The following is a 69,248-nucleotide window of genomic DNA, read 5'->3' on the forward strand; positions in this document are numbered from 1 at the left end:
GAGGCTAAAAAGCTGCTGCAGATGTGGAGACAAAAAAATAACATCATGTTTTACTGCTTTCGGATTCAGATTCAGATTCTGCTGAACGCATCACCTTTACTTTAAACATTTACTTTAAACATTTACTAGAAACATTTACTTTAGACCTTTACTTTAAACATTTACTTTAAACATTTACTTTAAACTTTTACTAGAAACATTTACTTGAAACATTTACTTTAAACATTTAGTTTAAATATTTACTTTAAACCTTTACTTTAAACATTTACTTTAAACTTTTACTAGAAACATTTACTTGAAACATTTAGTTTAAATATTTACTTTAAACCTTTACTTTAAACATTTACTTAAAAACTTTTACTTTAAACATTTACTTTAGAATTTTACTTTAAACATATACTTGAAATATTTACTTTAAACATATACTTTAAACCTTTACTTTAAACTTTTGCTTGAAACATTTACTTTAAACTTTTACTTTAAGCATTTCTTTTAAACCTTTACTTTAAATATTTACTTTAAACATTTACTATGAACATTTACTTTAAACCTTTACTTTAAACATTTACTTAAAAACTTTTACTTTAAATATTTACTTTAAAATTTTACTTTAAACATATACTTTAAACATTTACTTTAAACTTTTACTTTAAGCATTTCTTTTAAACCTTTACTTTAATTATTTACTTTATACATTTACTATGAACATTTACTTTAAACCTTTACTTTAATTATTTACTTTATACATTTACTATGAACATTTACTTTAAACCTTTACTTTAAATATTTACTTTAAACTTTTAGTTTAAATATCTACTTTAAACCTTTACTTTAAACATTTACTTGAAATATTTACTTTAAACTTTTACCTTGAACATTTACTTTAAACCTTTACTTTAAACACTTACTTGAAATATTTACTTTAAACTTTTACCTTGAACATTTACTTTAAACCTTTACTTTAAACATTTACTTGAAATATTTACTTTAAACTTTTACCTTGAACATTTACTTTAAACCTTTACTTTAAACATTTACTTAAAAACTTTTACTTTAAACATTTACTTTAAAATTTTACTTTAAACATATACTTGAAATATTTACTTTAAACCTTTACTTTAAACTTTTGCTTGAAACATTTACTATAAACATTTACTTTAAACTTTTACTTAAAACCTTTACTTTAAACATTTACTTTAAACTTTTACTTTAGACATTTACCTTAAACATTTACTTGAAACATTTAAACTTTTACTTGAAACATTTACTTTAAACTTTTACTATAAACTTTTACTTGAAACATTTACTTTAAACTTTTACTATAAACTTTTACTTCAAACATTTACTTCAAACATTTACTTTAAACTTTTACTTTAAACATTTACTTCAAACATTTACTTTAAACTTTTACTTTACATTGAGCTAGGAAAAAATCTTTCTGGAGCCACAGGACACGTTTGAGTCTCATAAAGATGGAAACACCACGTAACAACATGACCAACAGGTCTCACAGGTTTGACCAGCAGGCAGCTCCTCCGCAGGACGCCATTTACGATTATTGGATATTTTACTGTTGGTGATGAAAGCAAACACGGTCGCCCCAAAACTGTTGTTGAAATGTTCCATAGATTTTAACAAAATGTCAGAAAAATATTATTAAAATGTCCAAAAAAATCTCAAGTTTTGTGGGCACTATATTCTGCAGTGTGTGTGTGTGTGTGTGTGTGTTGCTACTGTAACTCTGCCGCTACACAGTGAGATGTTCATCTCAAATTTCTGACACTGTCAGAAGAAGACTGTCACAGACCGTGACATCAGCCATCCATGAACCTCTCTGACTGTGTGAAGTAGGACCACCGTTTTAGAGCCACGCCCAAAGATATCGCCACCTTTCTTTACCGCTGGTCGTCTGTCGTCTGTCGGACGACCAGAATCACACAGCGTGTACCAGACTCACCAGCCGACATGTGACCTGAAGCGCTCTCTATAAACGACCATACAGAGCTCAAACATCTTCAAGTCTAGTTTCCTTCTGACGTCTGAATAGTCGCACCTTCACTTCATGGCGCAAAGAAAAATGACTTCATCTACAAACTGAAGATTTTCTCATGTCGTCATCAACTGACGTGCCAGAGAGAGACACTGCTGACATCTCTGATGACCTCACTGATGACCTCACTGTTGACCTCTACCTGTGATCAGCTGTCAAACATTTCACCCTCAGGTCATTAAATTAAACATCACTAGATTGTTCCTGCGTCGACCTCTCGACCCTCAGCTCCTCACAGCCAATCAGACAGAGCCGAGCTCGTGTCCCGTCTGTTGACGTGTTTGGACGCTGTGATGACTTTAACATGTTTGACATTGTGGTGTTGTGGCTGACCTTCAGGGCCGTGGTGTCGGTCATAGCAGCAGCTTGTCTGTTCAGCTGTGACGCCATGATGTGGCAGCGCTGACACAGTCTCTGCAGCTCCTCGTCGTCCTCCTCTTCCTCCGGCTTGCTGTAGCGACTCAGTTCGTCGGCCGACAGCGAGCCTTCGGGGTTCGGCCGCGACGTGCATCTCCTCACCTCCTCGTCATCCTCTCCTGCGGAGCGAAGACGCTTCCTGCGACACGTTGAGCCCAGAGGAAGAAGAGTCTCTCCCTCCACCACCTGCAGGCGGACAGAGGAAGAGTCAGCGATTACATCACCATGACGACCAAACCTGTGCTCACAAACCTTTACAGGTCATCTACTCCTCAGTTAATCTGATGACCTTTGACCTTATGTAGCATACAGACATTTTGTTTCATTCACCATCTCATCGTCCAGACCAGTTCAGTGACAACATGAAAATACAAACACTCACTGGTCTGAACACAATTAACCAGCAGGAGGGGGACTAGTCTGAGGTTCAGATAAAGGTTCAGGATCAGGGATCAGAGATCAGGTTCAGGGATCAGGTTCAGGATCATTCAGGATCAGGGATCAGGATCAGGATCATTCAGGGTCAGGGATCAGGATCAGGGATCAGGTTCAGGATCAGGGATCAGGGATCAGGATCAGGGATCAGGTTCAGGATCAGGGATCAGGGATCAGGATCAGGATCAGGGATCAGGATCAGGGATCAGGATCAGGGATCAGGTTCAGGATCATTCAGGATCAGGGATCAGGATCAGGATCATTCAGGGTCAGGGATCAGGATCAGGGATCAGGTTCAGGATCAGGGATCAGGTTCAGGATCAGGGATCAGGGATCAGGTTCAGGATCATTCAGGATCAGGGATCAGGATCAGGGATCAGGTTCAGGATCAGGGATCAGGGATCAGGTTCAGGATCAGGGATCAGGGATCAGGTTCAGGATCAGGGATCAGGTTCAGGATCATTCAGGATCAGGGATCAGGATCAGGGATCAGGATCAGGGATCAGGGATCAGGTTCAGGATCAGGGATCAGGGATTAGGTTCAGGATCATTCAGGATCAGGATCATTCAGGATCAGGGATCAGGTTCAGGGATCAGGTTCAGGATCAGGGATCAGGGATCAGGATCAGGATCAGGATCATTCAGGATCAGGGATCAGGATCAGGATCATTCAGGATCAGGGATCAGGTTCAGGGATCAGGTTCAGGATCATTCAGGATCAGGGATCAGGATCAGGATCATTCAGGATCAGGGATCAGGATCAGGATCAGGATCATTCAGGATCAGGGATCAGGTTCAGGGATCAGGTTCAGGATCAGGGATCAGGGATCAGGTTCAGGATCATTCAGGATCAGGGATCAGGATCAGGATCATGTTCAGGATCAGGGATCAGGATCAAGTTCAGCATCAGGTTCAGGGATCAGGATCAGGATCATGTTCATGATCAGGATCTGGTGGCTGGAAAACAAAGACACAAAGCAACACTGAAAATCTGGAACAAGTGGAAATGGACCAGTTAAATCCTGCACGGCTGACGAAGGAGAGTGGAGACAGGTGGGAGAGACTGTGGATGGATGATGGATGGATGGATGGATGGATGGATGATGGATGGATGGATGGATGGATGGATGGATGGATGGATGGATGATGGATGGATGGATGGATGGATGGATGGATGATGGATGGATGGATGGATGGATGGATGATGGATGGATGGATGGATGGATGGATGGATGGATGGATGGATGATGGATGGATGATTGATGGATGGATGATGGATGGATGGATGGATGGGTGGATGGATGGATGACGGATGGATGGATGGATGGATGATGGATGACGGATGGATGGATGGATGGATGGATGGATGGATGGATGGATGGATGGATGGATGGATGGATGGATGGATGATGGATGGATGGATGATTGATGGATGGATGATTGATGGATGGATGGATGGATGATTGATGGATGGATGGATGGATGGATGGATGGATGGATGGATGGATGGATGGATGGATGGATGGATGGATGATTGATGGATGGATGGATGGATGGATGGATGGATGGATGGATGGATGGATGACGGATGGATGGATGGATGGATGGATGGATGGATGGATGGATGATGGATGGATGATTGATGGATGGATGGATGGATGGATGATGGATGGATGATTGATGGATGGATGGATGGATGGATGGATGGATGGATGGATGATGGATGGATGGATGGATGGATGGATGGATGGATGGATGGATGGATGGATGGATGGATGGATGGATGGATGGATGGATGGATGGATGGATGGATGGATGGATGGATGGATGGATGGATGGATGGAGGATGATGGATGGATGATGGATGGATGGATGATGGGTGGATGGATGGATGATGGATGGATGGATGGATGGATGATGGATGGATGATGGATGGATGGATGGATGGATGGATGGATGGATGGATGGAGGATGGATGGATGGATGGATGGATGGATGGATGGAGGATGATGGATGGATGATGGATGGATGATGGATGGATGGATGGATGGAGGATGATGGATGGATGGATGGATGGATGGAGGATGATGGATGGATGGATGGATGGAGGATGATGGATGGATGGATGGATGGATGGATGGATGGATGGATGGATGGATGGATGGATGATGGATGGATGATGGGTGGATGGATGATGGATGATCCTGTCCTGTTCTTACAAAGTTGTGATTTTCACTGAAAACAAAATAAACCCAGAAACGTTTGCTGTGTGAGCACAACTGTAACTTTTACTGCAGTAAAGTAACTAACAACTGTAACTTTTACTGCAGTAAAGTGACTAACTGTAAAAATACTCTGCACTGACTGATACTGACAGAGTCCGTTAGTACGATCAGGGAATGTATTTACGTATCAGAGCAAAAGTACCTCGCTACCTTTTCAAGATATCTGGACATAGTTACGCCCCCTGGCAGCGCTGCAGTCGGCCATTTGGGCTCAGACTGTTTCCAAGAATTAATTTCTACAGGCTGTTTCATTCCTAAAGACACATCACTGACACATAAAATGTTTGCTGAGTGACAGAGAGCAGCAGTACCCAGCATGCCGTTTGGCAGTGTGACAGTCCCCTTTTAATGCACCTCACAGTGTGTACATAATGTCAGACTAATAAATATGTCCCGTAGAGCTAAAGAGCTGGCGCACAGTGCTGCACCTCCCAGGGTCCTCAGGAATAGATCACCACGTGTGACGTTGATCGGATGTACAGTGGTTGAGAAAGTCGAAGGACAGACAGGCAGAGACTGGGTCCAATTTAGATCGATACGTTTGTCATTTGTTGATCAGTACGGTGGCCCCAAGAGCTCAAAACACTGCACGACCAAATACAGACAGGCTGCGAGTATCACAACACAACAACAGAAACTGTTTCCAGAACGTGACGCACATTTCAGCTCAGTCTCCATCACCACACTCTTAGAAAAAAAGGGTTCATTAAGGTTCTATATAGCACCTTAATTCCTGTACTAAAGAACCATCTGTCTAAAACAGGGTCCATAAAATTTCTGTAAGTGAAGAACAGAATATTTTATTTATATTGTGTAATGTAGATCATGATTCAAAACGTACACAGTGATGTTTCAATATGCTGCAACTACAGTTTAATGACCAACACAGTCAGTATGAAATAAGGCGAGACAAGGTTTGGGAGAGTGATCGAACCTTCAAATGGTCCCATATAGAACCATTTATTCTAAGAGTGCACTTACAGAGAGTCAACTTCAATAACTTAACGAGTCAAGCACTAAACAAAGTCGTCACTTTATATAAGGTCGTTTTTAATGAATGTATTTAACACGTTAAAACAATACAGACACAACGATATAAACATCTGAGCAACTCAAATAATTTGGTTCAGAAGAAGTTAAAAACGTTTCTGGTTCTACCCCGTCTTGTTGTTTATATATTAATCATAGAAAATAAAAGTTCATTTTAGAGCCATCAACTGTGAAAAGTTAGGAAACAAAACAGGAAATGGAACTAGAGAAAAAGGGGCGGGCGGCATGAGGTCAGTTCGTACCCTTTGTTGTTCCTCCTGAAGCACAACCACCGTAAAATATAAGACAGGTTTAACTCTCAGCACACAGGTGAGTGAATCAGCTTCAAAATAAAATCATAACATCACAAGTCTTATCGCTCTCTCGGTTAGAGAGGATACAAACAGCAGATTCCCTGTGGTGCATTTTTAATTTCTTAACTTCGGTCTAGAACGAACAGTCCTGTTTGGACTCTGCAGAGTATAAAATGTGTGATACTCACTGTGTATCTCCTGTAGTCGGGTCTGTGTCCTCGAGCTGTGTCCCAGTACTGCGAATACATCTCTGATATTTACCTTCAATAAACTATCTGATAAAACCTGTCCTTCGTTTGAGACGCAGCCTCAGCCCGTCTCTGAGGGACAAAACCTCTGCTCTCAATACAGCAGAGCCCAGTGTTGTGTGTGTGTGTGTGTGTGTGTGTGTGTGTGTGTGTGTGTGTGTGTGTGAGTGTGTGAGTGTGTGTGTGTCAGGACTATGGGAAGAGAATGATGTCACTGAAGCATGAACTTTCAGACTGCAGGACGGTGAAGTGAAGGCTGAGATGAGATCTCCTGTTGTGACACTGAGTTACGTCACTGCTGAGCGACATCACGTGAGTAGTTAATGAATATTAATGAGACTAATTGAGGAGCGGAGGTGGAGTGTAACCAACGCTGGGCTCAGACTACATGACGTGTGTCCGTTCCTACAGTCTGTGTGTCAGATCAGGTGATGCTGGAGTCGTGAACTCTTGCCGTGAGTTGGCCAACAGACATGACACACTACACGATGGTCCATGACCAATCATCACTGGTTGTCTTTTATGACGTGTGTGATGTCATCAGGTTATTATTGTCCTGTTTTCATCATCATGATTACCTCAGTCACTGTGTCTGTTCATGCTCCAGCTGATCTGTTACTGTAGTGACAGAAAAAGTGTCACCAGATGGGCGGAGCTACATTTGAAGTACCGCATGAAAACTATGACAGTCACTGAATCCTCCACAGGAAGTTCCTGCAGATGTTTCACAATAAAAGCCTTTTTAGAAAAGGAAGGATTCTCTCAGCTTTTAATTTGAAACATAAACAGGAAGTGTTTGAAATGATGGCGAGATGCGTTAGATTTAACAGGATTCAAACTAAGAACAGAATGATAAATGGTGTGGTGTGTTTGAGATGCAGCTGGTAGCCTCTGCAGCGTCAGGGCCCAGACACTATCCGTGAGTTTGATTCCTTTATATCCTCCATTATGAAGAAAGAACATTCTTTGCTAGCTTGATGCTAATGGCAGTACTCAGCAGGTTGATAAAGTGCCTCTGCTGTTTCCTGTTTACTCTGTGTGCTAACGTCCCTACAGGAAATATCTAAAAGGCTGGGCTGACAAAATTCATGGGATGAATGTTTCACCAGCGGACGTTGATATGATGTGTTTTAATTGTGTGACGGCGATGATGTCATTAATGGCGCTGAGAAAACAACCTGAGTGTGTGAACGTATTATCCATGTTGCAGATGATCTCATTATTGAGTCTGTGTTGGGCAGTAACGAGTCACAGTAACTACATTACTTTTCCCAGTAAGGAGTAGTGTAACTAATTACTGATGAAATGTCAGTGTAACATCAGTTACTCCAAAACTAAACAACTTGTCATCACATCACTACTGACTGAAAAACAACAGTCACACAGCCGACTCATTTTGATAATCGTCTCACTGTGCACACGTCACAAAGCAGCTCGTTATGAAGACAGAAACATTTTTTACGTCAGCAGCTGAAATATTCTCATTACTTTGATTCTGTCGGAGGAAAGACGACTGTGGAAAACCCGTCCTTAAACCTCGGCTCTGAAACACCAACTACAACCTGAAGCTCCAGGAAATACACCCCACCAAAGGTCAGCCCTCCTGGGCTGCGGAGGTCGGCTGTAGCTCTGCACTGGCAAAACAACCCAAACTGGGTTTTACTGGTGGACAGCTGCAGACACAGAGAGGTGTTGACATTCACACAGAGACACATCTGAAGTTTGGGGAGACACACTACCACCAGTTTTATGGGGTGTAATGCAGAAGTAGTGTAAGTAATTACTGTTGGCAGGGAGTAATAAAGAGAAACCATTAGTGAGTAATATATTACATTTTTAGACTGACCGAGTGACCGACGCTGCCGACAAAAGCCGAACAGTGTTGATGTGCACACACTGTGACGACACAGAGCTGAAGAGCTTCCATGTTTCCTTCACTGGTTCCTGTGCTGCAGGTCACTCTGTGCTCACTGTGGCATTCATGACATTCAGTAGGCTATAGCTTCAGAAGCTAACGGAGGCTAGCTAACCAAACACTTCTCAGGCTTTGGTTTGTGTTCTTGACCTGAAAGGAAACATACATGTCCTTCGACCTGTCCAGGTAACGAGTGTCATGAACACACAGAGAGCTCCAGACACGATGTTCCGATACGAATCCACAAAACCAGCCTGAAGATGAAGAAAGTCTGAAACGACTGGAGGAGTCGATGGATCAAAGCTGTGCAGCTGTCAGACTTTGGTGGAGCTGGCTGATGCTATGCTATGATTGGACAGTCTGCGTCCAAGGGGCGGGGCTTAGAGAAGGGCCAATTACATCACTGATGACCCGCAACATATTCAGAATAATAACAGAGTAATACTAGTGTTTATGAGGACTGTTCACACACACACACACACACACACACACAGAATGATCACACACACACACACATACACACACACATAATGATGACACGCACACACACACACACAGAATGATCACACACACACACACATACACACACACATACACACACACATAATGATGACACGCACACACACACACAGAATGATCACACACACACACACACACATACACACACACATAATGATGACACGCACACACACACACAGAATGATCACACACACACATACACACACACAGAATGATGACACGCACACACACACATACACAGAATGATCACACACACACACACACACACATACACACACACATAATGATGACACGCACACACACACACAGAATGATCACACACACACATACACACACACAGAATGATGACACGCACACACACACATACACAGAATGATCACACACACACACACACAGAATGATCACACGCACACATACACACACACACACACACACACACACAGAATGTTCACACACACACATACACACACACACACACACACACAGAATGATCACACGCACACACACACACACACACACACACACAGAATGATCACACACACGCACACACACACACACACACACAGAATGATCACACGCACACATACACACACACACACACACACACACAGACTGTTCACACACACACACACACACACACACACACACAGAATGATCACACACACACACACACACACACAGAATGATCACACACACACACACACACACAGAATGATCACACGCACACACACACACACACACACACACACACACACAATTATCACACACACACACATACACAGAATGATCACACACACACACACACAGAATGATCACACGCACACACACACACACACACACACACAGAATGATCACACACACACATACACACACACAGAATGATGACACGCACACACACACTACACACACACACACACAGAATGATGACACGCACACACACACTACACACACACACACACACAATGATGACACGCACACACACACACATACACAGAATGATCACACACACACACACACACACACACACACACACACATAATGATGACACGCACACACACACGGTGCTGATCCTGTATGTGTGGTTTTAATGAGGAACACAACAGACCTGATGACACATAAACATGTTTGTACACACGACTTATAGAAATACACATCTGTCTCTATTTACACAGGAGGAAATAAATAGGAGGAACAGGAAGGGTTAACAGTGGTGCACTGAGGGAGGAACATCATGTGCAGGGTGGACCAGTGCTTCAAGTCACAGGTTCAAGTCCCGTATCCGTCGACGTGCCACTGAGCCAAAAAAAAGAACCTGTTAGTTAAAATGACTCGAGTGTTCGGAGAACAGAACCTGAGTCACCAGGAAATACGTTGATGGACAACGTTAAACGCACAGATTAAATAAAGGCACAAACATGTAGGAAAACAAATCGTTCAAACACTGAGGGTAAAATTAATTAGGTGATTGACTTATTTGCATATTGAAGGAATTTATTTGTACTGGTGGAAAAATAAACTCTGCTGAGGGAAATAAATTCATAATCATACGTTTACTCATTAAAAATAACTGATCGGTCTCAGTGTTTGTGTGATCGTATTTTTACATCATCCACTGATTTATCTGACTCCTGGTGAAACAGGTTTGGTCCTCCATACGTTTATCTGACAGGCTGCACTTTAAATCTTCACTGTTAAATATCAAATTATCAGAGATTTGTTTTATGAAACCAGAAGATCAGGCAACACTTACACAGTTTCTCTTAAAGGGACAGCGCAGATGTTTTAGAAGTGGGGTTACATGAGGGCCTTAACCAAAGTTAGTTTTACCTGCAGGACACATCTGTCAACATGCACCCAGTTTGGAGAAGCAGACTGGAGTCTGACACACACCCTGAACTACCTACTGATCTGCTGCTGTGGGCGGAGTCCAGCTCGGAGCTTAGTCGCTGCGTCCAGCAGTCAGTGGTCGACAGATAGCTCCAATGCTAACTGCTAAAACCACCATGCTTCTCAATCAAAGAATATTCTCTCCTCTGACTTTTCCATCAGTCTCGTTTCCTTTCATAAAAAAAACACCAGAAGTTTTGCAGCTGCAAAATCTGTGAGTTCTTTTAAGAAATGTGACTGAAGAGACGTGCAGAGGTAAAGTTTGGCGGTTAGGACTCCACACAGACGAGCTTTAGTGAGAACAATCTCTGCTGTAACTGGAACACATGAAGCTTTTAGAGAAGATGACGACTTAACTAACCCTAACTGTGAGACTGATCCTTGAGCGTCCACACAACCCCCTAAAATCTATTATCAGTCAGAACGACTGAAGAGGAAAATGCACAAAATTACATCCTGTACAAAAAGGTGCTTTGAACAAATATTCTGACTGGAGGTGGTTTGTACTTGACAACTGTAGAAAGATATTTACAGAATTCAAGACATTTCTCGATGAGATGCCAGAGAGGACGCTGGGAAAAGATCTTTATAAAAAAAGCCGCTGAAATCATGAGTGATATTTTTGTCTTTTGAACATTTGTTTTCTTAAAATCACAATAATTATTATAAAGATATAATTATGTAACCGTGAGAATTTCAGATGTTTTATTTCTTCATCTCCACATTTAATCATTTTATGTCCTGATCTTAAAATGTTTTTCACACCGAATCAAAATATTTTACAGATGATTCTTTGATGATGACAGAATGAGCAGATCTCGTCCTCTGAAGCTGTTTAACAGTCGTCTGCTGCACGATCAGTTCTCTGTTCTTTACTTAAAGACATAAAATGTGACGCTCTGACAGTTTTGCGGCGCCGTTCATTCAGCTCAGGCTCTGAAACTTTTCTCTCAGGTTTTTTACGATGCTCTGCTGACCGCCTTCCGTCTTTGGCCCACAGTTTGAGCTTGTTTTCTGGGACTCGTCGTCCGGATCTTTTGCGTCAAGCTCTTGAGCCCTCCCCACCTCCGTCTTGGCCTTCACGTCCTCCCTCTGTTTATATTCGTCAGACTCCTGATAGACGCGGCAGCGGTCGATGACGGCCATGATGGAGATCTTCTCCCTGCTGGTCGGGGAACGGATCTGAATGTAGCTGTCGTCCCCTTCTTCTTCTTCTTTGGCTGTTTGAGCCGGCTCTGTCTCAGGCTCTGGAAGCTTCTCCATGACGATGATCTTGTGTTCGGGGTTGTCTGGGAGCGGCGCCTCAGCTGCAACGTAGTAACCGTCGTAGTCGCCGTTGGCGACCTGATCCTGGAGCTTCTGCAGCTCAGTCATTTGTGCTCCACTCAGCCGAGGGTCCAGAGAATTTGCTCTATGAATCCGCTTCCTGCGTTCCTCTCTGCTGGCATCCCGGCTGCCGCGAGGCTTGTGTGAAGGAGCCTCGCCAGAAGCTCCGTCAGCGAGGAGCAGGCTGGAGGAGCAGCTGGAGTGCCTCCTCAGACCGTGGTCGGAGTATTTGGAGCGGAGTACTCGGACGTCGGGCCAGTTGAAGCCCTCAATGGGGGGCGGAGGACTGAGGGGGCTGAGGGGGCTGCGAGAGCGAGCCCGGCTCAAGGAACCGGCCATCGAGCTGCAGGTGAGGTCAGAGGTCGCAGTCTGGATCTGGTCCACAGGACTCAGTGGCTGAGACGTAGCCTGGTTGTGAGAGACTAGCGGCAGAGTCAGGTTGGGTTTACCTGCGAAACATAAAACAACTCCGTTAAAGTGGAATCCAGACTTTTACTGTGCTACAGAAACAGGCCGACAGAGCCTACAGCGGGGTCTCTGCTTATTGTGATGTCATTTCCTGGAGTATCTGTAAATGCTTTGTGAACCTAAAACCTGTCTGACCTGAGCTAAAAAGTTACAATTTATGAACAATTCATAAAAGTATTGAAAATGTGTCTTTAAATAAACAAACATCTGACATTTTTGAGATCATTTTTATGAGCAGAAGAACATGTGACGTGATGGGTTCATCATCCATTCCACTGGCGCCACCGCACGTTTTGCACCGCACGTAACTTAACACAATGACGTCATCATGAGCGTAGAACATGATGACATCAAACACAGACTAAATGTTCTCGCTGTTACAGTTTTTATTTTTCATTCAAACTACGATGTGCTGCAGGAGATGAGTTTTATAATCTGTTGGATCATGTGACCGCTCATGTTTCTGTACCATCAGCCTGACAGAAAACTATCAAATAAGAGCAAAACTGGAATCAATCAGAATGATCCTTAAAGTTATAAATGAGTGTTTGAATGATCTCGTCAGCTTTGTTTAACATATGGTTTCTACTTTACTCACTCGTTTGACATGATGTCATTCATCAACATTAAAGATATTAGAACTTTAGCGTGAACTTCTTGATGCGACGCCAGTTGCCGGTCTCTGTGTCTCACCCTGAGGACAAACGGAAATCTGAGGGTAAAGTGACGTCACCGTACCTGCACCCTCCTTCTCCTCCACCACACAGGGTAAGGTCTTCTTGCCGATCAGGAGGCCCTGACTTCTCTGTCGGACCACTGGTTTGGTGGTTTTGATTCGCTGGCTGTACTGACGGGCCAGATGGAGGACTTTGCTCTTCGTCTTGTCTTCGTCGCCCGGCTGGTTTGAATCCTCGCTGGGTTTTTCTCCCTCTGCCTCCGCCTTCAGCTGGGCGACCCGGGGAACCAGAGCCCTGAGGCCGACAGCTTCTTCCGCGAACAGCTTCAGCGTGTCCTTCAGACTTCCTGTCCGATTGACAGTGGCAGCTCTGAGCTTGAGAGGTGAAGGACTTCTGGATTCCTCAGTGATGATGCTGAGGTCAGACGCTCCACTCTCTCTGTCACAGCTCTTGTTTGGGGTCTTTGTCGTGCTGACGCTGGTCGCTCTGGAGATTCTTGGAGATTCTCGAGCTCGTTCACGCCCTCTATCTTCGCTTTGGGACCTGGTGATCTGTCTCTCCATCGTCTGCCAGATTTTGATCATTTCAGATGAAGGTCTGAACTCCTCATCCTCAGATGGATTGTCCTGCAAGCTTTGAGATCTGGACCAGGGGCTTTCTTCTGAATCCTCTGGATCTGTGCTTCTCTGATCGGACTTGAAAGAGTCCAAAGAGTCACTGGAGACGATGTGACGCCGGGTATCTGCAGGTAAAGCTGAGTTTGACTCCAGACTGGAGGACGTGGTCGAGGTGGAGGGATTTGTATTCGGGATGTTGTTGAGCCGGCTGACAGAGCTCCTGACCAGCCCGGTCGGGATGTACGTCAGGCTCTCTCTGCGCTGGAGGCAGAAGGTGGCGTCCTGGTTTTCGGCGTTCTCGTAGTAACTCTTGATTTTGCCAATGAGGAGCTGGTCCTGCTTTGACAGGGTGGAGTCTCTCCTCCTCCGAATGCCTCGCTCGCCATCAAAGAGGCTGTCGTCCCGAGGAGACAGCAGGGTCAAATCCGTCATGCCGAAGGTCTCTGCAGGATCAGAGCAGATGCTGTTGAGCCGCTGTGTTCGGTCGGGGTGTTCGGAGTTGAGGCTGAGGCTGCTGCCTGTCCTGCTGGGGAGCCGTGGTGAAGCACAGCCGAGGGAGCGGGCGTCGTCCTGGGCCAGGCTGCCTCGTTTGACGCTGTTGGTGAAGTGCTGAGCGATGGCGCTGGCTTTGTCCAGGACAGAGGAGGGAAGGATGCTGGTGGCTTCACCTTCTTTCTCTCTTGCCTCTTTCACATCCTCCTCATCATCCGAGGATTCCCCGCTACTCAAGGTTTTTGAATCTGAATCAGGTGTGGCGGAGGACGGTGGCTCTGTGGGCTCTGGATCTCTTTCAGGTTTCAGTTCTTCTGAACTCTGAGGAGATGCTGAGATCCTGGGAGGTGTAGCAGACAAACTGTCCAAATCAGAGGAGGGTTCAGGTTCAGGGTCTTCCGTCGGTCCAGTTTCTGTCTTCTCCTGCTGCTGCTTTTCTTTGCAGAGCTGGAATGAAAGAAAATCAGGAAAAATAATTAGAACTGGAACGTTTGTGAGATTCTTTCATTCAGTATTCAAATTCTTAGTGGTCATTTCCCATAATTCCACAGGCCACTGTGGGTTAAACATCACAGCTGGACAGAGGAGCGAAATGTTGGTGGTTTGTTGGTGAATTTCACAGATGTGGATGAAACCAAACTCTGTTGTGCAGACTGTGCTCACAAAGTAACGTCTGTGTCACTGAAACTAAATGTTCTGCACATCTTCCTTGAACCTGAGTGCTGCAGTGGAGCTGAGCCCAAACTGAAGGAACCAGCTGCAACGATGGAAGAAACGCTAAATGAGAGACTGTACTGGGTTACTGCTGGACCTGAGGCCGGACAGGAATTGATGTCACAACTATGAGCTATCAGACCTGTGCTGTTATTCACCTCCTCAGTCGCTGGTTCAGTTCCACCTGATTCGTCTTCTTCAGGAAGTCGACCGTTTTCTTTGTTGCAGCCGTTAGAGACGCTGCCTCCGTCCGCCTCCTTCAACAAACACAAGACGTCTAATTAACCTTCACATCAGATCGTTAACAGCCACACATTCTGAGTTTAAATATTTTTATATCATGAATAACAAACTGTATCACTCTGCTGTGTCCTCTGATTGTTAAAGGGTCACTTCACACAAAACTCAAAACATCCTGTTCTCCTACAGACGTGTCTGAATGATTCACAGCTGCTGACGTCTGATGTGATGTTTGGATGCTTTGAGGAGATGCGTGAAACGATGTGAAACATAACGTCAGAGATGACGGTAAATAAAAGTAACTGCTCAAAATACTGAAGGGAACACTTGAACCTCACATCTGATGTTGATGAATGACTGAAGTCTGCGAGGTCTGACACTGTGGTCAGAAACATGCACACCAGTAGCCTGCTGGAGGTCATGTTGTAGGGCTCTGGCAGTGCTCCTCCTGTTCCTCCTCACACAAAGGAGCAGATAGCGGTCCTGCTGCTGGGTTGATGCCCTTCTACGGCCCTGTCCAGCTCTCCTGGTGTAACGGCCGGTCTCCTGGTGTCTGGTATCAACCTGATTGGGCTGCAGGTGCGGCCTCATGCTACCAGTAGTGCCAAGGACACTAGCAGAAGACCAAACTAGAGAAGGATCAGTCAGAAAGGATAAGGAGAGAGCAACTGTCTGTGGACACCACATGTAAACCATTTCCTGTTTGTCTCTCCATTGTTCCTGTTGTCTCTGTGATTTGACCCAAAGCAGCTGAAACTGATTCACAATCACTTTATTGATCTCTGAAATTTAACTGACTTCCTGTTAGACTGGGACCATTAAGTGTTCCCTTCAGTTTTTTGAGCAGTGAATTTTATGGTTCTATTGTGTGAACTGACCCTTTAATACAGACAGTGTGAACAACAACAACCATCAGTGCAGCAGCTCAGCACAGCTGGTTATCAGCTCCACCACACAGACCAGTGACACCACACACAGACCAGTGACACCACACACAGACCAGTGACACCACACATGCAATGACACAAACACCCAGAGGAGTCGGGGCGTTCGGCCTCACAGCAACTCAAGATGCTGCAGAAGCTGCAGGTCACATGACGGCGAAGCAAAAACCATGTTACAAACCCAAAAACAAAGGCTGTAAAGTTTTTGCATCAGTTGCTGAAAGCATTTTTTAATTTGACAGAAACCGTCAACATTTTAATAAATTCTCTGGTTCTCCTGTGGGCCTCACACAGGAAACACACCAACACATTTCCTCTTCTTCCTCTTTGGATCCAGGATCTGTTCTCACATTAGATTTATGGATTCATCGACAGTTTCTTTTTTCTGCTCTCCTCTGAGGTCAGAGAAAGTTTTACCAGTGGTTGGGAACACTCATAACGTCCTGACACAGCAGGCCGATGGTCGGCTGTCAGTCAGTGTCAGGCCATTAGAGAGTGTCTGCTTTATTTCAGCTGATTCATCACGTTGAATCAGAGACGTCAGAGCCCGTCATCACTGAATGACCTCCCTCTGACTGTGAGCTGAGCTCAGGTGAGGAGCAGAGGAGCATCAGTGAGTAAAGGAGGAGCTAAAGTCCAGAGGGAGTGAGACCAAACCAACTTGTTCCATCAGGTCAGATTATTTTTCTCTTCAGCAGAAACATTTCCTGATGGTTTGTGTTATTGTTCACAGGCGCACGGTATATATGCTCTGATTGTGTTGCTAATGTGCTAACTGGCTAACTAGCATCAAGACACTCTTCCTGTTGATGAATACAGACAACCCCTAGGGCTGTGCGATATGACGATATATATCATGTGACGGGAGAAAAATGTCTATCGTTTCATATTTTGGTCTATTGTTTATATCGTTGTGATGCAAATTACACTTTTTATGGCAATATTTTTTTGGCATTTGGAGTCTGTCCATCTTTTGCACGGATCTCATTGATAAATTACTCTTCTTGACTTTTTAAATCGTTAAGCTTTTACGGCACTTACAGTAACATATCGAGTTTATATAACTCCACCTCTGTCTGTCTCTGCTCTTTCTCAGAGCTGAAGCCCCGCCGTGCTGAGAAAGAGCAGAGATGCAGCGAGACAGTGACGATAGTCAGACTAAAGCAACTTATTATTCATTGGATTAAAATGACCTATATCGTGATATGTATCGTTATCGGGATATGAAAAGTCCTATATCGTGATATGTATCGTTATCGAGATAAGAAATGACCTATATCGTGATATGTATCGTTATCAGGATATGAAATGACCTATATCGTGATATGTATCGTTATCGGGATATGAAATGACCTATATTGTGATATGTATCGTTATCGGGATATAAAATGACATGTAACGTTATCGGGATATCAAATAATATAAAATGACCTATATCGTGATATGTATCGTTATATGAAATGACCTATATCATGATACGTATCGCTATCAGGATATAAAATGACTTATATTGTGATATGTATCGTTGTCGGGATATGAAATGATATAAAATGACCTATATCATGATATGTATCGTTATTTGAAATGACCTATATCATGACATGTATTGTTTTCATTACATGAAATTATCTATATAGCGATATGTATTGTTATCGGGATATAAAATGACCTATATCGTGATATGTATCGTTAACGGTATATAAAATCACCTATATCGTGATATGTATCGTTACATGAAATGACCTATATCGCTATATGTATCGTTATCGTTACATGAAATGACCTATATCGCGATATGTATTGTTATCGGGATCTAAAATGACCTATATCGCTATATGTATCGTTATCGTTACATGAAATGACCTATATCGCAATATGTATTGTTATCGGGATATAAAATGACCTATATCGCGATATGTATCGTTATCGTTACATGAAATGACCTATATCGTGATATGTATCGTTACATGAAATGACCTATATCATGACATGTATTGTTTTCATTACATGAAATGACCTATATAGCGATATGTATTGTTATCGGGATATAAAATGATCTATATCGTGATATGTATCGTTACATGAAATGACCTATATCGCGATATGTATTGTTATCGGGATATAAAATGACCTATATCGCAATATGTATCGTTATCGGGATATAATATGACCTATATCGCGATATGTATCGTTATCGTTACATGAAATGACCTATATCGCAATATGTATCGTTATCGGGATATAAAATGACCTATATCGCGATATGTATCGTTATCGTTACATGAAATGACCTATATCGCGATATGTATCGTTATCGGGATATAAAATGACCTATATCGCAATATGTATCGTTATCGTTACATGAAATGACCTATATCGCGATATGTATTGTTATCGGGATATAAAATAACCTATATCACAATATATATCGTTATCGGGATATAAAATGACCTATATCGCAATATATATCGTTATCGGGATATAAAATGACCTATATCGCGATATGTATTGTTATCGGGATATAAAATAACCTATATCGCAATATATATCGTTATCGGGATATAAAATGATCTATATCGCAATATGTATCGTTATCGTTACATGAAATGATCTATATCGCAATATGTATCGTTATCGTTACATGAAATGACCTATATCGCAATATGTATCGTTATCGTTACGTGAAATGACCTATATCGCGATATGTATTGTTATCGGGATATAAAATAACCTATATCACAATATATATCGTTATCGGGATATAAAATGACCTATATCGCGATATGTATTGTTATCGGGATATAAAATGACCTATATCGCGATATGTATTGTTATCGGGATATAAAATAACCTATATCGCAATATATATTGTTATCGGGATATAAAATAACCTATATCGCAATATATATCGTTATCGGGATATAAAATGACCTATATCGCGATATGTACCGTTATTGTTACATGAAATGACCTATATCGTGATATGTATCGTTATCAGGATATAAAATGACCTATATCGTGATATGAGATTTTGGTCATATCGCCCAGCCCTAACAACCGCCGTCTGCTGCTGTGGAGAGTTATTACCTCTCAGCAGGAGCAGAACAGACGGCCTTCGTCGCTGCGAGTTCTCTGAAGTTGGTTTGGTGTTTCTGAACCTTCTGAACCAAAGATCAGAGAAAACTCATTTAGATGATGTTTTACAGTGATTACAATGACGGGATTATTAATCATTTATTAATACGACTGAAGTCAGTCTGTTGATCTCAGTTACTGTGCGTCCCTCTGCTGGAATGTAACTAAGTACTTTTACTCAATTACTGTACTGAAGAACAGGTCTGAGGTAATTTAACGTCAATCTAATCTTTTAATTAATCTATATATATGTATATGTATGTATATACTGTATAGGCAGACTGGTTTATGTCGCGGATAACTGGTAATTTATATAATATACTAAGGCAGGTTTATATTACGTAAGAGATATTTGGTGATTAATACATTTAAATGTGTTATTTTTGTGTGACAAAGTTAAACGGTAATAAAGACTGTATATTAAGAAAAGTCTGAGTTTTTGTCAGACGTATAAATCAAACTAACGTTACACTGACAGCTGCTCTCACATTATTAATTTCATTATTTGTTTCTTTCTGGTTGTGTTTGTGTTCATCTTTTGTCTTTACAAGTTCGAGACAAATATGAGATTAAAACTTTTCTGTCTGAACTTCTGACACTTGAACCCTGATCGGACCTACAGACTCTGTCAGTGTCACCATCAGTGCAGCGTCTTGTTCGTTACTTTGCTGCAGTTAAAGTTTTGCTCAGACGATAAACGTTTTTGATCTTCCTCTAACACCTGCACTGAGTCACACCTTCACTTTGAGTTTACAGGACGTCAGTTTCAGTACAACAGACCTTCTTCTTCTTACAGATTTTATTCTCGTCAGCTCTCTGCTTCACGTGTCAGAGTCTTTGCACACGGCACCACACCTGTCCTCACACAGTGTTTGGGGGGTGTTACCTGCTGTTAGCTGACAAGTGACTGATGATCAGGTTTAGAGTCGGAGCTGAGGCCGGATGTGTTGGAGAGGATTTATTAAAATGTTGAGGTGCACTCTGGGGTGAATCCTGACGCCAGCGCTCCGTCACCAAACATGCAGCGTGTTAGTTCCACACGTGAAGCTCATGCAGCAGACAGCTGAGAGCTCCGGAGCCGCAGTAAGTGGTCGCTGAGTGCCGTTATCCGTGACTTTAGTGTGTTACGGAGCTGGAGCTGGAAGGGCGGAGGAATGCTGGCGACCCATCTCGTAGCAGAAAGCCTCACCGTCACCATGGTAACCCCTGCGGAGAGCAGAGCCTGCGCCCTGTAGTGCCAGCAGGAGATGGCAGCCAGCACCGAGCTGGCGAAGTCGTCTACCTGATCGTCCTCCAGCAGAATGTCGTCTGGCTCACTGTCGTCCGCCGGCGTCTGATGAGACTGCTGAGGACTCAACGTCCCCTCCTCTTCCTCCTCCTCCTCTTCTTCACTGCAGATCAGTCGCTCCAGTGAGTCCTTCCTGCTGCTGAGCTCCTCCTCCTCCTCCTCCTCCTCCTCATCGTCAGCAGCGTGGTCAGCCTCAGACTCTCCAAGGCCGGAGCCCGGCGTGCTGCTGCTGGTGGCGGGCTGCAGAGAGCGCCTCTCCCTCGGTAACAAGCCGTCACTGTCTGAGTGCTGCGGGACGTCACACACTGCTGACTCATGTTTTTACAACTAAGTAGGTCCTGACTCAGCTGGTGAGCTGCACACACACACACACTGCGTCTATTCACACTTTTAATTAACGTTTCTGATGTCCACAATCGTGGGCGGAGTCACCTAGAGCCGCCCACCTGAGCCTCAGAAACCTACAGGTGACGTCACAGAGACTGCGTCTATATTTGATACAATCTGTGGTTAACGTACCCAGGGTCTGAGGGGGCGTGTTGTTGGCATGTTGTTGGCGTGTTGTTGGCGTGTTGACTGCAGGAACGTCACCAGAGCTGCTGCCCGTCAACTTACAGTTCATTTCAGGACCAGAAGATGTCTCCGGTGTTGTGTTTGTGAATTTGGCAGTAAATCCAACCAACCTCACAGCTGTTGGTTACCATGACAATCTGCTGTCAGGTCCAGACCCTGGCGAGGACGGCGAGCGTACAAACGAGTACGAGTACAAACCTTCTGTGAGAAGGTTTGAGGGTTTGTTCAGGCGTCTCCTCTCAGACGATCGTACAGATGGAGACGCAGGATGTGGAGGTCCTGAGCCGTTGTGGTGACGCAGCACGACGTGATTTAGCTAAGTAGAACCTGCTCATGGATCCACATAACGACCCTCGACCAACATTGCAATCAACCAATTACAGCCCTCTGACATCATCAGTTCTCTGCTCCTGTGCTTCTTCAGAGCAAAGCTCGTTTTCTACATTGACGACCAACACCTGAGCCTGCTGACAGGTGTACTCATTAACATAGCCAAGCTAGTTAGCGAGCTAACTGCTAACCCTGCAGTAGCTTACATGGTTTTTGGAATTTAGAAAACTAGCTTAGCTCCAAAGAACCACAAGAGCAGCTGATGATGTCAGAGGGCTGTGATTGGTTGACTGCAGTGTTGGTCCTGGAAGGTGACATGGGACGTGGATCCAGGAGGAGGTCCTAAATCACGTCGTGCTGGTTACACCTGGTCTGGGGCCGTGAGGTCGGTTGGAGGAACCGCCAAATTCACAGAGACGTCTTGTGGTCGTGAAATAAACAGAGTCACAGGTCGACAGCAGGTGGCGCTCCTGCAGTCAGCACACTGACAACACGCTCCGTCTGTGTTTACTATGACCGTCCAACACACGCACACATACACACACACACACACACACACCTGTCAGGTGGATGACCTCACTGACAGAGTTTAAAGAGAAATGGATCTACTGAGTTCATACAATCAGTCTGTGACCTTTGACCTGCGACACATGGCAGCAGAGGCACGAGTGTTTCTTACCTTTAAGATGACTGCGTGTGACCGACGGGAAATCAGCAGCAGAAGAAGAAGAGCGGACATGTTGATTGGTTAAACACAGAAAACACAGCAGCTCATTAACATAAATCTGTCAGTCACAGCGAGGTTGTCATGGTAACGAGTGAATCGAACATCTGTTAGTTTTACCTTTGCTGCTCTTCAGGATCTGTTTGGTTGGCTCTGAGGGAGAAAGAAAACAAACAGAGTGACCAGGGGTCCGTTTCAGAAAGGAGGTTCAACAGACTCTGAGCCTAACCCTGAACTCTGAGTTGAGTAACTCTGAGATGGGAAACTCTGGGTTACAGGTTTCAGAACAGGTGATTTCAATCGGTTCAATCAACACAGAGTTTGTTCACTCTGAGTTAAGCGCGTGCACCACGACTTTAAAAAGCCGTCATCAATGGAGCCCCGATACCACGATTCACCATGGCAACAAGCGACAAGAAAAGGTCTGCATTTTTTACTCTGGAGTTGGATATTTTAATGCGCTCATACAGCGAATTTGAAGCTGTTTTCAGGAAGAAGAGGAACACGGCTGCAGCAGCGAAGGAACAGGAGTCGGCGTGGGATAAAATTACTGCTCGAGTCAGTGCGAAAGTTCAAATTTATTTTATACATTTATGCACTCACAATAATGTTAGGCTGCAGATACAAACAGGTGGAATGGTGTTAATCCCACCTCATTATTTTTCAAGTGGAAATGGTCTAAAAACAAGTTCCTTTTAGGTGTGATTTGTTTTGACTAGAAATAAGACACATATTCTTGGTATGATTTTGAGTTTTTGCAGTGTGATGCAGTCTGACATTTTGCGACAGTCAATCTACCTGCACATTAATGCTGTGAATGGACGTCATATTCACATAGTGTCCTTCATTTTGTGAAGGAGCAATGATGGGAATGTGGGTTCCATCAGTGCACCCTATCACACCGGGAAATCCTAAAAGAAATTAAAATGACTAATCCCAGTCTGAGGTTGCAGCACCATGTCATTAACTGAATATAATTTATAATCATACATTTTAACTGATTTCTACGTCATTCACCTGCAATCCTGTGGAGCTCCTCCTTGATGACCCTCACAGGTTTATGTCCAGGGAACACAGCAACAAAAAAGTAGATTTAGAACTAGAACACACTTTAGGATCCGACTTTACCTTGAGGACAGATGATCGAACTCCTGAGCGACACTAAACGAATGAATGAATCACACTGTGTGTGTGGCGTAAGAGGGAGGAGACAGCTAGAAACTCGAGGTTCACTGAAGAAAACCTGCTCGCAACCAAGTTAGGTTCACAGAGTCAGTTACCATTAGGGTTGTCAAAAGTATCGATACTCAAACGCTGTATCCGGATACAATACTAATTTACAAAAGTATCGATACTAACAGTGCACGCCACCTCAGCGCCTGTCGGGTGCAGCGACGGGTCTGACGGTCACGCGCTGTGCAGGCAGCGTCTGGCAGGCACAGAGCCCTCGCTGCAACCCGGCTTGTTGTCGTCGCTGTGCATGCATGCACACATTTGTGTTGCTGTAATATGGCCAGCGCGGCTGCAGGAGGATCAGAGCAGCCAGTTTTGGTCAAAAATGATAAAGGAAAAAGCGCTCTTTGGAAATATTTAGTGAAGTGAACACAGCACGCTGCAGACGGCAGGTACAGCCCCTCCCCTCACTAGCAGCTGAGCAGCTGGTGTCGCCAGCATCAAACTAAAATATACCTTCTGACGTTAATGTGGGAGCTAAGCAGAAAACTGTATCAGTCGTGCCCGTCTGTAACATTAATAGACAGTGTTAGTTTAACAGGACAACACAATTATGTGTGTCTGAAAGTTATGTTAACTGTAAAGTCACAGATTGAAGCTGAAAAAACATTTGGTTTCTCCCGTAACGCCTGGTTCTCTGATCACATAGTGAGGTAGAACCAGGAGCATCCTGAGCCTAAACTACCAACTCTGTTTGATCAGCAACGAAAATATGGTGCCAATTCACCAGAAGCACAGAAAATAAACAGGGCTGTAGATAAATACATTTGTATGGACAGATCTTGTTTCTGGTTGTTATTTATTTTGGGGGGATTTTTTGTTGTTATCATTGATGTTACTGTTCTGATCTTTATTTAAAAAATGACATGCCTCTTAATTTTTTGCTGCTGTATCGAAAATGGTATTGAGTATTGAATATTTTCCTGGGTATCGATATCGAGTTTGAAATTTTAGTATCGTGACAACCCTAGTTGCCATAGTGACTGACACCAAGGTTCAGTTACCTCCCTTTCTGAAACGGAAAACCCAGAGTTTCCCTCATTTCAGGGTTAACAGACTCAGAGTTTTCAATAAACCTGCTTTGTGAAACGGAGCCCCTGCTGGAACAAACAGGAAGGACTTTATAAACAGGAAGTATTTCATCCTGTTTGTGTTTGTTTACCGGACTGTCGTCGTCCTTGACGACCGTCTCGTGGCAACTCGTCGGACTGACAGGAAAAAGCTTTCTTCAGCCGCTCAGGACTGTAACGATACCTGGGAGAGTCTACAGGCGGAGACATCAACATCATTGTCATCTTCGTCAACAACAACAACAACAACAACATGACACAAAACAACATAAAGAAAACATGACAATAACGTTTACAACAGCAACATAAAACATAAGATAACAAACAACAATAACAACATGACAAATAAACAATAAACAATATTAACATACAGATGGAGTCCATTTCCAAGATGGCCTCTTTAGCCTGAAACACACAAAACATCAAACATCAAACATTTGTAACACTGATACTGGTGTGTGTACTGGTGTGTGTAGTGGTGTTAGTGGTGTGTGACCTTCTGAGGGATGATGGCGTGATGGTTTTCCAGAATGATGCGCTTGATGTGATGAGCCCAGAGCTTCTTCTCCTCCACCGTCTTCGCCTGTAAACATCAACACAACAAAGAGTCAAGAGAAGATTCATCCTCTGATCTGAGTTACCAACAATACATGTGTACACACACACACACACACACACACACACAGAGTACATATATACAAACACTTGCACATGTACATGACACCTTTCCCCTCGCTGATAAATAAAGTCTGAGAAACATAACTAAAATAAAAATGATGGGTTCAGGAAAAGAAGTGGTCATCAAGTGATGAAGGTGAGCAGGAGGTGGAGGTGAAGTGGAGGTGTGGGTTTAAGTGTAGGTGGACTTGATGGACAGGTGGAGGATTCAGTGTAGGTCAGGTGTAGGTGTGGGTGGTCTCACCTGGACGGTGTGAGGCTGTTTGGGATGTTTGTAGTGAGTCACACTGAAGCTCAGAGAGTCTTTGGAGCTTTCAATCAGCATCAGGGTGGAACACTGAAACATCACAGAGACAGGAACATTCACCCTTCAGCCATGAAGATGTCATGATGATGTCATGTTTTGTGTTGTGTAATCAGTGACGTCATCACAGCGCTCCTCACAGAGATGTGCGTCTTGTAGACGTAGTGCTCTCCGCGGCGTTTGGTGATGAGCAGCATGCGGTCGAACAGGAAGAGCGTTCTCTCGTTTTTGGCTCGATGAACTTTGAAGGTTCCCTCCAGAACCAGTTCTCCGTACGTGGTCAGGTCTGGACCTTTCCAGTTCAGCAGCAGGGACTGGACCTCCTGAAGAAAACACACGGGAACGTGTCACCATCATACATGTACACACACACAGTAGACATGTCACAGTCATACATGTAAACACACAGCGGACATGTCACCGTCATACATGTAAACACACAGCGGACATGTCACCGTCATACATGTAAACACACGGGAACATACTTCCCTCTAACATCCCGCAGTACAGGTGGACTCAGGTAAAGTACGTATTAAGTACTTCCTGTGAGAGGTACCACAGTACAGGTGGATTTACGTGTCTGACCTGCAGTCTGACGGCATGCTCATGTTTCCTCTTCATGTCGTTGATGTACCACGCCACGCCGGTCATGGTGTAGATCGCCTCCTCCACCACCTCGTATCCCTCCTCCTCGGGGTCAAAGTGCTTTGCTATCTCCTGCAGAGAGACACAATCATCACCATTATTACATCATCATCATCATCATCATTACATCATCTTCATCAGTGCACTCTGTACATTTGTTCTGTGCTGAATAAATAAGCGAATAATAATATTTATTATTTATGAATCACATTTCTAAACAAGAAAGTAAACAAAGTTGAAATTCTTAAATTCATTTGAACCTTATTGTCATCAAACTTGTGATCAACAAAAACACCAGACGCCTGTGAGTCATTTCAGTCAGCACACTGATCCATCCTCAGCGACTAAAAGGTGTGTGGGTGATGATGTGATGTCACTCAGGTGTGTCAGTGATGATGTGATGTCACTCAGGTGTGTGCTTGGTACCTGGAGCAGCAGGTGATATTTGAGGATCCTCTGAACAGGTTTGAGGAGGTATGAGCCGAGAGGCAGCGAGCGCTTCAACGACGCCTGACGGTCTCGAAAAAACTTGGCCAGAGATTTATTCCTCATGCACTCCGTCAGCGCCGCAACCGAACTGCAACAGGAAGCAACACAACAAGCTGTGAACAAGGACTCTGGTTTAATCAGGAATGAACCGGTGACATCAGGTGTGAACAGGTGACATCAGGTGTAAACAGATAGATTCAGGTGTGAACTGGTGACATCAGGTGTGAACAGATAGATTCAGGTGTGAACAGGTGACATCAGGTGTGAACAGATAGATTCAGGTGTGAACAGATAGATTCAGGTGTGAACAGGTGACATCAGGTGTGAACAGATAGATTCAGGTGTGAACAGATAGATTCAGGTGTGAACAGGTGACATCGGGTGTGAACAGATAGATTCAGGTGTGAACAGATAGATTCAGGTGTGAGCAGGTGACATCAGCTGTGAACCGGTGACATCAGGTGTAAACAGATAGATTCAGGTGTGAACCGATGACATCAGGTGTGAACAGATAGATTCAGGTGTGAACAGGTGACATCAGGTGTGAACAGGTGACATCAGGTGTAAACAGATAGATTCAGGTGTGAACCGGTGACATCAGGTGTGAACAGATAGATTCAGGTGTGAACCGATGACATCAGGTGTGAACAGGTGACATCAGGTGTAAACAGATAGATTCAGGTGTGAACCGGTGACATCAGGTGTGAACCGGTGACATCGGGTGTAAACAGACAGATTCAGGTGTGAACAGGTGACATCGGGTGTAAACAGATAGATTCAGGTGTGAACAGGTGACATCAGGTGTAAACAGGTGACATCAGGTGTGAACAGATAGATTCAGGTGTGAACAGATAGATTCAGGTGTGAACAGGTGACATCGGGTGTGAACAGATAGATTCAGGTGTGAACAGATAGATTCAGGTGTGAGCAGGTGACATCAGCTGTGAACCGGTGACATCAGGTGTAAACAGATAGATTCAGGTGTGAACAGATGACATCAGGTGTGAACAGATAGATTCAGGTGTGAACAGGTGACATCAGGTGTGAACAGGTGACATCAGGTGTAAACAGATAGATTCAGGTGTGAACCGGTGACATCAGGTGTGAACAGATAGATTCAGGTGTGAACAGGTGACATCAGGTGTGAACAGGTGACATCAGGTGTAAACAGATAGATTCAGGTGTGAACCGGTGACATCAGGTGTGAACCGGTGACATCGGGTGTAAACAGACAGATTCAGGTGTGAACAGGTGACATCGGGTGTAAACAGATAGATTCAGGTGTGAACAGGTGACATCAGGTGTAAACAGGTGACATCAGGTGTGAACCGGTGACATCAGGTGTAAACAGATAGATTCAGGTGTGAACTGGTGACATCAGGTGTGAACAGATAGATTCAGGTGTGAACAGGTGACATCGGGTGTGAACAGATAGATTCAGGTGTGAACAGATAGATTCAGGTGTGAACAGGTGACATCGGGTGTGAACAGATAGATTCAGGTGTGAACAGATAGATTCAGGTGTGAGCAGGTGACATCAGCTGTGAACCGGTGACATCAGGTGTAAACAGATAGATTCAGGTGTGAACGACATCAGGTGTGAACTGTTATATTCAGGTGTGAACAGTTGACATCAGGTGTGAACAGGTGACATCAGGTGTAAACAGATAGATTCAGGTGTGAACCGGTGACATCAGGTGTGAACAGATAGATTCAGGTGTGAACCGATGACATCAGGTGTGAACAGGTGACATCAGGTGTAAACAGATAGATTCAGGTGTGAACCGGTGACATCAGGTGTGAACAGGTGACATCGGGTGTAAACAGACAGATTCAGGTGTGAACAGGTGACATCGGGTGTAAACAGATAGATTCAGGTGTGAACAGGTGACATCAGGTGTAAACAGGTGACATCAGGTGTGAACAGGTGACATCAGGTGTAAACAGATAGATTCAGGTGTGAACCGGTGACATCAGGTGTGAACAGGTGACATCGGGTGTAAACAGACAGATTCAGGTGTGAACTGGTGACATCGGGTGTGAACAGATAGATTCAGGTGTGAACAGATAGATTCAGGTGTGAGCAGGTGACATCAGCTGTGAACCGGTGACATCAGGTGTAAACAGATAGATTCAGGTGTGAACCGATGACATCAGGTGTGAACAGGTGACATCAGGTGTAAACAGATAGATTCAGGTGTGAACAGGTGACATCAGGTGTGAACAGGTGACATCAGGTGTAAACAGATAGATTCAGGTGTGAACCGGTGACATCAGGTGTGAACAGATAGATTCAGGTGTGAACCGATGACATCAGGTGTGAACAGGTGACATCAGGTGTAAACAGATAGATTCAGGTGTGAACAGGTGACATCAGGTGTGAACAGATAGATTCAGGTGTGAACCGATGACATCAGGTGTGAACAGGTGACATCAGGTGTGAACAGATAGATTCAGGTGTGAACCGATGACATCAGGTGTGAACAGGTGACATCAGGTGTAAACAGATAGATTCAGGTGTGAACCGGTGACATCAGGTGTGAACCGGTGACATCGGGTGTAAACAGACAGATTCAGGTGTGAACAGGTGACATCGGGTGTAAACAGATAGATTCAGGTGTGAACAGGTGACATCAGGTGTAAACAGATAGATTCAGGTGTGAACCGATGACATCAGGTGTGAACAGGTGACATCAGGTGTGAACCGGTGACATCAGGTGTAAACAGATAGATTCAGGTGTGAACCGGTGACATCAGGTGTGAACAGGTGACATCGGGTGTAAACAGACAGATTCAGGTATGAACTGGTGACATCAGGTGTAAACAGATAGATTCAGGTGTGAACAGGTGACATCAGGTGTAAACAGATAGATTTAGGTGTGAACAGGTGACATCAGGTGTGAACAGATAGATTCAGGTGTGAACAGGTGACATCAGGTGTGAACAGGTAGCAAACAGCAGGACTCACTTTGGGTAGTTGGTGCAGTACTGTGTGTAGATCTGAACAGGTGAACACGTGACATCGGGTGTGAACAGATAGATTCAGGTGTGAACAGATAGATTCAGGTGTGAGCAGGTGACATCAGCTGTGAACCGGTGACATCAGATGTAAACAGATAGATTCAGGTGTGAACCGATGACATCAGGTGTGAACAGGTGACATCAGGTGTAAACAGATAGATTCAGGTGTGAACCGGTGACATCAGGTGTGAACAGATAGATTCAGGTGTGAACCGATGACATCAGGTGTGAACAGGTGACATCAGGTGTGAGCAGATAGATTCAGGTGTGAACCGGTGACATCAGGTGTGAACAGATAGATTCAGGTGTGAACCGATGACATCAGGTGTGAACAGGTGACATCAGGTGTGAACAGATAGATTCAGGTGTGAACCGGTGACATCAGGTGTGAACCGGTGACATCGGGTGTAAACAGACAGATTCAGGTGTGAACAGGTGACATCGGGTGTAAACAGATAGATTCAGGTGTGAACAGGTGACATCAGGTGTAAACAGATAGATTCAGGTGTGAACCGATGACATCAGGTGTGAACAGGTGACATCAGGTGTGAACCGGTGACATCAGGTGTAAACAGATAGATTCAGGTGTGAACCGGTGACATCAGGTGTGAACAGGTGACATCGGGTGTAAACAGACAGATTCAGGTGTGAACAGGTGACATCAGGTGTAAACAGATAGATTTAGGTGTGAACAGGTGACATCAGGTGTGAACAGATAGATTCAGGTGTGAACAGATAGATTCAGGTGTAAACAGATAGATTCAGGTGTGAACAGATACATTCAGGTGTAAACAGATAGATTCAGGTGTAAACAGATAGATTCAGGTGTGAACAGATAGATTCAGGTGTGAACAGGTGACATCAGGTGTGAACAGGTAGCAAACAGCAGGACTCACTTTGGGTAGTTGGTGCAGTACTGTGTGTAGATCTCAAAGTACTCGCTCTGAAAGGAGACAGAGAGATGAACCATCAGCAGCTGTCAGTCAGGTGTTTCACCTGCTCTGACCAGCAGGGGGCAGAGTTCAGATTAAGATTTTACAAAGCAACGTCAAAAAATAAATACAAATCATAAATCCATTCAGCGATCAGCGAAATGTTCACACTGCAAGAAATAAAAGACGGACCTGCAGTCGTCAGCTGGAGCTCGTTTATCTGAATTTTAATGATCCGAACAAACAACTAAATCATTTGAAACAAATCCTACAAAAACCTCTCGGCTTCCATTCGCTCATAAACACAGACGCCATTTTCATCACTACAAATATATTTTACTAAAACAACATCAAATTCACACCTGAAGTTTGATTTATAGAAAATTATTTAGAGAAATATATCGACACCACGGCAGCAACATAAACTGATCAGTATCAGGTTACAATGTGAAAAACAATTTGTCAGAACAAGAAACTTTTCATGTTTGTTTTTTTTACCTGATACTGATCTTTGTTTTCCTGGCGTGGCATCGATATGAAAAATAAAAACTTCCTCCACAAACAAAGATTATTATCTGAAAACACAAGACGTTTTCTGTTGTTTGAATAAGAAACTTTAAACTTCTCTCAGGTTTCAAACCGACAACCTTCTGACTGACGGCATTTCTCACCTTCATGACGAAGCACCTGGCGACGGCGACGGGGTCGTTGTCACAGAGGTCGAGAGCCTGAAGCAGCTCGCTGTGGACAGGAAACACCGTCAGTCACTGAGACACTGAGACTCCAGTGTGAAGTTAAACCTTTAAACAGCAGTTAGATAAAAACCCTTCAGTAACAGTTCTGGAGATTTTGATCACCTCTCACTGTCTTCATCAGCTGTGTCACTAATTATAATGAATCATTATTAGAAACCATCACAGGGCTCACACATAACGAAGCACAAAAAGTAATGAAATGTGTGTTTGGTAGATTATTTCTTTGCTGTAACGAAGCTTCTTGTCAATAAATCTTATACCGTTGGAAAGCCTGTTTATTTCCCTTTTAAATGGAGCCTCATTTGTAAGGATCACGTATTTGTGGGATGAGCAGCAGAGCTGAGTATGTGGGTTGTGCCCGTGAAAAAATTTGCCAAATCTTCTCTGCCAATGCCAAACAGCTTTTTTTTTGCTGTTGACTCTTGTTTGGTGGATTGGATGATTGAAGTCTGAAGAAACAAGACATTTTGGCAATTTAACAGTTTATTCATTTAACAAACAGGAGCCTCAGTAGCGTGTGGAGGAACCATACACAGCCACATCAGCCTGGCACCTCCTCCTCATGCTGGTCACCAGCCTGGCACCTCCTCCTCATGCTGGTCATCAGCCTGGCACCTCCTCCTGAGGTCAGGACTGCTGGCAGGTCCCTCCTCTCCACTCCCAAAGTCTGGAGGTAGTCTCTGATAAACTCCACTCTGTGGGGGCGAGCGTTGTCATCTTGGAGGATAGAGTTCAGTCCCAGACTGTGGAGATATGGGATTGCCACTGGTTGCAGAATATCATCTCCATGTCTCTCTGCAATGAGGTCGCCTCCAATGATGACAAGCTTTGTTTATCCAGTGAGGGAGATGCCTCCCCACACCATCACACTGCCTCCACCAAAAGATGTTACTCTATCGGTGCAGCAATCAGCAAAGTGTCCTCTATGTCTTCTCCACACTTTGACCCTACAATCCAACTGCTGCAGACAGAATCTGGACTCATTGCTGAACTTAACGTTCCTCCACATGTTCAGGTTCCAGTGCACGTGTTGCCGACACCAGCACACATGAGCCTGACGGTCAAGGGCAGCAGTTGCAGGCCTCCTGGCAGCCCTATGAGACTGGAGATTGGCTGCATGCAGTCTGTTCCGGATTGTCTGGGAAGAGAGCCGTCGTCCATGTCGCCCTGCAAACCTTGACTGCAAATCTGTAGCAGACTGCCTACGGTTCCTAAGTGCTGACAGGATGAGGAAACGGTCGTCTTGGGGTGACATCTTCTTCGGACGCCCACTTTTCAGCCTGTCTCTGATCCCCGTTATATGGAACTTATAACCTTCAGTTTGCAGATGGTAGCAGGGCTCACTTTAAATAATGCTGCAACTTGGTTTTGCGGAACACCAGCTTAACTCACCCTATCACACAGGCCCTATCAAGATCAGTCAATGGTGGCATGCTGATTCTTGGAGCAAACACCAAGTGACCACTGTAGCAGGGCACATGCTCACTGGTCAAGGAGGGGGGGCACAAGCTTAAAACAAGAGTTGCCAAGAGATTTGGCAAATCTTTGGGGGGGGGCACAAGCTTAAAACAAGAGTTGCCAACAGAAAATCTTTCATGGATGCAACCCACATACTCAGCTCTGCTGCTCATCCCACAAAATGCATGATCCTTACAAATGTGGCTCCATTTAAAAGGGAAATAAACAGGCTTTCCAACGGAATAAGATTTATTGACAAGAAGCTTCGTTACAGCAAAGAAATAATCTACCAAACACACATTTCATTAACCTGTGACAGTCACAGAGCAGCAGCAGTGGATCTCACATTAGTGACGGTCTGTGTAACGTCAGACGTGACTCAGAGTTTTTATCAACAGATTAGAAACAAAAGACAAAATAATGTCATTCCAAACTTTCCCAAAACATCTGGATAATGCCAAACCTTTTCCAGGTCTGGAAAAAAGGGCTTCTTTATATTTCCTAACTTTTTCCATGAACGTGGGAACACTGCTATTTACTCATGTTTCAGATGTGTGAATGTGACCATGGACGGATCAGTGAGGAGCGTCTCAGCTGATGAAGATCATGTGACGTGATGAAAAGCTCCTGAGAGAACCTTTGAGTCTCAGAGTGTTGAACTGTAAAGACGTCAGAGAGAACTGCTGACGTCCTTATCATTAATCTTCACCTTCATCACTCTGACTCTTCATCACTTTCAAACACTGAACGACCCAAAGGAAACTCCAAACGCCAAGAAAAGATTATCAGTGTGAATAAATCTGTTGTGACTTCTTAAATCTTCAGAACAAACCAAGAAAAATCTTTCAATCTTTGATATGAACAGAAACATGTCAGCTGATCTCCTCCTCCTCCCCCTGCTCCCCCTCATCTCTGACAGGAGATGTAATGATGACACCTAACCAGCAGGTGGAGCTGTCACATCAGTTTGTGCTCAGCTCTCACAGAAACACTTTAACTTTATAAATAATATCTGATAAAAATCACTGATGAACAGTTTATGTTCAGTTATTATTATTGTTGTTGTTGTTGTTGTTCTGAATATGAAGAATCTGTTCAATCATTATTATTAATCTGTAACTAATGTTTGCATGACACTGATTTATAATGACACATTGGACACATTGTACTGCAGCTCCTGTGGGCATTTAAAAAAAATAGAAAAAATGATTTTCAGCCATTTAAAAAACAGAAACTATGTCTCAGATACTTTACTGATATTTTTTGGTCATTTTAAAAATATTCTTTGAACATTTTGCAAATATTTTTGTGTCGTTTCACTATTTTTCTTTCCGGACATTTATTCAAATTCAGTGATTTCATTCATATTTTTCTGACACTTTACTAAAATTATTGTGACAGTTTAAATAATATTTTTCCCTGGATTTGTCCATGTTGTGATTTCAGTAGTTTGTTAGCCGTCAGATTTTAGGAAGTTTCTCCTGCTGTGACTCTGAATGAGCAGAAACTGAGCAGCAGGAGTGACCTGTCCAGGGTGAACCCTGCCTCTCGCCCATTGTCAGCTGGGATAGGCTCCACCCCCCGCAACCCTCAAGAGGAAGAAGCCGTTAGAAGATGGATAGATGGATGAGCAGCAGGAGGTGGTGATGGTCACATGATCACATGTAACCACAAATCATGTGACCACGTGTGTCCAGATCATCATCGACCACCACAGAGCACGCCACACGTTGCACACAGCACGCCACACGTTGCACACAGCACGCTGCAGTGTGGACGTCCTGCTCTGAAAAACAAACTCACCCTCCCACATGAAGCTCAGCCAGCTCTAACCCTGAGGAAACGTTACAGCAACATTCAGACAACACGTCCATGTGTGAATGCTGATGGCTCATATTGATTATTGATTATTGTTATAATCTACTGTGTCACCTGTTGAACTCGTAGATGTCCTCGATGTTTCCAAACAGAGCGCAGACCTGCTCCGGACGGATCGACAGATCACACTGATCGATGATGTGGGCCAGGTAGTCCTGAAGGGGGGGGGGGGGCAGGATGTGAGATGGGAGGAAGAAAGGGAAGGAGAGATTTAAATTCAGAGTCAGAACAAAGGTCTGTCACTGTGAATAAAATTAAAGTTTTCAGACTCTTCCTGTCACATCTCGGTTCGTCCAGCAGGGGACAAACTGACATCACTGTAATCTGATTACTTTCTGTTTGGATCAATACTCAGAGCAATCACATCTCAATCAAATCAAATATTTTCAACTCTGAGTAAAAAAAATATTTTATGGTTTTAAAGATGTTTTATTTTTATCATTTAACACTGATGTTTTTATTCTTTTTATTTGAACACGTATTAATTATTAATTATTTGTTTCACAACAGTTTATTAACGTTCCAGCATTTTGTTCTTATTTCATTTGAATTGTAATTTATGTTGTGAATTAAAAATATATAAGGAAAAAATAAAATGGAATAAAAAGAATTAAATCTAAGATTTAAGTTAGCTGCTAACTGCTAGCAGCTGCTGTTCTTCTTCTTTGAGTTAGCTGCTAACTGCTAACAGCCGCTGTTCTTCTTCTTTGAGTTAGCTGCTAACTGCTAACAGCCGCTGTTCTTCTTCTTTGACTTAGCTGCTAACTGCTAACAGCTGCTGTTCTTCTTCTTTGAGTTAACTGCTAACAGCTGCTGTGCTTCTCACTAGTTCAGACCAGATTGTTTCTTCTCCACAGACAGAATATAACTGATCAGTAAAATGGATTTGAGGATTGTGAATCGCTGTAACTGCGAGAGGTCGTCAAACATCCAGCCATATGTGTGAATACTAAATATGAGGCTACTGGTCCAGTAGTTTGTGAGATTAACTGCTGACACACAGAAACACTTTGGATCACTGCTATAGATCGTGTAGAGACTGCTGGGGAGCAGCACTGTGATTGATTGATTGATTGATTGATTGATTGATTGATTGACTGATATGTTGACATATTACATTCATACATTTTCATTTCATTCAGTGTCCATCAGTGTGTCTATGTCTTGGTCTCTCTCTGTCTCTGTCTCTGTCTCTGTGTCTCTGTGTCTCTGTCTCTGTGCAGGACGAGTGTCCCTCAGTGTGTCTCTGAGGACAGTTTGTACGGCAGCCTGCAGGGACAGGTTTATCTGTGATCCTCACTGTTACATAATCAGCTAATCCGTAACGTCTTAACCAGTTAATTATAGACAGTGTCTTTATTTAGACGGACGTCCTCTGTCCTCAGATGAAGACTTCAAACTGTTTCTGTGTATTCACTGATTAAAAAACTCATGAAGACAAAATAATAAAACAATAATAATAATAAAAGTGTCAGACGTAGAATCTATAGTTGATGACATCATCTTTTTACAGCATCATTCTGATTTTTTATTTAGATTGAAATCAATATTTCTCTCCCTGTCTCACTGTCCGTCTGTCTGTCTGTCTGTCTGTCTGCTTCTCCCTGTCTCACTGTCTGTCCCTGTCTGTCTGTCTGTGTGTCTGTCTGTGTGCCTGTCTGTCTGTGTGTCTGTCTGTCTGTCTGCCTGTGTGTCTGTCTGTCTGTCTGTCTGTCTGTCTGTGTGTCTGTCTGTCTGTCTGTCTGTCTGTCTGTCTGCCTGTGTGTCTGTCTGTCTGTCTGTCTGTCTGTCTGTCTGTCTGTCTGTCTGCCTGTGTGTCTGTCTGTCTGTCTGCCTGTGTGTCTGTCTGTCTGTCTGTCTGTCTGTCTGTCTGCTTCTCCCTGTCTCACTGTCTGTCCCTGTCTGTCTGTCTGTGTGTCTGTCTGTCTGTGTGTCTGTCTGTCTGTCTGCCTGTGTGTCTGTCTGTCTGTCTGCCTGTCTGCCTGTCCCTGTCTCACTGCCTGTCCCTGTCTGTGTGTCTGTGTGTCTGTGTGTCTGTCTGTCTGTCTGTCTGTCTCACTGCCTGTCTGTCTCACTGTCTGTCTGTCTGTCTGTCTGTCCCTGGTGGTGGACCCTGCCACTCCCCCTGATGGACATTAATTGGTTTCTTCTACAGGAGTTGGTATTTTGACCTGTTTACTCTCCTGCAGCTGATTGGACGACAGCGTCCTCAGTGACTCACCTCTACGATCATGCGCAGGTCTCTGACGTACATCCTCTCCGTCTCAATGATCTCCATGACAACGCGGTCCAGGTAGGTCAGCTGAGGGTTTGGCGCCATGCTCCTGCTGATGAACGGTGACGCCTGGCGACGGCGGCTGGACGCTCGACCCGGCGTGGACTCTTTGTTGTTGTTGTTGTTGTGTGTGAGGACGGGGCTCCGCCCCTTCCTGTCAGGGTCTGAGCATGGCAACGATCCCCCCTCGCCCTCTGCAGCGCCCCCCGCAGGGCTCAGGTCCAAGTCTACGTCAGACGTTTGTGTGGACGGCGGTGGGGCGAGGTTGTCGTCTCTGGAGGACCCGGAGCCCGAGGATAGCGTTGAGATCAGGCTTACCGGGCGGCGGTCGGAGGAGTCCGAGGGCGTGGCTGACGGAGCACGCTCATTGCTGCTGATGGAGGCAGTGGACAGGCGGGGGGACTCTGAGGACAGAGGGGGTGAATGACAGTCAGTCAGAGGACAGGTCTAATTGAAGTGATGGCGTCAGGATGACACCGACCAATCAGAACACAGCTCAGATCAGCTTCATATAAAATAAAAAGCACCAGAGACCAAAGACCTAAATAACTAGAATCCCCGTCCTGTGGTTGTATGACTCCTCCCACCAGTCCAGTCTTCAGTTATGGACAAAAACATGTTTTGTGAGGTCACACTGACCTTCTGATCAGTTTATTCTTCGGTCCAAGTGGATGTTTGTGCCAAATTCAAAGAAACTCCCCTGAGGCGTTCTTGAGATATAAGGATGTGATGGACGACCTGAAAACATGACGCCTCCTCCAGACTTTTTCCATCCCAAGTCTCTGAGCCGAGTCGGTCAAACACACGAGGCCTTAATTATGACCTCTGGTGTGCCGAGTCTGGGCCGACGCTGGGCCAGGTCATTTTGACTACCAGGGTGGTGACACTTGAGGAGGTCACGATATAGTTATCTTCAACAGCAGAAAAAACATCAGCGGCACATCATCGATGATGTTTAACAAACACATGTTGTTTCTACCATGTTTTTTCCCCGTTAAAGGGTTTTTTGGGGAGTTTTTCCTGATCAGCTGTGAGCGTCATAAGGACAGAGGGATGTCGTATGCTGTAAAGCCCTGTGAGGCAAACTGTGATTTGTGATATTGGGCTTTATAAATAAAACTGATTGAATTGAATTGATTGATTGATTGATTGACATGTTGATAAGTTAGATGAGTATGTTTCTGCCCCTACAGTTCCTGTGTGTACCGTATCTTACACATGTGCTGTGTTCATCTTCATGACACACACAACCAGTTCTCCAAACAGACACAGGACGCACACCATGCACACACAGACACACACACAGACACACACTGACTGTTGCAGGTCGGTGACATTTTGTCCAGCAGGAGCTGCTGTGATCAAACTCTGATGTTCCACCACAGACACGTCTGAGCTTCAGTTTGTTTGCTGCTCCTGGAACAGACGATCTGATGTAACAGCAGAAACTCTGAGCTGAAATAAATCTGTCAGCACACCCAGGTTCGATCACGCCCCCCCGTCCAGGAGTCAGACGATGACTCATGCACGTCTCAAACATCAGAAGAGTTTAAGGTTATTTTTATCTGCTGAGGAATTTTAAGAATCCGTCACAACAGGTTTGTAAACTGTGAAGAAATCCACCAATCAGCTTCATGGATCAGTTCAATCACATCTGACAGGCTGGTCTGATCAGATCATTAACACTGATTGATTCATGATTAGATTAGTTATTGTGATTAGTGGAGCATGCTGTGATTCTCTGTGATGTCACATTCATGTGTTCACACGGCGGCCATGTTCAGCTCCGATGGGAGAAAACTGGACAAACGACTCGAATATAAATCAAATTTCACTGTGACTTTAAACGTATGAATGACGTCTGTCAGATCAATATTCTCATCAATATTCTCATCGGTAATTGTGCACTGACGTGACATGTTGACATGAACTCTGCAAACAGTTCAGTTACTTTTGATTTGATGTTCATTTTCAGCAAATTGTTTTTAAAATATATTTTAATGTCCAACACAAAAATAAAGCAGCAGAATTATAAATGTGTTTATTATAAAAAAACATTTATTGAGCAGATTTAAAAACACATGTTGTCTAAAGTTTAAAAAAAGAGAAATTCAAAATATCTAGAAAACTTTTTTTCAGTGCATCAAAATCAAACACTGGACGTGCTCATGTTATTGCTTATTATCATGTTGTTATTGTGCTAAATATTAACACCCAGGGTCGAGGTCAGCTGACTTCTTCCATTCAGATAAATATTGTGAACAACATGTCACACATGGTCATGTTTCAGTACTATCGGTAATTAGCAGAGACATGTCAGTTCAAGATACACACATTTGTTTGGTCTCGATCAAACAGTCTCAGAGTAACTAAAAGAAATGCATCAAGTGCTGCAACCGTCCCGGTCTCCCCTATTACACATTAACATGATGCTAAATGTTAGCCTGATAGCATTTTACACCAACACCATAAATGTTGGGCTAAAATAAAAAAGTTCTATCAAAACCATTTCATTTACAACAATATTGATCACTTTTAGGAACTGATCTTTATACTGTTGGTACGACGATTACTTTAAATTTAAATTTTATCTGTATGTTAAAGTTCTAGTATTTAAAATGTATTGTTAGTGTGTATTTTAACATTTCTGTGTCCTCTGGGTGGTTTTTATATAAACCTGTTCAGGTTTCTACCCTGCACTTCAATATTTTTATTCACTTTTGTATTTATCTGAAACTAATAAAATAAAGAAAAATAAAACATGCTAAAAGTGACCAGCTAGCATAAATGTGTGAATGATTTTTCTCTAAATTTAGGTTTCTACATAGCGTGTTATCTTTTAATAAATGTTTGTGGTAAAGCGCTGCCACAGTTTCCCGCCTTCACTGCTCAAAATGGCCGCCATGTGGTTTTTGGTAAACATACCGGCTAACCACTCCTCGGAGGGTTTCACTAAATATCTGAAGAGCAGAGACACTGACAGTCCACCTGAGACAGAGAAAAGACAACCACCAAACATTCAGACCAGAAAACTGAAAAATATATTCACAGTTAACAACAACAAAATGTTTGACAGTGAAAGTTCAATGCTAACTGTGATGCTACTCAACAGCAGTGTTACAGTCAGTCCAACACGCTGTTAGCATGTCATGCTAACACACCACATGTATGCATGTTAGTATGCTAAAGGTAGGTTGCAAAATAATAGTAAGCTATTGAGTCACAGCAACCTTAAACTAATAATTAACATGAGATACATATCAAATGTTAGCATGAAAACGTGTTAAATTGTTTAATGTTAGCATGCTAATGGTCAGAATCAACTGTTCTAAAACACAAGTCAAAAAACAATTAAAAACAAAAATCTTTTCTTACAAGTACAACATATTTTTGTTAATGATCTATTATTATTTTTATTATGGCGTCCGCCAGGAAATCAAGTCCTAAAACATGGAAATGAGTTAGCATTTGAGAGCTTCCTGTTCCCTCATCTCAAAGTCAGTGGGTTTTTAGTTTGATGTCTGCAATAAGGTCTGCGGTTCACACAAGCTCAATTTACACGTTTTGTTCTGCTGCATGAAATAAGTAAGCAAATACCCCACCGTGAAGAAGCTTCTATGTGTCTCTAACAAATGTCTAAATGAGACTACAGAACGTCATCACAGCGAACAAAACGTTACGGCCCCGTTGTGGCAGTGACGTTAAGTCATGTGACCGTGGTGTAGTTTGTTTACGGCCAGGTTGTGGCAGTGACGTTAAGTCATGTGACCGTGGTGTAGTCTGTTTACGGCCTGGTTGTGGCAGTGACGTTAAGTCATGTGACCGTTGTGTAGTTTGTTTACGGCCTGGTTGTGGCGGTGACGTTAAGTCATGTGACCGTGGTGTAGTCTGTTTACGGCCTGGTTGTGGTGACGTTAAGTCATGTGACCGTTGTGTAGTTTGTTTACGGCCTGGTTGTGGCGGTGACGTTAAGTCATGTGACCGTTGTGTAGTTTGTTTACGGCCTGGTTGTGGCGGTGACGTTAAGTCATGTGACCGTGGTGTAGTCTGTTTACGGCCTGGTTGTGGTGACGTTAAGTCATGTGACCGTTGTGTAGTTTGTTTACGGCCTGGTTGTGGCAGTGACGTTAAGTCATGTGACCGTGGTGTAGTCTGTTTACGGCCTGGTTGTGGTGACGTTAAGTCATGTGACCGTTGTGTAGTTTGTTTACGGCCTGGTTGTGGCGGTGACGTTAAGTCATGTGACCGTTGTGTAGTTTGTTTACGGCCTGGTTGTGGCGGTGACGTTAAGTCATGTGACCATGGTGTAGTCTGTTTACGGCCTGGTTGTGGCAGTGACGTTAAGTCATGTGACCGTGGTGTAGTCTGTTTACGGCCTGGTTGTGGTGACGTTAAGTCATGTGACCGTTGTGTAGTTTGTTTATGGCCTGGTTGTGGTGACGTTAAGTCATGTGACCATGGTGTAGTCTGTTTATGGCCTGGTTGTGGCAGTGACGTTAAGTCATGTGACCGTGGTGTAGTCTGTTTACGGCCTGGTTGTGGCAGTGACGTTAAGTCATGTGACCGTTGTGTAGTTTGTTTACGGCCTGGTTGTGGCGGTGACGTTAAGTCATGTGACCGTTGTGTAGTTTGTTTATGGCCTGGTTGTGGCGGTGACGTTAAGTCATGTGACCGTTGTGTAGTTTGTTTACGGCCTGGTTGTGGTGACGTTAAGTCATGTGACCGTGGTGTAGTCTGTTTACGGCCTGGTTGTGGTGACGTTAAGTCGTGTGACCGTGGTGTAGTTTGTTTACAGCATTATGTTAGCTTTTTACTTCTGCTGATTGAATTAATTCTTCAATAATCACAAAGTTCATTAGTGAAGATCATCTCACTGAACAAAACCCGAAGGATCAGAAACATATATTTATTTTGTGCAATAATCCAAAACCAATGGAACAATCTGATTGGCTCTTTGTTGAGGGAACCAGGGCAACGCTAACTTCAGGGTCGGACTACAGACACACATCATCCCTGCAGAGCTGTATAAAGAATAACCAACTGCTGATGAGAAAACACCAACAGATTTAATGTTTTCTACAGACAACAAAAACCTTTCAAGTCAGACTCCAACTCTAATTTAATTGATTACGTATATTGCAGATCAGATGTATTTTGCTGGTGTTTGCTAATTTAAAAACTGCACACACCAATAACTTGACACTGGACCTTTCAACAGTCTCACAGCTCAGCAGCAGATTTTAAATCAGTAATAAAAGCTGCATTTGTTACATAATGTTCAACATGTTTAAACATATTTTAAACAGCCAAAACAATGTTCTAAACTTTTCCAAAACACCCTGCTAACTCCAAACAGTTTTTCTAATTTAATGACTTTTCCAGGAGTTTCCTGACCGTGTGGACGCTGACTGACACAATGAATTCATCACAGGTAGCTTTAAAGTTCTGCTGAGGTTGCCTGAATGCAGCATTAACACAGATTTATTCATGTTGACAGGACGGCTGCTGTGTGAAGTTTTTAATTATTAATGTGTTTGTGTCAGACTGGAGGTCAAACAGCAGGAAACTGAACTAAACACAAACTTCTTCAACTTGTTTAAAACTTCAAACTTTCTACAGTCGACAACATGAGACCGTCTGTCCCAGTGTTTGAATGAAAACAGATTCAAACTGCACACACACACACACACACACACACACACACACACACACACACACACTCGCTCTGTCCGTTAGCTGTTTGGCTTCCTGCCAGTGTGAAGTCAGCGAGGCGTTCACTGACCCAGCAGGAAGGGGATTTATGGACTCCAGCCACTTAAACATGACACCATGAGAGCGTGTGGACCAGTCACAGCTCAGCGTTTACTTTCAAACACACACACAGCTGAACTTTGACCTTTGCAGCCGTCACACAGATTACAGCTCGTTTTCTGTCATCACACACTCAGACACACATCACGTTCATTCACACACCAGAAACAGAGTTTATCTCACATTTACATGAGACAACTTTGAGTTTTAAAGCATTTCCAAGAAAACTTCCAACGTCCACACTTTTCAGTTTTAGGTTGAGTTGATATAAAGCATGTGTACATATATATTTATAAAACAATCGTGTCATTAGTCAGCCTGTGCAGGAGTCCACTTCTCCACTGTTTGGTGATGCTGAGACAGACGTGTGCATGTGTGTTTATAACTAATTCTTTTGCAGATAAAAACTAAAGAAACCTGCAGACATCAAGCTGTCGACACTCTGCAGAGACTCACCGAACCAGCGACGGACAAACACTGGTCTGAGCCGCCGCTCCTCCCCAACACTCCTGAAGGAGATCTTCACCTCCTCCTCTGAACATGAACACCTCACCACAGCCACATCTCCTCCTCCTCCTCCTCCTCCGGCCAGACTGCGCCACATGCTCCTCTGATACCCCATCAACTCAAATATGATCTGTCACTACAAACTTTACAGACTTCCTCTCAGACGTTACAGAACCATATGAAAACATTCAGTTTTCCCGCAGCATTGAAGACACCTGAAGGCTCCCCAGAGTGAAGTCAAACACATGAACACACAGACTTTAACTTCAGAGAGGGAGCGAGGGGAGATAACACAGGAGGAGGGACCACAGAGGGAGGAGGAGTTATTAAAGGAAGGAAGGAAGGGAAGGAGGAAAGGAGCAGGAGGAAGAGGAGTTATTACAGGATCAAAAGTTTAAGGAGGGGAACCGTTACTGAAGGTCATACAGAAAAATAAACAGCAGCAGAAGAAATCCCCCACTGCATGTACTATGCATTGTCACATGACTAAAGACATTTGGTCTTTGAATTGCATCCTTAAAACATCCCTTAACATCTGGCATCTGAGGTCAAATTCAAACACCTGCTTCTGTTTTAGTTAAAGTACTAATACCACAGTGTCCACATACGTCCTGCGTTCACAACCTTACTGCAGGAAAAGTACTAAGACCACAGTGTCCACATACGTCCTGCGTTCACAACCTTACTGCAGGAAAAGTACTAATACCACAGTGTCCACATACGTCCTGTGTTCACAACCTTACTGCAGGAAAAGTACTAATACCACAGTGTCCACATACGTCCTGCGTTCACAACCTTACTGCAGGAAAAGTACTAATACCACAGTGTCCACATACGTCCTGCGTTCACAACCTTACTGCAGGAAAAGTACTAAGACCACAGTGTCCACATACGTCCTGCGTTCACAACCTTACTGCAGGAAAAGTACTAAGACCACAGTGTCCACATACGTCCTGCGTTTACAACCTTACTGCAGGAAAAGTACTAATACCACAGTGTCCACATACGTCCTGCGTTCACAACCTTACTGCAGGAAAAAGTACTAAGACCACAGTGTCCACATACGTCCTGCGTTCACAACCTTACTGCAAGAAAAAGTACTAATACCACAGTGTCCACATACGACCTGCTCACAACCTTACTGCAGGAAAAGTACTAATACCACAGTGTCCACATACGCCCTGTGTTCACAACCTTACTGCAGGAAAAGTACTAATACCACAGTGTCCACATACGTCCCCATGCTCACAACCTTACTGCAGGAAAAGTACTAATACCACAGTGTCCACATACGTCCTGCGTTCACAACCTTACTGCAGGAAAAGTACTAATACCACAGTGTCCACATACGTCCTGTGTTCACAACCTTACTGCAGGAAAAGTACTAATACCACAGTGTCCACATACGTCCTGCGTTCACAACCTTACTGCAAGAAAAAGTACTAATACCACAGTGTCCACATACGTCCTGTGTTTACAACCTTACTGCATTTAAAGTACTAATACCACAGTGTCCACATACGTCCTGCGTTCACAACCTTACTGCAGGAAAAGTACTAATACCACAGTGTCCACATACGTCCTGCGTTTACAACCTTACTGCAGGAAAAGTACTAATACCACAGTGTCCACATACGTCCTGCGTTCACAACCTTACTGCAGGAAAAGTACTAATACCACAGTGTCCACATACGTCCTGCGTTCACAACCTTACTGCAGTTAAAGTACTAATACCACAGTGTCCACATACGTCCTGCGTTCACAACCTTACTGCAGGAAAAGTACTAATACCACAGTGTCTACATACGTCCTGCGTTCACAACCTTACTGCAGGAAAAGTACTAATACCACAGTGTCCACATACGTCCTGTGTTTACAACCTTACTGCAGGAAAAAGTACTAATACCACAGTGTCCACATACGTCCTGCGTTCACAACCTTACTGCAGGAAAAGTACTAATACCACAGTGTCCACATACGTCCTGCGTTCACAACCTTACTGCAGGGAAAGTACTAATACCACAGTGTCCACATACGTCCTGTGTTCACAACCTTACTGCAGGAAAAGTACTAATACCACAGTGTCCACATACGTCCTGTGTTCACAACCTTACTACAGTTAAAGTACTAATACCACAGTGTCCACATACGTCCTGCGTTCACAACCTTACTGCAGGAAAAAGTACTAAGACCACAGTGTCCACATACGTCCTGCGTTCACAACCTTACTGCAAGAAAAAGTACTAAGACCACAGTGTCCACATACGTCCTGTGTTCACAACCTTACTGCAGGAAAAGTACTAAGACCACAGTGTCCACATACGTCCTGCGTTCACAACCTTACTGCAGGAAAAGTACTAATACCACAGTGTCCACATACGTCCTGCGTTCACAACCTTACTGCAGGGAAAGTACTAATACCACAGTGTCCACATACGTCCTGTGTTCACAACCTTACTGCAGGAAAAGTACTAATACCACAGTGAGACAAAGCTGACAGAGAGTTTGATGTAAGCTGCTGCAGAGCTGTGACCTTTAACTGACTGACCTACAGGAAGCTTTGAACTCTGCACCAACAGACTGCAGCAGGACAGATGGTGAATCTGACTCAGCAGCAAGTACAGTTCAGAAATATACATATAGAAGCTAGATCACAGTGTGGTAATGAACCAAGACATCACTGATGATTGAGACAGAAGATTTCGTCACAATGTGTGCAAATTAACAGTGTTTTGCTCCCCCTTGTGGTACTAGCTGCTGGACCTCCAGGCAGGGAGCTCCTGTTCATCTGTACACAGCGACGACACAGAGCTGGTTTATAATATAAGTGAAGTTTCCCTGCTTCCCTTCACAGGTCAGTCTTTATTCACTGTTACAATCATTAAAAAGCAAAAGCAGAAGGTGTTTACATTCAGTCGGCTAAGATTAGTTGTTTTTAAATTTAATTTTATATACTTTTTTTAATCCCTGAGGGGAAATTCAATTTTTTCACTCTGTTGTCATTAACACACAGGTCCGAACACGCACATGCACAAACAGGACCTATACATGCAGAGAGATGTCAGACTGGGGCTGCCCATGACAGGTGCTCAAGGGCACCTCGGTAGTGCCCAGGAGGTGAACTGGCACCTCTCCAGTCCACGGGGACGTGAACTGGCGACCCTTCGGTTCCCAACCCAAGTCCCTATGGACTGAGCTACTGCCACCCCAAAGCTAGCTAACTGCACTTTTCAGGGTTGGACTTTGATTTTGGAATGAGGAAGAAACGTAAAACACCTTCCGACCTCTCCAGGTAACGAGTATCATTGATACAGGATGAGCTCCAAGTCAGGCTGTTCTCACAAATGTTTCGTATGTTTCCCTGCAAACAGCTGTGATCCCCAAATTTGTACATAGCCCACGTATTTTGAAAGGCTGCTATCACATGACCAATGACCTGATGGCAGTAAACAAGGAAGCAGTCCTGAGCGCTTGTACGGAGGCAGGTTGGGGTGGATGGAGTCGTGTGTTTGGATCCATGTGAACTTTGAGTCATTTTAAGGTACATCCTCACCGTGTTTCTATTCCTAAACCTCACCTCTGTAACTTTACGTTTTGTAGGACATCATAAGAACTGTTCTAAGAATACGTCTCCAGACACAATGTTTAGCTCCAAATCCACAAAACCAAAACTGAAGCATATGTGAAATGACTGAGTGAGAGTCTGTGGAGCACAGCTGTGTTGTTGTTGGACCCTTGACCTACCTGGACAATTCTATGCTATGACTGGCCAGTCTTCGTCCAAGAGGCGGGACTTAATGAAACATAAACTTAATGTGCATAATTATACTTATATATATATATATAAGTGTTTGTTCAACTACAAAGCCTTCTGTTTTCATTCGTTTAAAAAGTCAATGTAACTGAAGATACTGATAATAATTGTGTAATATCATAAACTGTTCATTCATTCATTTTCTGTAACCTCTTATCCTGTTAGGGGTTGTGGGGGCGGAGCCTAACCCAGCTGACACTGGGTGGTTCACCCTGGACAGGTCACCAGACTATCACAGGGCTGACTTTTATTGTTGTATGATTCCAGATGATGATGATGATGATGATGATGAAGGTCTGCAGTGTTGTGATGACAGAGTTTTCCCCAGCCAACATTAAACACAGTGTGTGTGAGGCAGACTGATGGTGCAGTGATCAGCTGTTCTCAGGGGGGGTTTGTTTGTTTGTGTCACTGAGCGTCTGGGAGGGGCGGAGCCAGAGCGCAGGAGAATGTTCCCACTGTTCTGGAGACACAACAGAGTTCTTTAACCACAACGTCTCATCGTGATGCAACACAACACAGTCACGTTGTGACTTCAGCTTCTGTCTGCCGGGGTGGACAGAATATCAGAAACACCTCTGACACATGAACTGAGCACGAGTCCGACATGTTTCCTGTCTGCGCTTGTTAAAAGGAACCAACGAGCTCTGAGGTTCTGTCCTCAGGTCTCAGGAAATAAACTTCTCAGGTGTCTCAGTGACTCACGATTGGTCAGTTACAGACAGGAAGGAACATTTAGTACTCAGTACGTTCCTAAGGCGACGCATCACTTCCTGTCTGACTGATCTGTTATCAGGTGGAGTCACAGATTCATTCACCTCCTCCTCTCTGTGGGAGGATTATCAGATGGGAGTGTCAGAGTTCCTGCGTGCCTCAAATGCCTCGCTGTGGGAGGATTAACCCCTCGTTTACCAGCAGCTCTCTCACCTGCATTATACACCTGTACGACTTCCTACACAAGACACACACTCACACACACACTCACACACACACACACACACTGAATCAAGCTGCTTCACTCAGAGTACATTTACTCAAATACAACTCTGAGGAACTTCACCTGAGTATTTCCACTTCCTGCAGCCTTCTCTTTCTGCTCCACCTCAGAGGGAAACACGGAAGCTTTTACTGCTCTGCATTCACTCAATAACTAACACTCAACGTATCGATCGATAGATCAATTGATCAACAGATACATTCATGGATTTATGATCATCTTTAACATCGTCTCCTCAAACTGCCAAAGAAGAAGAGTTTCAACCATCCAATGATTCGAGATGGAAACTACATCTAACAAGATTATTGAACCCTCATTCATTCATTCATTCATTCATTCATTCATTTGTGTGTGTGTGTGTGTGTGTGTGTGTGTGTGTGTGTGTGTAATCTGTGATGATGAGGATTACTCAGATTAGGACATCCAGCCCTCAGAGAGAGAAAAGAACCAGAAGAGATTACACATTACAACTGACCCCGCCCCCTCCTCAGATCTGACCAATCACCTGCTCCGGACACCAAACACCAGCTGCTGGATGTGTCAGTAAAGTTTAACGTCTGTGTGTGATGATGAAGCTGTTTGTCATCGGCTCACTGACCAACATCGGGTTGGTATTCAGCACTCAGTGATCGTTTCCTCGGTCATCAATATGATCATTGATCAGACAGACAGGAGGACTGTGGTGTGATCTGATTGGCTGACTGCACCGAGACCTCACCTGATACTGGAGGTGTGTTAAATGTGAGAATATGAGACCAGTATGACCAGTAAAAGACAACATAAACCACTGATCAGATTTCAAACCAGTGTGAACCTTTAGAATCCAATATAGACCAGTATCAACCAGTATAAACCAATGTACACAGGAACAGACCAGTGCAAAGACTCACAGTAAACGATAAACCACTACATTGTAGACCAGTATAAACCAGTATAAACCATTTAACACCAGTAACACCAGTATAAATCAGTATGAACTGTGTTGTTGCCGTGGTGATGATGATGTCAGCAGAGTGACAGCACCTCTGTTATGTAACAGAGTTAAAGTCAATTAGTTTCCATGGTGATAAAGAGTCTGGTCATGTGACAGGACACAGAGACAAACAGGAAGTGGTGCTGACAGACACACACACAGATCAATATCCAATCACCAGCAGAGTACGGGTGGGCGGAGCTTCAGGTCAAGCTCCATGATCTCTGCACTACCCACGAGCATGACGGGCCGTTGCTATGGCAACGCCTCCATGAAGAGCCGTGACAATCAGAGCGTTTGGTGTCGGCACAAAGTGACGTCCGCACCAACCAGACTCTAAACAATAAACACCAAATTTAACAGACACATTTCCTCACTGTTACTCTTGGTGTCCATGTTTCTATGTCACTGCACCGAGCGCTGTGATTGGTTGTTCTGCTAACAGGTTTAATTATTATTACAAACTAATTTCTGGTTCCTGAATGTTTTCGTGTTGCTTTGAAACACTGACAGAAACTCACACGTCTGTCACAGCTCACTGTCACGTTAGTCACACGACGGATCAATAACAACAGATCAGCTGATCTCAGGTCTGATTCTTTCAGCTCTAAATAAAAACATGATATTTGTGCAGAAGCTGTAAAATCCCAGCCTACCTTAAACAGAGCACAGTCAGTCTGCAGAGACAAAGAGACGAGTATCCCAGTGAAACCAGAACTCATCAGGTCTGAGTGTGTTCAGGTCTGTGACAGTCCACCTGCAGCTCTGACAGGCGGGGGCGGGGCTTAATCCAATTAGCCTCAGTGTGATAAGCAGAAGGAACAGAGACGCCACCTGCTGGACTGAGTACACCATGACCTCTGACAGGAAACTACGACCTGTCCACAACCTAAAGACGCATGTCTGTGTTTGTAATAATGAAAGTGATGATTAGTTAGATGATAAAGTCCCACAAACACGTCCAGAAATAAAACAATAATATAATAAAGTAAAAATGATCCAGGACGTTGGGCGTGAAAGGTTCTTTTAAAATTCTATGTTACATTTTGTTTCTGTTACTGAGGTTTATGTTCATATGCAGTATTTTTTCTTTTTTAGTTTGCTGTTTCCTTCATGTCGTCGTATTATTTTGTGTACGTTAATTTTTGTGTTCAACACTGTGAAATTTGACCTTTCTCAATGTGGAGGCTTCACTGTGTTTTCTGACTCTCAGTGCGCAGTAACAGCTGTGTGTCGTCGTCCTGGGACCAGACTGACATCTCACTGTGTGGGTTTATTCTTATTTCTCCGTCCCTGTGTGTAACTGTATGTGTTGTGTAATAAGATACTGGGTGCCTTCACTTCCCTCAGGTTAAATAAAGAATCTTTTTTTTTTTTTTTTTTTGGTCTTTTAGTCGATCATGTGTCACCATCGTGATGATCTTTTGGGGTTGATCTGGTGTAAGAGAAATGACTCCATATTCTGGGTTTGACCACGAGATCTGATCCCACTCACACAGCAGCTTCAGCAGCGAAACAGGACGACACTGTGCCCCGACAGGAAGTGAGCGTCTGACTATCACGTAGCATCTTGTAACATCGGAGCTCTTCGTCCACATTGAGTCTGTTCAAACTGCTCGTCTGTGACATCAGGTAAACAAACCACGTCGCTCTGAGCTGTGAGCTGCAGGTCAGACTGGAGACGTGACCACTGAACAGACGGGTGAGTTCTTTATATCAGCTACTACAGGACGCTTGTTATCAGTGATGAGACGTTCAGCTCCCTGCAGTCAGCTGACACCTCAGTCAGCTCTCCGTAGTTAAATACGAAGGTGTCGTAGAGATCACTCCTCATTTCAACTTCACGAATCAGCTGTTCCTCGTCCACCGCAGCGCTTTCAAACTGAACCACAGGAACAAATAGAAACACTGCGTCTGACAAAATTCACCTCAAAGCCTGGCGGTCAGTGAGAACACCTCGATCGTCAGCTTCAGATCCTAAATGTCATCACACAGGAGCAGTTTTGGTTTTTCTACAGATACTAACTCTGACATGTTTCCTCTCGACACCCCAAAAAACCCATCAACGTTCTGGTAAACAAACAGAGCGTGCTGCGCTATGCCCCTCCCCCCTCTACTGACATGTGACCAGCTCACAGCCAGTCGGACGCCAGCAGCTCCGTCAGTCTGTTTATAATCAAACATTCATCATGCTGTCGTATTGTCACGTATCCTCAAAGAACACTTCGTATGATATCCTACGAATCTGCATGGATGACGTTTTGTCCTGAACTGACAGTTACATATTTATCGTAAAGTCACAGAGGTTAGGTTTAGGAACAGAAACATGAACCATCAACACGACTCAAAGTTCACACAGATCTGAACACGTGACTCGAGGAGAAAGATTTTCGTGACCCATCCAACCTGCCTCCTGACTGTACGTTCACACCAGAAGCTTCCAAAGAGGCAAAGTCTCTCGCGGACGCCCAAGAAGCACGACTGTCAAAAACATTTGTGGCAGCTTTAGTCGCTCTAGTCGCTCATCACGTGACTCACTGAACGTTCGATCGTGCTTGTCAGTTTAAAGGAGCCACAACACGACTGCTGGCTTGAAAGCAGCGTAGTTGCTGCTTGTTGTTGTCCAGTCAGAAAGCTCATAGTTACACAAAGTTATGTTTGGTCAATGAAAACAGAAAACGTATGTCATCCCATTCAATCCAAGCAAGGAAGACTTGCATGCTACGTCTCAACATTAGCCTGCAGTTCTCTCCTCTGTTACAAACATTACACACTTTAAAACTCACCAGACCAACCAACTGCCTCCGCAACACCGTCCCAAGCCTCATTCTTTGTATTTTGGTCTCTGTTAAGGTGCGGACACACCAAACCGACATCAAAGAACCAGCAGCGACGAAAGCCAACTGTTGCGTCGTCTACGTCGCCTCACATCACCTCACGTCACCTCACGTCACCCTGTGTCAGTTGCATTTGAACACACTACACGGACTACATCCGACGGCCAAGTAGCACGCTACCCGCTGCTTCTTCCCACTTTAACGTGAATAACAAACCAGGGCTCGGTGCTCCGGTTGGATCCAAATGGAGAGCCGGGGCTAGCTCAGAGACTAGCGGAGGCTAACTGGCTGTGCTTCCCTCCGGTCATGCTGCGGCTAACGCTCCGCACATGATCACAGCCTTTGAAGTACATGGGATATGAATGAAATCAGTTGCGTTTCTTTTCGTAGGAAAACATATGAAACATTAGTGAGAACATTCTGAATATTGATTATTACTGAGGCAGTATGAGCTGGATTTAACGCCGTGACGCCATCAGCTCAGGGTGATGATGTCACAACGTGTCAACATAGCACATGAAGGTTCAGCCTGTTTGTATCAGATCAAACTGGTTTAATCTGGTTCGTCATACCAGACCAACAGAACCAGAAATTATAAATGGTTTATTAACTGATGACTGATCTGATGACAGTGACACAGAGCTGAATGTGGACATCAGTGTTGACTCAGTGACATCATCATCCTCTTCTTCACCACAGGCAAATAACCCAAATATTGACCTACAGGTGTGTCAGTCCTGATGTAACCCCGGCTCTCTGCAGCTCACAGTAAACGAGAACATCGACTGATCTCTGAGGAACGTTTCTGTTCCTGCTGAGTCACATCCAGAAACAGAGACATCAGGTCAGAGTTCACCATGACTCAACGTTTCATCAGGTACCAACACCTGAGACAATCAGCTCATCAATAATCAATACAAACTGTACTGATCACAGTCCTCAGGAGACACTGTCTGGAGATCAGAGCACAGCTGCAGAAATATTTACATCACCAGGAAAAGTGTAAACAGGAAGTTGAGACGGCGCCAGTCTGAACCACAGACAGACGACGCGTCTTCACTTCCTCCTGATGGACAGGAATGAATCCACAGTTTCAGGTACGCTGACATCGTTCTCTGGTGACATCACGTGAAACTGGTCAGTTGGACCTCAGTCAGTTTGAGTAAAGCTGCGACTGCTCGTCGACCAATCGTCAGGAGACGAATTAAAAACTCGTCAAATGATCGTTTACGTCAGAAACATTTTTGTTTCCAGATTCTGATCCGACTTTTCTTTGTGGACGATGCTGAACTATGTTTTGGAGAGTCAGTCAAACAAATCAAGACATCACAGGAAGTGACCTCGTTCTGATCGATGATCAATGATCAATGATCAATGACACTGTCAGGTCATGGACCAATGATTGATCCGTTCATACAGACGTTACTCTGCAAATGAACGGATGATGTCACAAACTGAGAGTCGCGGCTTCAAACATGTTCAGATCAGCTGGTGATGGAGATTGTAACTCGATGCTGTGATTGGCTGAGACGTGAGACATTCCAAACTGAACTCTGACCAATCACAGATGACGATGATGAATCACATGACCTGTGAGGCCGAGACCAGCGTCCACGAATGAATGTTAACAGACTGAACGAGACGCTGACAGAGATCATCTGTTTCCTGTCTCACAACATCCCTCAGAGAGACAGACAGCTCAGAGACACAGACGCCTTTTGTCCTCTGTGGGACGTTTGTAGTGTTGTTGATGTGAGAGCTGGCGGTTCCCTCCACCACTGAGAGACAGAACACATTCACACAGAGGACGACAAGGAGCCATCTGTGACAGCTGAGCTGCAGACAGACAGACACACAGACAGACACACAGACAGACACACAGACAGACAGACAGACAGACAGACAGACACACAGACAGACAGACACACAGACAGACACACAGACAGACACAGACAGACACACAGACAGACAGACAGACAGACACACAGACAGACAGACAGACACACAGACAGACAGACACACAGACAGACACAGACAGACACACAGACAGACAGACAGACAGACAGACACACAGACAGACAGACAGACAGACAGACACACAGACAGACAGACAGACAGACAGACACACAGACAGACACACAGACAGACAGACAGACAGACAGACAGACAGACAGACTACCAGGAGTGTATGTTTGGTTTCAGTTTGCAGGAGTTACAGTTGATGACAAACAGCAGAGTGTCATCAACACACACACACACACACACACACACACACACACACACACAGAGGAGTCTCTCACCTTCATCCATGGGGACGTCATAGGAGGAGCTGTGAGATCCCTCAGGCATCACACCGTCACCTAAACACACACACACACACACACACACAGAGGAGATATGAGGACCTGAAGGAGGTGCTGCCGGATGCTGTGATGTCATAACATGTCGTTAATAATTCAAACATCATCAGGATTTTAATTTAAAGCTTCCAGCAGAATTTGAGTCCGTCAGTCTGACTGATGAAGACCTTCATCCTGATGGTCTTCAGGAAGAAGATGAAGAGACGTTATTGTTATCAAACATAAAATAAATGAAGAACAGTTCATCAACTAATTAATTAATTAAACAGTCGATCGTTCATTTCTTTCAATTGATTAACTGACATATTGTCGCAGCTCCAGTTTTGTTTAATTATAATCAAAGAGATCAGAGCGTTTGTTGACGCGTTTGTTGATGAGTTTGTTGACGCGTTTGTTGATGAGTTTGTTGACGCGTTTGTTGACGCGTTTGTTGACGTGTTTGTTGATGCATTTGTTGACGTGTTTGTTGATGTGTTTGTTGATGAGTTTGTTGACGCGTTTGTTGACGCGTTTGTTGACGTGTTTGTTGACGTGTTTGTTGACGCATTTGTTGACGTGTTTGTTGATGTGTTTGTTGATGAGTTTGTTGACGCGTTTGTTGACGCGTTTGTTGACGTGTTTGTTGATGAGTTTGTTGACGCGTTTGTTGATGTGTTTGTTGACGTGTTTGTTGATGCATTTGTTGACGTGTTTGTTGATGAGTTTGTTGACGCGTTTGTTGACGTGTTTGTTGACGTGTTTGTTGATGCGTTTGTTGACGTGTTTGTTGACGCGTTTGTTGATGCGTTTGTTGACGTGTTTGTTGACACGTTTGTTGACGTGTTTGTTGACGTGTTTGTTGACGTGTTTGTTGATGCGTTTGTTGACGTGTTTGTTGACGTGTTTGTTGATGCACTTGTTGACGTATTTGTTGACGTGTTTGTTCAGTTTAAAATTAAAGAGTCCAACATGTTCCATCAGCAGGAGGACGGTGTCCGTCCCCTCAATACAGGGCTACAATTATTTCATCCTGTTGGACGTTTGTGTTAAATTCATTCATAATTAATCAATGAATTCTAGTGTTATGACCAAAAACATGTCTTGTGAGGTCACACTGAATTTCAACCACCAAAAAATCTAATCAGTTCATTGTTGAGTCCAAGTGGACGTTTGTGCCAGATTTTTTGCCAAATGTATGGTTGCGCCAAAAAATATGCCTTTTGTGCCAGATTTTGTTTTAATTACATTTGTGCTAAATCTGTGCCAAATTTATTGTTTTGTTTGTGCTAAATTACTTTTGTGCTAACTTTGTGCCATTTCTGCCAAATTTGGTTTATTACATCTGTGCCAATTTTATGTTTGTGCCAAATTTGTGTCCTTTGTGCCAGATGTGATTTTCATGCATCAGCAGCGTATAAACGAACAGCTCCTGATGACTCAGCGTTTCCTCTGACAGTCAGATCAGTGACTCAGCGTTCGTCTTCGTTCTTCGTCTTCAAAGATATTTTTGGGGGCATTTTTAGCCTTTATTTGACCGGACAGACAAGCGTGAAGGGGAGGAGAGAGAGCAAGAGTGACATACAGCAAAGGGCCACAGGCTGGAGTTGAACCTGGGCCGCTGCGGCAACAGCCTTGTACATGGAGCGCCTGCTCTATCCACTAAGCCACCGACGCCCCTCGTTCTTCGTCGTCGTTCTTCATTCTTCGTTATTCGTCTTTGTTTTTAGTCTTCGTTTTTCGTCTTCGTTATTCGTCTTCATCTCTGTGAATCTTTTTGTGATTAAAACCAAACCTCAGATTGACTCTGCAGCTCTGAGGCGTTCACTGCCCGCAGCTTCAAATGGTAAATTTGACCTTCCAGAGCTGAACTTTGGCGTTCATTTATCACAGCTCTAATATGAACTCCCCTCACTGATGAAGATAAATATATACAGCGAGTCAATGTGCTGACGGGGCAGCTGCAGTGTCCCTGAACGCACCGCTGCCTGATGACATTAAAGCACCTGCAGAGGACGAAGACGAGGACTTCCTGCCTCACACTTCCAGAGGAAGAGCTGCTGGTGTTATTCCTCTTTCTGTTGTCGAATCAGAAAACAGTCGATGAGACGTTCGTTGGACTGACTGTGTTTGTTGCTCCTCAACATTTACAGTCAGGTAACAACACCTGAGTCAGCTGTCTGACCACGATGAGGGCAAAACAAACACCCCCCCCCCCCATCAGGTGAGGACAGACGGCCTCACAGAGTCAACAGGAAGTGACATTTCCCTCTGCAGCACAAACACACTGACACCTCATTTACATCCTGCTCACCTGATCTTCAGGTGTCAAACTGTAACAAGTATCTGAACGTTAAAGTTCTCCAACGTGTGAAAGCACCACAGTGTGATCAATACTCTCTGTTATCGATCAACTGATCAATCAGTCTGTCTGGACGCCAGTCGACGGTCCTGCTCTGGTTTCAGTGGTAACCACGGGTCTGTTCCTGTTGAAGGTGTGAACGCCCTGAGGCGGCGTGTCTGAGCATGCTCAGACCATCACAGCCCTGATCAGGTTAGAGATCTGATCTGGTTACCATGGAAACACATGTCTGAGTCACTTCCTCCTTTTTTATTAGTCTGATTGTTTGTGAAGATGAAGTTGATCTGATTACTGTGGAGACTGATTTTATTATGTTCCTGTTTTATGTTTGTTTTATTAACTGTCTCTCTCTCACACACACACACACACACACACACACACACACACACTGCTCTGCAGCAGCCTCTGGGACCAATCTCCGTTTAAAAATGCGTAATTTGAGGTTATCTTGTTGCCAGCTGAGTTACACACATCTCCAAACACGCCCCAGTGTCTGTTGTGTATCAGCTGACTCCACTGTTGACTTCGGCATTAAATATTTCACAAGCAGCTTTTGATCTGATCAAACCTGTGAAGAGTTCAGACTTGTTTCCCTGTCTGTCGGCGCTGCCTCGCTGCCGCTGCTTGGGCGTGTTTTGGTGGAGAAAGGCTGCGAAGCAAACCGGCAGAAGTTTCAAAAAACGAAAAACACACGCTTCCTTATGTAAAATATTAAAGCCGAATTAAACATCGATTCTATCTGATTCTATAAATCACTGTGTTGTTCTGTGGGAAGAAGCGATTTGATTCATACCAGCACGGGATCTTCAAATGTCTCTATTTCCTAACGGGGCTCTGCATCAGTCACTTCAGCTACATGCCATCAGAGCAGCGAGCTGACTTTGTTAAAGTGACCTGAAGTTTCGGATCCGACAGAGTGAGACAAACAAACACAGAGTGAGATCCTGCAGCTCAAAGTGAAGCAGATGAAACAGACACTTCCGTGTAGACTCATTGGGACAGAGTTTAAACCAAACAGGAAGATGAAGGTGAAGATGAGGATGAGGATGAAGATGAAGTCTGAACTCACCTCCGGGAACTTTAATGTGTCTCAGCTGCTGTCAGACTGTCTGTCCTCAGGTACATCCACTCCGTCTGTCTGTCTGTCTGTCTGAGGGACTGCTGCCACACTCCGAGCCTCTGCGCATGCGCCTCATTTAAAAGCATGACTGTAGCAGACCCAGCTGAGGGTTCATCATGTCTTCTGTCATAATCACCAAAGTGACGTCATTCATCAGCCAGTCACTGTAGACACAGAGAGGAGGGTTTGACTTTCACGTTTCCAGAATTAAAGATTTTCTCAAGGGACAAAAACAGAATCAGATCTGAGCTTAAATCATTTGTTTGTTTTCTTAAAGTTACAATGTGTAATTTACCTGGTTGTTTATGAGCAAATATCAACTATTGCTTTCATAAATATATATTTACTAAAGTGTAATGCAATTCACATACAAATGGAAGTTTTCTCATAGGCTTAGAATGATTTCTCTATATATACACAGGCAGGGCGCGGCCTGCTGGAGGCTGCCCTCTTGTGTCGCCATATTTGAATACAGTGGCCGAGAGGGATATACGCGCTTCGCCTTTCGCGTTTACCTAGAACTTGCCGTCACTGGAGACAGAGAAGGTGAAGCTCAATCCGGGGCGCTTCGGCGTGAACCTGCTTTGTACTTTTATGATTCTGTCGCACTTTAAATGGAGGACCACACACATGTTTTGCCCCGTAAGAGGGAAACCACGCCACCAAATAAAAGAAAAAGATCAGATAAGCGAGGACGGGACAAAACGCGAGTGAATATCGGCGTTGCTTATTCCAGGTGGAAAGAACTCCTGAAGGAGAAGGATTTCACAAGGGATGTGGAGGTTGCCTGCTTTCTGCTAGACAGGTAATTCAAGCTGATGTTTTAAAATCATTTTGGCTTCATGTTTGCAACTACTTTTCCGTCTCGTCTAAGTTCCAGTGACAGCTAACGTCACATTTATGTGCTACCGTTATCCTAGCCTTGGCTAACGTTATCCCAGAACTGCAGCTAAATGGTTAGCCTAGCCTACAGCCTAAGGCCTGATTTATGGTCCTGCGTTAAATCAACAACATCGCTACGTCGTAGAGTACGTGGCTACGCAGAAGGCTCGCCGTAGCCCCCGGCGTAGCCTGACGTGCACCTCCCCAAAAATGTAACTCCACGTCGAGGCGACACAGACCCAGCGCAGACCGAGAGGGCTGTGATTGGTTTGCTTGGTAGCAATGCACTTCCGGTTCCGTATTGCCAGATTGTGCCATCCCCGCCATCTTTAAACATCTTCTGTTGCATTATTAGTAGATGTTGCAGTATTAAGGCCCATTTATGCTCAACGTTCAATACGGATACGGACGGAGCCGTCTGTCCGTGCTCCGCGTTCATTTTTCTGTGACCAGAAAAGCCGGAAGCTAAACGAAGAATCAACTAGAGACGACAATAACCATTCAGGAAAGGAACGCAGCCTCTTACCGCTCTGGCAGTGAATTGCACCGCGACGAAATGGAGTAACGGAGAAGTTCGAAGGGTTCACGACGGCGTCACGGCAACGTCGTAGGTACGTCGTAGGACCATAAATCAAGCTTAATCTGTTGATTCCTCTCGCGCTGCTGCGAAGGCTGCCGCCCCCTCCTCCTCCTCTTCCCTCTGGGGAGCCGAGACACACCTCCTCGCCTGGCCGTTCTTGCACCGCCTCTACCTCCTCGCCCCTTCCTCTCCCTGGTCTTCCTCCTCTCCCTCTCCCTCTTCCTCCTCTCCCTCTCCATCTTCCTCCTCTCCCTCCCCCTCTTCCTCCTCTCCCCCTTCCTCCTCTCCCTGTCCTGTGGAAGAACACTCTGGAGACGCATATATTATAATCGTACCAACCTATATTTGCTGCACTGTGCCGTCACTGTGCTAATGTTTGCTCGTGTTACCAAAACAATTAGAAATAAAACACTCCTAACATATATCTCACAGATAACTATATCTCACTGGTAAGCTATAACATATCGTAACATGGTTTAGATATCGTTGCTAGATATTCCTGAAAAACTCGTGGATGAATTCATCTCTGCTGTCTACGCAAGGCTTTTTGTCCTACGAGGCCACCGTCACTTACCTGATGGGAGGGGTGGGCGAGTGAGCGCTGCAATCTAGAATTGCGCGCTAGCTACTGGCGTCTGATGGACGCTCAATAAGTTGAAAATATTTTAACTTTTCAGCGTCTACAAAAACGCCCATCTACAAAGACGCTTGAACACAGGTCAGACGCGCCGTATCATAGGAAAACGATGGTTTTACTGGCGTCACGTTTCTAGCGTTTCATCTCGGTGTGATCGCTCCCTTACTCACCATTTTCACACACCGAGGCTTCAGTGATTTTCTGAAGAAAACAAAAGTTCTGGCTTTTTTTTTCTTTAAAGTTTTTTTGTTGTTCTTTTAAAGATTTTGTTTTTATTGTTTTCACCATTATCCATCACCAGAAACACTGTGAGCCAAAGTGGGTTTGCCTCCAGTCACTCAGGAAAAATATCTGGAGCATCGGACAGTTGTGTTTAATTCAATGTGCTGATTTATTTCTTCTAATCTTCATAGTGAACACTCAGGAACTGTTTGTGTCACAACCTGCAGATAAAGATTTAATATGTGTGTGTGTGTGTGTGTGTGTGTGTGTGTGTGTGTGTGTTGATTGATGGTTCATTGATTATAATTGTTGTTAATAATATATAATCAGTGTGATAATCAGAGGTTATATTAAATATTAATACATCTGTGCTGCCCTCTGCTGGACACTGCAACACACCAGTTTAAACAGAGAAGAAGAAGAAGATGACGAAGATGAAGACAAAGATGAAGGAGAAGAAGAAGAAGACGATTCAGGAAAATGTTTTTAAGTATAAAAATAGTCAGTGCAGAAAAGTTTAAATGAATTTAATACATCTAAGTAATTCAAAGAAAATATAAAAAGCTGATAATATTTCTTTAACCTGAACGTTAATATCCAAACCTTATAGAATAAAATATATAGAATATCCAAATATTAGAATAAAGTTTTTAATTTTTAAATTTTGAATTTTTGTTTGATTATATTCATTTTTTTGTGTTTCTCAAGTTTAAAACTTGTAGATATTGAAGATGATTTGGACACAAACTAATGTGAGGATCGTGTGCCCCAGTGATATACTCTGCTTTACTGCATCATCATCATCATCATCATCATTATTATGATTATTAGTTCAAAACTAATAATAACTTTTCATATATCATGCCGTATGTTCTAACCAGGGTGGGTTGTTCTCATAACTTTATGTATCTTGTTAAATGTTTAAAATCAGTAAATGTTCACATTAAACGTCACGTGTTGGACGAGCAGCTGATTTCCTCTGATCTTCTTCTGACTTCAGAGGAGCAGAACGAAGAGAACTGGTGAAACTCAGGATTCACTTCTGACACATTAACAACAAACTGCAGATACAAACAAAGAGAGAGAAAATCCTTCCACGTGTTGTTTCCTGTCTGAGTCGCCACGATCCTTTAAACTAATGAATACAAACATGTGAACTCTGAACACGCTGAAGCTTCACTGGACCAGTCTGAACAAGTTTCAGCCTGTCGACAGCAAAACAGCTCTACTGTTTCTGTTTCTGTGTGTGTGTGTGTGTGTGTGTGTGAGGTCAGAAACAAACATGATTTCTCCAGTTTTTAATTTCTTCATGTCAACACGAGTCGAGCTCTTCACACGTCAGACGTAACGACTCTTCAAACCTGTTCCCGTCACGCCGACCTGTCGGTGACTCGCAGATACTTTTTAGTCTTTGAAAGTTTTTTTAAGATTTTTTTCTTTAAAATTTCTTGTTAAAACGTTTTCTGATCTGGTCTCAACGACTTTGTCTTATATTTTATGTCTCACGTTGTTTCTGGAGCATCAAGGTTCGTCCTGCAGCTTTCAGCCGCCGCTCATGGCCTTCTTCGGTCGTCATGGAGACAGGTCAGATGTCATCACAGGGTCGAGATGTCAGAGATGTTTCAGGAACATGTCGCAGCTGAATGTTTGTGACTCGTGCGGACGCTCAATCGCTCAGCAAGTTTGGTCAGTAAATAAACACACTGATGTTTGTTGTTGTTGTTGTTTGTGACTTTATTGACAGTGAATGTTAAAAAGACAAAAACACGGCGGCAGCAGATTAAAACGACCTGAGATTAGAACATCTTCATATTTACACTGAGACCCACCCACACACACACACACACACACACACACACACACACACACACACACACACACTAACATCCACAACCCGACGCACTGTAAAAACACCCTCACACACAAAACACAACACGACATCAACCTGCTCATGACGTCACACAGCTTCCGTGATCGTCACGGCGACAGGCCTGGTGACGTCATACAGGTTTGGTGGTGGAGTTGTAAACGGTCGTTTCCTGCCCTGACAGCGGCACGTGGGCGGAGCTTGTGGGGACGGGCCGGTGGGCGCGCTCCTTCCTGGACTTGAGGAAACAGTAGGCGAGGACGGCCAACAGAGCCAAGATGGCCACCGACAGACAGACCGCCAGCGCGATGTTTCCTGAGGAGGAAGAGACAGTGAGGTCACTTCCTGTCACACTATAACTGTACACCACAACTACATCATGGTACTGATCAGAAACTACAAACTGTCAGCCATGTTTGTAGTTTCTGAGATGTAAATAAAGTCACCTGAGTCACTTTCCTCCTCCGTCTCAAAGCGGTCAAACAACCCTTTGAAGAAGACGTTATGCTCTGCGGAGACAAAGACAGGAAGTGACAGTGAAGAGTAAAACAGGAAGTGACATTAGGGAAAAAAAGAAAACAAAGTGTCTCAAATAAACTTTTGTGAATCCTAAAATCCGTCACTGTAAATCTTTGCTGATGTGTGAAAACGTCATGCTGGATGGTACTGCTACACGCAACATAGCACTCAATGCTACCATGACGTCCTGCATGACATCATCATGTTGTCCCATCAGGAAACAAGAACCTGAAGGAGGTCCAGGAGGAAACAGGAAGTGGTTTTCAGAGAGCAACGCGCAGAGAGCAGCTTGTCATCTGGTCACAGTCACAGCGTTGACACTGAGGTGACACCAATCAGCCGTCTGTTGTTTCACTTTAAAGAGTTAAACATCACACCTCCTCCAGTTCCCTCGTCACCAGCTGTTGTTTGTGTTTTGCTGTTTGTTGTTTACACAGCTAACACGGTTTTAAAAACAGCGGTTGGCGGTGCTGAATCGGCTCATGTGTTCGACCAATCACTGCACACTGACATCACTAACAGCTCCTCCTGTGCCGGGACAGAACCAGGGACGTTACTGATTCTGCTTGTTGCAGGATATTTAAGGAGCAGAGACATCTGTTCTCTCTCACAGACCTGCTTGGAGAGTTCTTGCAGCTTGTTCTCGACACATCGTCTGGGCAGAACTTTTTTCTTGTGTGATTGATCAGAAATTTGAAGTGGGCGTGGTTAATGCTGAAAAGTGCATGTGATGTATGCAACAGTGGGAGGGGCCTATGAGGACCTCCCAGGAGTTCTGCACTGAAGTATGAAACGCCCTGGCCTTCTTGCGTGTTCTCCTATGTTCAGGGCTTTGGCCTTGCTAACAGAGCAGCTGCTCAGGTGGAAGCAGAGGAGCTGCACAGATCCATCCAGCAGCTCCACCATCCACAGTCAGACACACACAGCTGATTATTTACTGCTGAATTACAGCTCACAACTTGCACCAACCCAAACATCCTGGTGCAGACTATTTACTGGAGTTTACCAACCTGGTGTTCATCGTGGATAAAGGTCAATGATAAAAATCTTTGTCATAGTTATCGGATGAGGGAACCAGAGCGGCACTGACCTCAGGGTCGGCCTGTTACAGGGTGCTACAGTGTGTATTTGTGTGTGTGTGTTTTGTACCAGTCACTCCTTTGCACGTCTCTTTGCACTTCTCTTCTTCTTCAAAGTTGTTTTCGTTTCCGTCACAGCCGCCGTATGTGAAGCGGGAACACTTCCTGTCCAGAGGGTCGTAGTACCAGCGGCTGAAACTGGCCCGACATGGACCTGTGCGGGGGGGCTCCGCACACCGAGCTGAGGGGGGTGGTCATTAATGTTAGCATGTAGCCTGTTAGCTTCTAATGCTAGTTGATACAGAGACTGAAGAACTGACCTTTCCTCAGGTTCACATCGATGTCCAACAGCTTGTGCAACGTCTTGTTCACTGAGGAGGAGGAGGAGGAGGAGGAGGAAGATCAGTGCTGGGGGTTGAATGTTTACTTCCTGTATGTGTGACCTTGTGTGGACCAAAGAGGTGTTCACAGACAGTAGGAAATCTGAGTTGTCCTTTATAAACACTGTGTACACACAGAACGAAGCCTGAAGGAGTCGTACGACACGTCACACGTTAAAGTTACAATCTATAAAAACAAACCTGCAGGAAACTCTGATCCGTACGTACAAACATTTTGACGCAGATGTTGAACTGAAGTCAGACTGTAGAAAATAAAATGTCAGAGAGACGTCTTTATTTTTATAATAACGTCTGTGACACGTTTAATTTCACCTCATGTCACACGATACAGATCCACGTCACCATGAACGCTGCAGCTGTGTCAGCACCTCGTACATCAGCGAGACAGAAGTTTTCCAGAAACATATTTCAGTTATAAAAATTAGAATTCAACTCAAATGTCACCTTGAACTCTGCTCATTATCCCATCATCACATTTACACTGCTTATTTATTTGTTATTATTTATTTACACTTGTGGTCAGCAGGGGAGCGCACATCAAACAGACACTTTTAGGGCCGACGTCACGATGACATCACAGTGACATCATGTTATCAGCAGGAGGTGCAGCTGCCTCTCCCCCACAGGGCTGTAGGCTCCATAGGAGTGTTAAAATGTGTTTGTCTTGTTGTGTTATTGGGAGCCAGAATAGAAGGAGTCATGGCTCAAAACCAGCCGCCACTGCCCGTCAACAAAAACAAAGACAACTATGGTTAAATGTGATAAGACCAAAGGACTGGACGGAGGCCATCATCAAAAATGCTCACATGTGCAGCGCACACTTCATATCAGGTTAGGGAAAAAGTATTTCCTGTTGTAGGGATGAATAAGGTTATGTGTATTAAGGGTTATCATGTCCACCTCATCAGAAACTGGGGAGGGATTAAGAGGAAGATTGGATTTCTCTGCAACGCTAACTTTTTAGCACTTTAGCTAACGTTAGCTTCCATAGCAAAACAAACAAGTGTGGTCCTCCTTTGTAAGATTGGCTTCCTGTGACATCATCCATCCACTGAGTGAGAGCATACGGGTCGGCCAGTCTGGTCCCGTTGGTCAGTGTTTACTTATTCAAGTAACACTGGCGGTCCCGGAGAGTGAGTGACCTGACATGGTGCGTTGGTAAATTCAGTCTGACGCTCTACACTAAAATGAGAGCCCTGTTGGTGGAAGAAACGCAGCGTTATATTTCTACATGAATGAACCAACGGTTAAGTTAATCACACATTCACTCCGCTCGGCGCTCTGCTGCTCCGTCTCCACAGACAGAGTGTCCAGAGTGCGCTCTGCCACTCTGAGAGTGCGCTGCTCTGGATAACCCAACGCTACATTCAGACAGCGCTCCCAATTTATCAACGCTCCAGTTTGTGTCAGAGTGCGCTCCCACACTCACAATGAGTGTTTCTGAACGCACCACTCACATCATCTTCCTCCATCGTCTAAAACAAGACAACACAACTTGTTAGCTAGCGCTAGCTAACGTCTGTGGAGAACTGTTTTGCCTCCAGCTAAGCCCCGCCCACCAACAAACATCACACTGTGTACCAACAGTTAAAGGGTCTGTCAATCAGAATATTTTTGGGTGCACGCCGTTTCCTGCTTTTGTCTGCGAGTACATTTTCAGTATGAATCCTACAGACTGTTTATAAATAAAACTCCTGGTCCTCATGTCGTCACGAATTCTGTGTGTGTGTGTGTGTGTGTGTGTGTGTGTGTGTTACGTTTGCTGCAGTGCCTCTCGTCCAGCCCGTCGCTGCAGTGTGTCACGTTGTCACACTCCAGACTTCGGTCCAGACAGCAACCGTTGTCACAAATCAGCTGATCGCGGCGACACGCCTTTCCACACTCCTCTGAACACACACACACACACACACACACACGTTTATCCTGCAATTCCTTCACATGTTGCAGAGCTGATATGAAGAGGTGCATTGTGGGACTCACCAGCAGCAGGTGGAGAGACTCTCCTCTCTGACGTCTCTGAGACGGAAACAAACATCAGAAGGTTTAAGGACAAGTGTGTGTGTGTGTACTGCCAGGTGTGTACTGCCAGGTGTGTAGTTACCTGTGACTCCTCTGCAGGCTGACAGACAATCCTCCTCAGACAGGAAGTTGTTGTCGTTTGCCTTACAGCCTCCGAACACAAACTTCTCACACTTTCCTGCGTCAGCGTCATAATGCCAGCGAGGAAACGCAGCTCGACACGGGCCGACCTTCACCGGAGCCAGACAGTACACTGACACACACACACACACACACACACACAGACAGAGAGATGACATCACACTCTGTGTCAGCAGCTCTACTGATGATGTCACAGATAAAGAGACAAACAGTCTGAACTCTGATGAAGGTCATGTGACGTGGCTAAAAAGCTGCTGATTGGTCGTTGAGTCGGTGTAAGAATCGGATCAATTATTCAAATAACAGTAGAAACACCACGTCATGACATCACCACGAGTCAGAGTACAAAGGTGTCTTCAGCAGGAAGTACTCAGTTACAGTAAAGTAATCTGCAGGCTGAGGAGCTCCTCACTGTGTCAGTACGGTCATTTATTGTTCTGTTCGTTATTGATCAATTTGCTGATAATCGTCTGTATTCGTTGATTTCCTGTGATGTCATCATCACCATCATCATCATCATCATTTCTTCCAAAAGTTCAAATTATTCTGTTAAAAATTCACAAGACAAAAAAAGTCTAATTTTCATCATTTAAAATCAATGACATTTAAAAATCAATGACATCATTTAAAATCAATGACATTTAAAAATCAATGACATCATTTAAAATCAATGACATTTAAAAATCAATGACATCATTTAAAATCAGTGTTCCATATTAAATAATTGATTTACTCAGCAGTGATAAGTGTGACGCATCGACCTCCAGAGGTTCTGACTAAACTGCTGACGGACACTTTTCTCCCACAATGCAACACACAGGAAGTTCAGGAGCTGCTGACAGATCAATGTTCAGAGTCTCTGACAGACACATGATGATCATAACATCACAGCTGAACTGTGACGTCTCTCTGTGGACTGTTAGTACTCACACTGTCTGTGCACATTAACACACAGCGCAGAGCGTGTGTGTGTGTGTGTGTGTGTGTCTGTCAACACTCGACTGGTAACCATGGTAACATGTAGTATTTACAGTGTGTCAGTACTGCAGACGTTCACATGTTGTTTAACAGTTTTATGACCTGAAACTGGAGCTGCGCCTGTTTAACTCATTCATGACCAGCTGCTTCCACCGATCACCAATCAGCAATCAAAACAGCAATACAGTGATACATCAATACATGAGCCGATCAATCACATGACGCATCTCAACTGTTGTCTGCTGAAAAAAGTCGATACAAAAGTCAAGGTGACAAAATAACAGCCTCACAGAGCAGGTTCAGTTTCTGCAGACTCAGAGTGTGTGTGTGTGTGTGTGTGTGTGTGTGGGGCAGGTAAGCCAGTCGGACCAGTTTGAGTCAAGGTGTGGATCATAAGTGTCGAACCACAAACACTGATTCACTTCGCTGAACATCAAGAGACTCTGTTAAACACTCAGAGTTTAACCGATCAATGATCTGTAAACCACTCAATAAAGCAGTTTAACTGATCAATAAACAGTTTAACTGATCAATAAACAGTTTAACCGATCAATAATCCTTCATAAAACACTTCACCTTATCAATAACCTTTCAGTAAACAGTATAATTGATCAATAACCCAGTTAAGACAAACAGCAGAGTGGACTACATTTCCCATGAGCACTCACAGCTGGACAGCTCCTGGCTGAGGACAAGGACGGTGACGTTGGCAGCGTGTGATTGGTCGTTGGAGTCGGTGACGGTGAGCTGGAAGACGTATGAGCCGGGCTGACGGAAGGACACCTGCACCTGGTCAGGTAGTTCCGTCTTCTGCAGCTGTCATTCAAAAAGAACTTTATTTAAAACAGCTGGACGCACAGTGACACGTCTGTCTGCTGCTGACTCACAAGACACAAAGACACAGAGACACACAGAGACACAAAGACACACACAGAGACAAATAGACAAAGACACACAGAGACACAAAGACACACACAGAGACACAAATAGACAAAGACACAGAGACACAGACACACAGAGACACACACACAGACACACAGAGACACACACACAGACACACTGAGACACACACACAGACACACTGAGACACAGACACACACACAGACACACAGACACACAGAGACACAGAGACACACAGACACAGAGACACTCTGATAACAACATGAAGTCAGCTTTAAAGATGGAGGACGCGGTCACTTAACACAGAAGACTTGTTTGGGGAGGGTTTTTTTTTTTTAACTGAGCACTCTGAAGAATCACACGTGCCAAATTTACCTGCAGTCTCACCTGTTCAGTCTCACCTGTTCAGTCTCACCTGTTCAGTCTCACCTGCTCAGCCTCACCTGTTCAGTCTCACCTGTTCAGCCTCACCTGCTCAGCCTCACCTGTTCAGTCTCACCTGCTCAGCCTCACCTGTTCAGCCTCACCTGTTCAGCCTCACCTGTTCAGCCTCACCTGTTCAGTCTCACCTGTTCAGCCTCACCTGTTCATACAGGACCAGGTTTTGTTTGTGTCTTAAAGCAGAGCAGATGAACCTGCAGGACTGTTGGATGGTGTTTGGTGTCATGGCTGCTGCCGTTCTGAACGTAAAATAATTAAGCTAATGTCCCTGCGATTGTGTCCCATCTGTTACTTCCACCTGTTCAGCCCCGCCCCCAGTGACTCAGCAGTGTTTACCTCTGTGCCGACGGAGCCGTTACCACTCTTCACAGTCCAGTGATAGTCTGTGATGTGGGCGTTACCCAGCGCCAGGCTTTGAATGCCATTGAGTAACACCGGCTCGCCAAGCTGAACAATGACA

General features: G+C 44.1%; 2 protein-coding genes and 2 long non-coding RNA genes across 5 annotated transcripts in view; 1 reads left to right on the top strand and 3 right to left on the bottom strand.

Moving 5' to 3' along the window:
* Positions 1-10,274: 10,274 nt before the first annotated feature.
* LOC125896798 (pleckstrin homology domain-containing family G member 3) lies at positions 10,275-43,912 on the bottom strand. Its single transcript, XM_049589670.1, has 19 exons — positions 43,633-43,912; positions 40,291-40,353; positions 37,312-37,769; positions 35,145-35,245; positions 31,671-31,740; positions 30,964-31,010; positions 26,984-27,134; positions 26,498-26,629; positions 26,053-26,235; positions 25,853-25,945; positions 25,427-25,513; positions 25,302-25,335; positions 25,023-25,124; positions 22,748-22,780; positions 22,583-22,593; positions 20,902-21,288; positions 15,552-15,650; positions 13,632-15,126; positions 10,275-12,874 (listed from the first exon to the last, which is right to left on the bottom strand). The coding sequence occupies exons 1-19, from the start codon at positions 43,796-43,798 to the stop codon at positions 12,024-12,026; spliced, it is 4,563 nt and encodes a 1,520-aa protein (XP_049445627.1). The 5' UTR covers positions 43,799-43,912; the 3' UTR covers positions 10,275-12,023.
* LOC125896800 (uncharacterized) lies at positions 27,401-29,433 on the top strand. 2 transcript variants are annotated; one of them, XR_007450345.1, is made up of 4 exons: positions 27,401-27,427; positions 27,868-27,947; positions 28,428-28,627; positions 29,344-29,433. It is a non-coding gene; the product is annotated as an uncharacterized LOC125896800 (long non-coding RNA). The 2 variants fall into 2 exon arrangements; XR_007450344.1 differs by lacking the exon at positions 27,401-27,427 and having other exon boundaries at positions 27,821-27,947.
* A 13,682-nt stretch (positions 43,913-57,594) lies between the features above and the next one.
* On the bottom strand, positions 57,595-58,164 carry LOC125896799 (uncharacterized). The gene is made up of 3 exons (XR_007450343.1): positions 58,072-58,164; positions 57,796-57,896; positions 57,595-57,651 (listed from the first exon to the last, which is right to left on the bottom strand). It is a non-coding gene; the product is annotated as an uncharacterized LOC125896799 (long non-coding RNA).
* Positions 58,165-62,191: 4,027 nt separating this feature from the next.
* The window catches only part of LOC125897324 (kunitz-type protease inhibitor 1-like), a 10,157-nt gene continuing 3,100 nt past the window's right edge, over positions 62,192-69,248 (bottom strand). Inside the window, exons 2-10 of the mRNA XM_049590564.1 lie at positions 69,125-69,248; positions 68,116-68,263; positions 66,411-66,581; positions 66,290-66,325; positions 66,067-66,195; positions 64,229-64,279; positions 63,979-64,149; positions 62,757-62,819; positions 62,192-62,625 (exon numbers count right to left, since the gene is read on the bottom strand). The exon at positions 69,125-69,248 is cut by the window's right edge and continues 37 nt beyond it. Coding sequence (XP_049446521.1) covers positions 62,444-62,625; positions 62,757-62,819; positions 63,979-64,149; positions 64,229-64,279; positions 66,067-66,195; positions 66,290-66,325; positions 66,411-66,581; positions 68,116-68,263; positions 69,125-69,248 — 1,075 coding nt within the window. The 3' untranslated portion in view covers positions 62,192-62,443. The remainder of the gene's footprint in view (positions 62,626-62,756; positions 62,820-63,978; positions 64,150-64,228; positions 64,280-66,066; positions 66,196-66,289; positions 66,326-66,410; positions 66,582-68,115; positions 68,264-69,124) is intronic.

Source organism: Epinephelus fuscoguttatus, linkage group LG11, assembly GCF_011397635.1.
Source record: "Epinephelus fuscoguttatus linkage group LG11, E.fuscoguttatus.final_Chr_v1".
Classification (NCBI taxonomy): domain Eukaryota; kingdom Metazoa; phylum Chordata; class Actinopteri; order Perciformes; family Serranidae; genus Epinephelus; species Epinephelus fuscoguttatus.

Coding starts and splice junctions, on each gene's coding strand:
- LOC125896798 (XM_049589670.1), bottom strand. CDS start 43,798: ATGGGGTATCAGAGGAGCATGTGGCGCAGTCTGGCCGGAGGAGGAGGA. Junction 31,011..31,670: donor CCAGGTGCTTCGTCATGAAG/GTGAGAAATGCC, acceptor GTCTCCTTTCAG/AGCGAGTACTTTGAGATCTA. Junction 15,651..20,901: donor CAGGGGTTACCATGGTGACG/GTGAGGCTTTCT, acceptor TGTTTGTTGAAG/GAGGCGGACGGAGGCAGCGT.